Below are 72,089 nucleotides of genomic sequence, written 5' to 3' on the forward strand. Positions count from 1 at the left end.
TGTATCTGGAAAGAGGAGCAGCCCTAGAGATCTGACCTGCTCTGGGAAAATTAGGGGTTAGTTTGTTCCATTCTCAGTCTCTGCTGAATCTAATGGACTTCAACATTTGAGGATTTAAAAGAGCAAATAAATAAGAAAGGCAGGATCGTTGTATTTTTTTTTATTATTATGAACTTTAGTAATGGTACAGCAAGAGAACCTAATCAACATTGAACTATTTACTTCCCTCCAAAGCAATTTCCTCTGTCAATGAACAGACATTCATTTTTTACTCAGCTATAATTAGTGCGAACATAATAGTTTTTGCTTAAGAAAGGTTTTCTTTACCTTGGCATCCTGATTTGTTTTCATAAGGGAAGAAAACACTGAGAATGAGAAGGAACCTCTGCGGGAGGATGGGGAGGATTCTCTGGGGTCAGAGTCTTCTAGAGTGAAAGAAACCATCAATAGAGAACCTGGGCTAGGCCCACAACTTTACCCATCAACTTTCTGGCCCCATATCTGACACCACAGGGTTCTCATCTCTAATGGAGGAATGAAATCTAGCTTCCCAGTCTGCTTAGATGGCTGTCCTGAGTTTGTGCCCTGGCCCTTTCACGCTGGCTGGTTTGCTGAGTTGTGATGGTTGTCCACATGGTTTTCCTTACAGGAAGAAAGCAGAAGAGATTACCATCCCAGGCAGCTTTCCATACTATTTTTCACAAATGGATATGTGTAGCGTGTGCGAGGGCAATATTGGGATTTGAACTCAGGGCCTCACTTGCTAGCCAAGCACTCTCTACCACTTGAATTATGCCCCAGACTTTTAAAAAAGTTCTTATCGGAAGTGGCGCTGTAGCTCAAGTGGTAGAGCGCTCGCCTTGAGCTGAAGAGCTGAGGGACAGTGCCCAGGCCCAGAGTTCAAGCCCCACGACCAACAAAAAAAAAATAATAATAATAAAATAAAATAAATAAATAAAATAAAATAAAATAAAAAAGTTCTTATTTTTCTACTGGAACCTTTGCCTCTCCCGCACATTTTTTTTTTTTTTGCCCTGGTCAGTTTCTATCCAGATCTTCCTACTTTTCTCTCCCCCAAAAAGTGGGCTTACAGGAGTGAACAACTGTATCTGACCCTTCTTTTTGAAAGTGTGATTACAGACCTATGCTTTCCCACCTCTAAAGCATAACATTTATTGCCAGGCCTTTTTCCTAATTTAAGGAAGCAGACAAGTTGGGTTTAATTAAAAACAGCAACTATTTGTACAGCCGCCCCCAGGTTCATGACTCATAAAAGAATCTAGCAAGAACCTTGCTAAATGGTTTTCCCTTTCAGAAAGAAAGCAGACCTACTGAGGCCGCGAGGCCCTGGGGGAAGGCGGAGCCTGCTGGACCTCCGTGACATTCAGGATGCCACCAGGCTGTCAGCTGTGCCCATCCTGCCTGAAGCGAAGCCAAGAGGAGCAGGGCGGTGAGATCTACTAGGTCCAGCAGGCTCCGCCTTCCCCCAAGGCCTCGGGCCTCAGTAGGTCTGCCTTGAGGACTGCTCCTAAGTAAAGTGTTGTGAAAATGCTCCTAAATGTTGGGAACTTTCGGAAAGCCCTTCTGCCTTTGGTATGACAAAGCCAGCCAGCCACTTCTTTCTGAGAGTTTTCCTGGGGGGGGGGGTGTCTTTCTCACTTTCGTTCCTCACCCCAGGCCTAAGTGGGTCCTTGGCGAGCCTGGGGCCAAGGCGAAGGGGTGTGGGAGGGGCGGGGAATCTGCTGGTGGATGCCTCAGCGCAGAGCAGAACCTGGTCCATCAAAGCCCGGGGGGAGAGGCGGGGGGGAGAGGCAGGATCGGAGCTCAGCCTTTGGCTCACACTCAAGAACACCAGGCGCAGCGCGTCGGACCCGCCCAGGGTCAGAAACAAACCTATCGGGGCTAGCGAGGGGGCACCACCTGCGGGCCGGGCTCGGGGAGCCGGCCACCCAAGCTGAGAGGAGCCCAGGCCTGGGAGCTGAGGTTTAGGAAATGTGACCCCGGCGACCCTAAATTCCACCCGCACCCCCCGCCTCCCGGCTCCGGCTCCACCTGCCAGCCGGGCGCGCTGAGCCAGCGGAGGCGATGGCCAGCCCTGCGCCCTTAGTGGCCTCCATCAGCCACCAAATGGTGGCTTTGCAGACCCTACAGCTGCTGCAGCAGGAGTGGGGCTGGGGGGAGGGCCCTGGCGCCCCCGGGAGCTCGCGCGGCCCGGACCACGTGCCCGCCACCCCGGCCCATCGCCCAAGCTCCATGCGGGCCCGGCTGGGGCCTGGGCGCTCGGAGGAGTGCAGGAGCTGGAGAACCAGGAATGGGGGCGCCGGGGTGCCGGCGAGCTCTCCGGAGGTGGAGGTGGTGCGGGGCGCCGAGGGGGGCGGGGAGCTGCTGCCCTTGCCCCAGGCCCGCAGGCCCTGCACGCTGGCGCGGATGGCGATGCGCAGCGCGCTGGCCCGCGTGGTGGACTCCACCTCGGAGCTGGTCAGCGTGGAGCAGACGCTGCTGGAGCCCCTGCAGCAGGAACGGCCCTTCCCCATCCACCTGAAGGTGAATCCGGCCTGGCCTTCCATCTCTGCGGGAGCGTAAGGTGGAGGGGGGGGGCGGTCCTTGGGAGTGGAGATCCGGCGGGACTGCGGGGAAGGGTGGGGCGCTGGGGATGCCCTAGGTGGTCCCGCTCTTAGAGAGAAGGGAGAGAGGGTGGGGAGCTGGAGCAGGGAGCTGGAAGTTCACCTACAGTCAGCCTGAACAGGTAATACTCGGGAGACCTTGTCCAAATATCTCCCCCTCCCTCTCTCCCCCCCTCCGCTCTCCTCGGCCTTCCCCCCTCTCTCCCCTTCCACTCCTCTCCCCCTCCCTTCCTCTTATCTCTCCCCCCTCCCTTCCTGCTTCTTGCTAAATGCAAGTCCCTTCCCACAGGGAGGGAGGGCAGCACCCCTGCCCTCCCATCCAAACTAATAACCCCTCCTTCGGAGCCTTAAGTACCCTTCGGAAGTTCCTTCTGCGTTTTATATGATGAATACAGCTACTTTTATTTAGAGTTCTACCACAATCAAAAATCATAATTATTTTTGCATAAGTCCACTTTCTGACAGGGCTCAGAGATTCTCATAAGGTGGGGTGAGAGCTGGTGAGGCCCAGTTAAAGCATGAATCTTAAAGAGGAGCTCCTGCTAAGACACCCAGCCCTTCCTTGAAGAACAGATTGCTCATAAGGCAGGGAACTGTTGTTAGCTGGGGAACAGAGCTGCATGGGGTCTGGATTCCAGTCCTGCCTTTGCCATTCACTAACATATTAGGATTATTATTATTTTTTAGCATACTAGGATTAAACCCACAATCTCTTTGAGACCTTCTGTCTTTCAAGTTTGATCCCCTGCACTGCCCCTTGACTAGGGAGCGTAGAGAAAGAAGTCAGGAAGAGGTGTGGAGGAAGGCTTGGGGCCCTGCTCAAGAGTAGCTATTCTTGCTATATCAGCCAATATTTGGGGTACAGTTGCTCTATATAAATTTATGCTATGTACTGTAAAAGACTTATTCCAAACGAGACACAATGCAGCCTGTTATAAAACCAAATACGTGTTGTTTCTTTCTACCAGGATTTTTCTACTTTAGCTCCACTGACATTTAGGGTTGGGTAATTTTCATGGTTAGAGGTTGTCCTGTGTATTGTCCAGCATCCCTGACCTCTGATCACTGGATGCAACCAGTGTGCTCCCTCCACCCCAAGTTGATACAGCCAAAATGTCTCCAAGACACTGCCAAACAAGGATGAGGGTGGAGTGGGAAGTTAAAACTACCTGCAGTTGAGGAAATAAAAAAAACTGAGCAGCATTTCACCCAGTATATGATGAAGGTTTTATTTTAGTACCAAGAAAATTTAAAATCTTGTCAATTAAATATGATACATTATTAATTGGAAGTTACATCCTAATTTCATTTCGTGCATCGTGTGTGTGTGTGTGTGTGTGTGTGTGTGTGTGTATGCATGTGCTAGTGTTGTTGCTTGAACTTGGGGCATTTGTGATAAAGTTTAATTTATGAATTAGGCATAGGGAGAGATAACGGCATGATTACAATAATGATTGTAATAAAAAGTATGTGAGAGTGAACTTTCTTTTTCTTAAAATAGTTTACTGTGCTATATGCCCCTGTCTTGTGATGATGTAAGATGATAGAATACTCACATGACAGAATGAAGTGGATAATAGCATAGCGTGCTACATAAAGGTGTTTGTGTGCACGGTGTGCCTCACAGTGACAGCCCATCTGAAGGCCAAGGTGGTCACTATACAACTAATGGGTGGGTACTGTATACAGCATGGAGCTCTGGACCAAGGGATAATACTTATTTTGGGCAGAGTAGGGTAAGATAGTGCTCAGAACTTCATTACACTATACCAGAATTGTTAACAATTAAAAACTTTTGGATGGAGGTCTCCATTTAATATTCCTGGAATTTTCCACTTAATATTATTGGACTACAGAAAATGGCTTCACATTGGGTAAGTGCATGTCACTGTATTTTCTACTGCCTCCTCCCTGCCTTTTGCCTCTTAATCCATTAGCAAGCGTAAATCATCCTTTGCCTCCCTAGCCTCTTGAGTCACAGTCTTTTCTTGTCTCTAGAAAACTTTATAAACTCCTAGATGTGTTGCTGCCACATTCTAAAAGTGTCCAGAGTGCTGATGAGAAAGATGCAGAGATCTCTAGCATTTCTACTGCTGGAGTCTGGTTACCTGCAGGAGAGCCATGCATTTCAGGGCACCTGAGGACACAGCCAGTGCTTTTGAAAGGAAGAGGAGTAGGAGCAGCCAGTACCTAGGAATTTTGGTTGGCTTGCGGTTTGGAGAAAGGGTGGTATCTCCATTTGGCTTCTAGATTAATTAGACTTAAGGGGGCAGCGTTCTGTCTTTCCAAGGGGCTGGCTATGCAAGCTTGGCTTCATTAGTGCTAGTGTTGATTCAAATGATTTGGAAGGGTGTTTTATCTACTTTTAAGTTAAGAATGTGCAGATTGGTTTTCTACAACAGCATGGTTTCACAAGGGATTTTGCTCATGGAAATAACATTTGGATATCACTTAGAAATGTTTAGAAACTGCCCCAACTATTGGATCTCTTTGGCTGTATCATTTGTCATAAAGGGCAGGGGAGAGACTCACCTGAGCTAAAACCAGGGCCCAGATGGCAGGCATTAGGGACCCTAAAGTGAAGACAGCACAGCAGAGCAATCTACTCCCATGATGCATTTCAAATCTACTACTCTGTGTCCTTCCCTCTCCTCCCCTCCTTGAAGTAACTGAACCTTCCAGTGCCTCAGTCTTCTGTTCTGTAAGGTAGCATAGTGATTATCTGACCCTGAGAAACTACACAAAAAGTTTCAGTCAGTTGCTTTCTGCAGTTAGTCTTCAGATATTTATGCTATTGTCATCATCATCATCATCATCATCATCATCATCATCATCATCATTATTATTATTATTGTCAGTCGTGGGGCCTGAACTCTGGGCCTGGGCTCTGTCCCTCAGCTCTTCAGCTCAAGGATAGCCCTCTACCACTTGAGCCAATTACCACTTCGGCTTTTTCTGTTTACGTGGTGCTGAGGAATTGAACCCAGGACTTCATGCATGCAAGGCAAGCACTCTACAACCTTCCCAGCCCCAATATTATTATTATTAATAATAGGTTAATGCCTCACAAATTCTTATTGACTTGTTTTTAGCATGTATTAGTTGTACTGAGCCACACCTCCAATCTTTTACAGTTTATAACCTCTTGTTGATTTCTAGTCTAAAGTCTCTGACCCTAGATACAATCACATTGGGAGTTATAACTTCAAGATTTGAATTTGGTGGGTGGGAGTGGGGAGGGTTATTGTATAATCTTGGGTGATCTATGTGTTTCCTATGAAGAGCATCAGCCATGATGACAAAAGGCACCAGGTAAGCTCAGAAAAAATCACTTATAAATTCATAATGCAAGTGAGAGGAGTTCCTGAGCCATTTGTGACCCCAAAGGGTACACAGAAGTATCCAGGAAGAAGCCTATGTACCACTTTTGAACTATTAAAAATGATCCATTCATATCAGGGCCATTAGCCAAGCCAATTAGGAAGTTACTCTGATCAAGTTTTGTCTTTCTTTGAGAACTCTAAATACTTAAGAGTTTCCAAGAATTCTGTTTTTCAGCAAGTTAGCGGCAAGTCTATGGCTAATGCCAACTTTTGGAGGCAGAAGAACTTTCTATTATTGATGAAACTTGCCTGTGAGCTCATTCATTGCAATTAGTTCATCCTGTTACCAATTATTCCATCATGTTCAGTAGGCCTTTCTGGTTTGTTCATTCTACAGACCAAGAGCAGTGGCCATGAAATTATTGGCTTTGACCACACAGCTAATGCTGTTTGCAAGCTGTAGTTGTGAATATTGTATTAGGCTGTTCATGGGATGACATTGAGGACCAGTGCTTCCCTTCTCCCCTCTCCCCCCAGCATTAGTGAAGTCAGATTGTTTAAATTTGGAAATTGGGCCTATAAAACTTGTTCCACACCATTAAAGAGACAGATGCTTGTGGATGTCTTACACAGTAGCCATATCTGGGGGTTGCTTGTTATTTGGGACAAAGTTGTACCTCCAAGGTCCAGTGACGCATCATAGAACTTCACTTCCATTGTCTTCTCTGTCTCTCTCCCCCTTCCCAGTATCCATGGATGTAGTGGTGACTGCTGTAGAAGTAGCTTATTTATCTTTATGATATTCTATAAGGTAAATGACATACACATCAGGACATGATGGCTTTCTGGAATAAAAATTTGGAGAGCAATTTCAAAAAGGCTCTAAGACAAAATGACTTATGTCTGCCAGCTTGGAGAAAATTCTTCAGTGTTTTATTTGACCATTTTGGGGCTTGCCTTGTGAACATCCCTGAATCAAATGTTTGTACTCATCACAAAAGTGCTTTTCACGGAACTTTTCGGCTGAAAATAGTGCCATACCCCAAGCAAAAGCCTAAGGAGCCTTAGTTATTTGTGAGCATTTCCATTGGGTCTACCACAAGTAAAAATGTTTAATTTCCTGTGGACGATAGACTTTTTATGGTGACTGGCACATACTTGGGTTCTTCATTGGGTGTTTTATTAATACACAGTTCCGTATCTATTCTAGTCTGCCCTTGAGCTCAGGTAATGGGTAACTGCTCTGGGGTCTGTAAATTCCTAGTTCAAAGCCAGATGTGGCAAGACCAGAAGACGCTGGGACAATTGTTAGTTCATGAGAGTATTTTGTTCACAACATCCCTCTAAATCATCACACCCATTTTAAGGACACAATGTGGAGGATACTAAAATCTGTGAACAGGGTTCATGTTTCTTTGTTGGGCCTCACACTGAGCTGCTGAGGTAGAAAGCTGTGTGCTGGACAGGTGGAAGTTTAAGGTTAGACCTCATCTTAAAAAACTGGAGAAAAGCTTGCTGCCCTCTCTTCCCATCCTCCCTTCTTTCTGTTCTTTCTACTTCCCTTCCTTCTTATCTCCCTCCTTCTCTTTTCCCCCTCCTCCCTCTCTTCTCCTTTCTTCTTCTCCCTCCTTCCTCTTCCTCAATCTCTCAAAGTCCTTTCTTCCCCAGTTTCTTTCCCTCCTTTCTTCTCTCTTTTTTTCTCATTCCCCCCTCTCTATTCCCTCTCTCCTGCCCTCCCTCCTCCTTTTCCTTCCTATCTATATTCACTTCTAGGGAGAAGAAAATGTAAGAAGAAATAGGCTTGTGAAATCATTGTGAAAGATGTGATTCTTGATGTGACTGGTTTGAAAAGAGCAAACTTTCCTTAAAGCCAGCTAGTGGTTAAGTGAGTATGAGCTGATTTATGGTTTATATAGATCTAGGGGTGATTTTGAAAGTGAGACAACAGGAGTAAAAACACCACCTTGAGGGTTGTTTAAATACCATCTGCATTTTAGAGCCTGTGAAGTCATGCTGTATTTATGACTTTATTATCCATTGGTACTTCTTTGAAAAATCAGGCTTTGAAATCAACTCCTGCTGCCAGCTTCCTTTTGTCCTAAACCTTCATATCTAATGGGGGTGTTTCTTTTCAGTAAGAAGCTAAAAGGGCTCTTAACTTTCCCTCCCTTTTCTGGACATCGCAGGTGCAAAGAACTTTTTCAGATCTTTTTAATATTTCTTAAAAATATTGTTTAAAGATTGCGGACATAAATGTTTCTAATAACAATTCATAATGTGTAAAAGTACAGAGGTAGGAGTTTTCCTAAGACCTCCCTAGCCCTGATTAGGAGAGAATAGAGCCAAGATGGAGTCCCCTCCCCATCCCCCATCCCCTTCTCCTTCCTTCCCCCCTCCCCCCCTACCCAGGGAGCTAGGCAATGGCTTTAAATTGGGTGTGGAAAGTTCCATACTTTAAACCGCTTTTAAGTGGCCTAGGCCTGTGGATTATGCTGGGGTGGCGGACTAACGCACCTGTCTTCAGTGTGGATGCAATCATGACCAATTTGAGCTTTACAATGCTCATAACTCTCAAGAAGAACAGTGATGATGGTTAAAGAAGAAAACAGGCAATGATTGCCTGGGGGCAATGTTAAGGTTCTCCTTAAAGCTAGCTTCCTGCTTCCCTTAATTGCTCCCCAGAGCCTCTTCATCCTATGTGCTGGTCTTGTCCCCCACTTTGGATGGTGAGCAGACTCTTGGGAGATAGCATAGTACCTGGCCCAAACAGGGTATATAGAGGCAGGCTTTAGCTGCACAATCAAGTACTGGAAGAGAGGTCGTTTCAGCTCTGATTCTCACTATACAACTGAGGGCCACCGTTCCCTGTTTCCAAGCATGTTTCTTTTCATGTCTGTTGTGAATTGTTATGGGTACTGACTGAGAAAGGTGTATGAGGAGCCTTGCTTGCAGTCTAACTCCTACTAGGTACTCTTAGACTCACAGGCCAGTGCCTTTAATGCTGCTTTGCCATGTTACTCATGGTTGGAAGTGTCCTGGGCCTTCACCCTGGCATTCAGGACTTTCCACATAATCTCATATGCTGGTTCGAAACACAAAACTGTGTTTTGGGGGGGTTGTTGGTTTTGATTGATTCCCTCTCCATCAGTTCAAATCTCTTCTTGACTCCAGATTTGTGTGTTTTATTCATTCTCAATACAGGGGCTATCTCTTTTTCTTGTGAGTCAAATATTACTTTCCCCAACACATGCTATCTACAAAATCTACTGTAGTCTTGTCTTCACTACCTCTCTGAAGCATCAGCCAGCCCTCGATTCCCTTCTTCAAAGGCCAGGGATATTATCTTTGGGCTTTAGCCACTCTTTATAAACTTCAGTCTTATTCGGTGTGATAACACTAACAAATAATCGGGTATATTTCATATATATATTAGATTCTTATATACATATGTTAGATTCTAGTATACATATTATGTATATATATATATATATATATATATATATATGTTAGAGTCTTAGTTTTTACAGAGTATATCTTCTTTCCCTTTCCTTTTCCCCCCTTCATCTCCCTCTTTCTGAGCTCCAAGTGTGAGAGAGTATTTGGTTCATAATCTGAGATCAGTGGAGTGAATTGTCTGTATAAAGAACTTTTTCTTATCCATGAGCTAATGTCACTTTTGCAATCTTTCCATGTGGCAGTTCTTGGTTATGTTTCACAGATGCAAAAACTGAGTTCTCCATAGATAAAAAGGCTTTTCCAAGATGGGGCTAGGAAGGTGGCTCAGTGGTAGAGTGCTTGTCTTGCATGCATGAGGCCCTGGGTTCGATTCCTCAGTACCACATAAGCAAAAAGAAAAAAGCTGGAAGTGGTGCTGTGGCTCAAGAGCTGAAGAGCTGAGGGACAGCGCCCAGGCCCAGGGTTCAGGCCCCACAACCGGAAACCCCCCCCCACAAAGAAAACAAAACAAAAAAGGCTTGTCCAAGAATTGAAAGGGTATACCAGGCAGGTACCTTGTTCTTGAAGGAATGAACTCTTTGTGGCTGCTCTGAGGGCTGCCCATTCCAACTAGTGTGTGTGTGTGTGTGTGTGTGTGTGTGTGTGTGTGTGTGTGTGTGTGTGTGTGTGTGTGTGTGTGTGTGTGTGTGTTTGCTACATATGGTAACAAATTCAGAGATTCTTGGAATTAAGGTGGTCATCTTTGGGAGGCTGTTTTTCTGCCTACCAAAGAACAGATTTCATCTAAAAATAGGAAAAAAATGTAAAAATTGCCTTCTAAGCACATTGCCTTTCTTTAGGGTATTCAAGTGAATTTTGAGAGAAACCTATTTAGCACATTATAGAAAGGACTGACACATCAGAATGAGCTTCATAGGGAACCTGTGCCGAGCTTAGATGAGGGTATACAAGATTTGTGATTTAGCATGAGACATTTAAATAAATTCTGTTTACTGTGTTATAAACTGTAGATATCAGGTCCCATATATCATTGCTTTTTTTTCTTCAATGTAGTCAATCATGTAGTTTGGTACATGTGTGATGTATATTTAACTAATTCATTGAGTTAAATAGGCTGAGGCCATTATCCCAGTTGATAAGGCAAGGTATAGGAGCACATCTCATACTCACTTTAAAAGGTAAATGCCAGCCGTCAATTTGGACTCCTTTAGCAATCAATACATTTCATATCCAAAGGCGGGAATTACACAAAGCTTTAGAGGCTCCAAAACCTGCTTTAGATTGCCCAGACATACAGTTCTAATTCTGGCAAAGGACTCAAAATGCTGTGTAGGATATTACATCATTTCTGGAAGCATCTAGGACTTAGTAAATAACAGTCACTGGGAAAATATGTTCTGTCATTGAATGGAAGCATCATAACTGAAATCATCACCAGCATTGATCATGTGAGATTGTACTGAAAACCAGGAGCCATTTAAGAGGCTGCTGCTTTGATCCTATGATTTCTGACCCCCACCATTGCAGCAGAAGCAAGTAGAGGTTTGCTTGGAGATAATGACTATGGATTCCTAGTTGGCCTTCAGACATTTTAGAAAGGAAGAGAAGCAATCACTGGCTTTATTTCTTCCCTCCTTTGGCTTAAGAGTCCCATGGAAAGTCCATTGCTATTAATTTGTTTTCTTTGACTGTTAATATATTTGAGAAAGGATTAAAAGGAAATACTGTACTAGAATAGTAAAATAAAGAGACTTTGCAGAACTCGCCAGAGATCTGAAGTTTGCCCAGGACCTCAGGGACAAGTACAGCCCAGCAGTCGAGTTTTATTATATGTGTAATTTCCCCAAACGATGCCTTCTTTGATTCTTTACAGTAAATGTGAAATTGACTTCAGATTTTAGGCTCCTGAATGTATTTTTAAAGGCATTTTAATCTTTGTTGGGTGATAAAGGCCTTTGCAGACTGACTAATAGGTACACGTCAGCACACGTTTCAGTGGTTCTTCTATTTTGAATTTCCCTGAATGTGTTTTCTTTGATCTTTCCACTTTGTACTTAAGAGTTGAAGTCCTTCTATAAAACAAGCAGACAATTTCTCTTGATGTGGATTTGGGCAAAAGTGGTTCAGGGTGATGTTTTTTTCCCATTTTTTTTTTCCCTTCTATTTCCAACCAATATGCTTAAGCAATGGAGGTCACCTATAAACTATGGGAAAGATTGTCTAAGGAGCCCCCTGATACCTTTTGAACAGAAATGAGGAATACATAAATGTAGGGAAATAAGAATGCTGTTTTTCTTTTCTTCCTTTTTTTTTTTTAAGTGACACCGGAGGTTTTTTTTAAAGTGACACACTTGCTAGGCAAGTACTTTGATGATGAGCCATGCCTCCAGCCTTATTTTTTCCTGATTTTTTTTTTTTTTGGGGTCCGGTCATGGGGCCTGAACTCTGGGCCTGGGTGCTGTCCCTCAGCTCAAGGCTAGCACTCCACCACTTTGAGCCACAGCGCCACCTCCAGCTTTTTCCTTTTTGCTTATGTGGTACTGAGGAATTGAACCCAGGGCCTCAGGCATGCAAGGCAAGCGCTCTACCACTGAGCCACCTTCTCAGCCTCCTGATTGTTTTTGAGATAGGGTCTTACTGCCTCCCCAAGCACAAACCTAGATGACAATCCACCAGTTTCAGGCTTCTCATCACCGCTGGATGACAGGTGTACACAGTTAGATTCTTAGCTTCTGTTGAGATGGAGTTTCATGAACTTCTGTTTTCTGCCTGAGCTTGCCTGGAAACTTGATCCTCTCTATCCTACCCTCTCCTATAGTTAGCCTGACAGGTATGAGCCACAAGTACCTGGCTAAGAATGTTTTAAACAGAAAACAACACAGAACAAGTACAATGCCTGGAAATACTAGACTATGCCATGTTTCTCCTACCTCAGCACCTGGCTCTCCCTTGATTCTGAGCCATTGTTTGGTATTGTTAAATATACACACATTTTTCTTTTTCCTTTTTTGCATATCATTCTTCCCTTCTAAGTTGCATTTCTTTTTTTTTTTTTGAAATTTTCTTTAGAAAGACCTAAAGTTGATTGTCTATTGGTTATAAACTGTTCTTTAAAGAGAGATTATGAATACAAAGGATGTTTTCATAAATTGCTTTGTTAAATGGCAACTCCTTTGTACAACTACTTAAAGATAATAAAGAGATTTAATTAAGCAACCTTTGCTAATAAAAAAGAAAAATTATATTGTTTTACTCCGAGTTTTAAATCCTAGTTTAGTTGCTTTATAAACATAATGAGTTTGAAGATACCTTGTATTATCTTCAATTGGTGTGGTGAGAAGTTGGCTCTCTGTCTTGTCATACTTGAAACCTGTCTTGTCTTTTATTTCTTGGTTGCTTTTAAGAGTAACTTGGCTTCATTGAGTTTTGATTTGGATCCATTAAGCTTATTCTGCATAAAGCTCATCTTACTTCCTGAGTCTAAGGATTTTTGTTTTGGATCAATTCTGTATAATGTATGTCTATTTTTTTTGGAACATTCGCTTTTCCCCATCCTCTTTCTGGTCTTTCCTGGAAATCTATTTGTTAGACTTCCTCATCTTGTTATCTGTGCTGCTTAACCTCCCATTCATAATTTAACTTTTTGTCTTGCATTATGTATAATTTTCTCATATTTGTCATCCAAATTTATTAACCTTTATTCCAAATACATTTTCTTAGGTGGTTACGTTGTATATTGAGTTTTGAATTTGTTGAGATTTCTAAAAGTAATGTTTGGATCTTTAACAACCTTTTTGTTCCCTTACAACTTAAAAAAATGTCTTCTTCGATGCCACCAATCATTTAAAACTTAATTGACAGTTTTTAATCAGAAATTCTTAAAATTAAATCCCTTTGACATTGCATTGTCTTCTCATGATTGATCATGCTTTAAGTTTCATCCTTTGAGTTCATCTTTGACTAAGCTTATAAGAACACTATTGCAGGGCATGGGTTTCGGCCATGTTCCCCCTAGAACAGATTTTCATTTGCTTTTCCATGTATCGGGATGGTTCATCCTAGCTCCAGTTGCTAAGCTAATATCTTAGCATGACTATTCCCAGAACATGACGAGAGTCTAGAGAAAGATCTGAAACTTGAATTGCTGTGTAGTACAAGCTCAGGGTGCACATTCTCAGGGACAACTTTATTTTCCATCCCAAACCCAAAACCAGACCTGCACAAAGGAATTCACTTCCTTTTCTTTATGGTACTGGTAGGCAATTAAAATAATCTTCCCATTTTTTCTGAACCTCAGAAGATTTCTCTTCCTCTCCTGTGATCTTAGAAGAAAAAGTTCATTCTCTTTTTGTTTAAAATTCAGTAACAAGGACTTTTGAGGAAGTTAAATATACTATGTTGCCAGAAGCCAAAATCTTTGTTCCGTATTTAAAATGATCAGATATTCTCTAATGTAGAATGATTTCCATGTACCAATTTTTGCAAGGGATTTTAAAGTCTGACCCATTTGAAGATTAACAAGTCTATTGAATTATCTAAATTGCTTCATTCTCTGAAAGTACCCAGATGCTATTCTTTCTAGATTTGTATTGGGATTTTTTTGAGACCATGTCCTTTAAATAAGGAATTCTGTATGAAAATCTGGAATGCCAGGAGGCTGGAATATTAATAGCAGGGAGTATTTGTGTGTTTATCACAGTTCTTAGAAACAAGTAACAGAAATTCAACTTCTCTTGAACTTAAACTAAAAAAGGGATATATATTAACTCAGAGAATGGAAAAACCATGAGGTTTATCACTAAAGTGTAGGTAGATTTTCATGCTTAGGAAAGGTAATTAGTGTCTGTCTCTTAACCTCCAGCTTCTTCTTTCTTCTAGTTAGTTTCATCCTTATTTGCATTCTGTCTTTCTGGTGGCAAGATGTTATCCAACATCCTCAGTGAAAGAGGGCTTCTTCTCTTTGCCAGTCTAGCAAATGTGGGGCTGTGGCATGTGGGCTTCTGTCACCTCTCCATCACTGACCAACCACTTGGCTGGGAGGGGAAAGGAGGACCTGATCCCTAGAGGTGTAGTAGGGTCTGCTATGGTCAAAACTGTGTAGGCTGAGGATAGAGAAGGGCAATTTTCTGAAGAAAAAGAAAAATCTGGAATCTGGGTAAGCAAAACACAACATGTTTCAGACATTTATCTAATTTTCTGTTTCTGTTTGCCCTTCATTTCAGGATAGTGTTGAATTTAGAAACATCTGCAGTCATTTGGCTCTACAAATAGAAGGGCAGCAGTTTGACAGAGACTTGAACGCTGCCCACCAGTGTTTGAAGACCATAGTCAAGAAGCTGATTCAGTCGCTTACGAATCTCCCTTCCGATGCCCATGTGGTCGCCTGTGCTTCCTTGAGACAGATCTTACAAAATCTCCCAGACACATGAATGTGAAAGACATCAGGATTAAAGTGACCCCTGGTACTGCTAAACGAACTGGATACCCTACCCTCCTAATGGACTTGGCAGACAATGGATGTTTTTATTCTCCAAAAGGAGATGTTTAGAGCACAGGTAGCAGTCCAAACAGTAACACTTGTAGCCTCCAGAACTATAGCATGCTAGTGAACACATTTTAAAGCTGTAGTTCACATTTTTAAGTATGTTGACCTCTGTTTGCTGGCATTTTGATTGACGTATAGTCCATTTCATGGAACTGATTGGATCATATATGTATATACTTATCAATTCATAGTATTGGTTTTAATTGAATGATGCCTTCATCTACATTCATACTAATGTAGGCTGTAAAATTTAATCTGGTTATTTGTATGGTCGAAGCCTCCAGGGTTCTTTTAAATGATTTGAGTAAATGAGACATCTGATAATTGACATGTTTTATTTGTTGGACACTCTAGGCTATGAAAATGATTTCTGGTTGTAGGATCATGTGTCAGTAATTATGAGATCCAACTTGGCAGTAATAAATTTACTGCTGAACAGAAGCATTGCTTCTAAATTGTGCTTTCATATATTTATAAATTTAAAATGATAATGAGCTATGAAATACCAAGGCTATGTGATATGTAAATATAAAGCACAGTATTATTAAAGTCTCATGTGGAATGTTCTAGCTCTTCTTATGTTTCTAAATATTCCAATTGAAGTAGCAAAGGGTGATGACAAAAAGCTGTGGGTGGCTATACAGCCACATTTTCTTGAACATTTTAGATTCTTAGAACTGGGAAAGGACAATTTCATTTTTATTGCTATTTTCAACAGTGATCTACACATTCTTAGGAAAAGTTACTTCCTATTGTTCCATAATGATTGTTTTGAGAATCAAAATAAAGTGGAAGGTTACTTCTCCCTTAAAAGTTTATAATAGAGCCAGGTGTTGGTGGCTTATGCCTGTAAACCTCAGGAGGCTTGATCCTGAAGGATCACTGTTTGAAGGCAGCACAAACAGAAAAGTCCAAGAGACACTGTTTCCAAAAGTAATCATTGAAAAGCAGGGCTGGAGGCACATAGCTTAACTGGTAGAGTGCTAGTTGAATAGGCATGCTGAGTGAGCATGTGTTTGAGTTCAAGCAGCAATGACCCATATTAATATATACATAACGTATTTCTAATGTATTATATATTAGAACCAATATCATAGTTAGGGTGGCAGGAAGCGGGAGATTAAATTTCTGTGAGCATCTTATTCTCTAGAAGAATTATAAACTGGGCTTATGTGGTGGGACTAGATCTTCTATCTTTAAAAAGTACTAGTAGTAACCAAGAGCTTTTAATCCCACATATCGTGATATTAGTAGTTTTCAAGTAGTTTCTTTCAGAATATGAGAATGAAAGATAAATAGGTTTATATATATGTATATATATATGTGTATATATATATATATATATGTGTGTATATATATATATATATGTGTGTGTATATATATATATATATATATATATATATATATATATATATATAAAATGGATCAGTTCCACAGAAGAGAGTGTCTGTGAGATGAAAATTTGTGTGTGTATTGGCAGAAGAGCTTGGGGGGGGCAGGAAAAAGGCGTTTATTTCTTGGGAAGAGCCATTGGCACTTACTTTCCCATTTCATTATATTCTGGGGGAGATGAATTTACTTTATAATCAGACCTCCCTACCTTCAGGAAATTATCTCAAAATTCGTCCTTAATGACCTGCCATAATTTATAGGCATCCTACTCACAAACCTCTTAATGACTATGAAGTTGTTTTACTCTTGCCCTGCTTTTGCTTGTACTTTTTTCTAATTTTGTACCATAGTTTTCACATTGTTTCCGTAGATAAATTAAAGTCATACTCATCCTTTAAGATCTGATTTGCTGTCTACTCTCTCTGTGACCTGATGGGTCATCCCAGCTGGAAATGAGTTCTAATTTGCACAGTGAACATTTGGTGCTTTATCACATACAATCATCATAGGATGGTTATTGTCTTAACTGCTGTCAAGATTAGCTTGCTGAAGGCAGATGTTTTTCTGGATCTCTTTTTATGTTGTATAGAGTCTAAATTTTTGGATGTTCTTTGACCCTACTTGAATTTTCATTGCCCCTACCATTGTTTTAACCTCCTATCTGATTCTGACTCCTGTGTATGTTTGTCTTATGTCCAACTGGAATAAACTTTTGCTTGTGCATGCCAACAATTCCCTTTCTATTTGCACAAGGGCCCTTAGTATTCTTTATTAACACTACCCAATTTTCTAGACCCGTAACACCCAATACAGTAGCTACAGTAAGGTTTTTAAGCACTTGAAATATGGCTTGTCTGAACTGATGTGCTGAAAGTGCAACACAAACTCAGTTTTTGCAAACCAAGTACTAAATGAATAAAATAACTTAAAAGACCTCAGTATTTGTAATATTTAAAGCAACATCTTGAATAAGTTGACATAAATAAAAAAAGTCTTTTGACATTAATTATACAGATCTTTTTATCTTCAATGGGGATATTGGGAAACAAGAAATTCCATGAGTGGCTTGCATTATATTTCTGTGGAATAGTGTTGGCTTTAGAAAATTCAGTAGACAATCCATTGCTGTCTTTGACAATTCATTCTCTGAAGGCTGTCCCATACTTTCTTAAACTTTATATTTGTCACCTTTTCTTACTCTCAGCTGATAACTTGACTGCAGATTGCACAGTGAAAGCCATTAGAAGTGCATGTTATTCATCTCCCCATTGGAACTAGCAATCCTATCCTAAATCTGCAGTCACATACTCAGTTTCCTTTCCACCCAAGGATGTTTGGCCATTTGGCTCTGGGGCCTGTCTTTCTCTCATTCTCCAACTTCCTTCTTGCATTTCTTCCTTCACCTACATTATCACCTCACCTCTCCCTAGGAGCATTTCTCTAGCAGGGTATGTTAGGAGTAGATTTAAACTTTTTTTTTTTTTTAACAAAAGATACCATAATAGCAAGATACATTGCAGTAAGTGTCCAGATCAGTTTTCCTCAAGTCATTTTTTTCCTATTCCCTTTAGGACTCACTTTGAGTGGTTCTTTTATCCACAGCTCCACCCTAACTGCTCTTGTCAAGAACTTTGATGATGGCCTCTCTGATACACTCTATGAGTCAGTCCTTATCTCACCAGATCCGTTAGCAGCTTTGCACACAACTGATTACTCCCTTCTTGGATTGTGTTCTTATTTTGGGTTCCAGGTCAGCAGACTTTCAGAGTTTTGGTTTATTAATGGCTCATCTGGCTAAATCGTATCTCCAGATTTCTCAATTTTGGAGTCCTTCAGGACTCAGTTTTAGTCCTCTTCTCTAATAATGCTTACATCTTGGCGACTTTAAATGTTATTTACCAGTAACACCCAAGAATATGTCTTCTACCTGGACTTCATATTCTTGCATTTCAAATACCCGAATACCAAAAACCTATGCGGTATTTGAAATTTCAAAATGGAATTCTTTCCTTTTCTTTTTCACACCCATGCATTTTTTATTGTTGTTACGAATATGATGTCCAGACAGGTTACAGTTACATAGGTTAAAGAGTACATTTTTGGGGGGAGTCTGGAGGAAGATAGTGGAGGAGAAGCTGGAGGCTAAACAAGCTCTCACATAGAAAGCAGTTTTAGTGTTCCAGTGAACAGTCCTAGGCTAGAGAATTACACTAAGTGTGCCATCACAGTACAGAACTTTTGGCCAGAAAGGAAAAATCCAGGCAGCTTGGTCAAGAAGACAGATCTGAGCACTTACTGGTGTCTGTGGTGGCGGCGGCCACCATATCAACAGAGAAAGCCTGGGACAAAGGCGCCAGACATGGTGTGTGAGCGGATTCTACTCAGCGTCAGCAAGAACTGACCAGGAGCAGAAATCATCCTACTGATTGCAGACCAGGGATGGCCCAGAAACTAAGAGGCTTGTGTGAGTACCCTCAAGACATCCTCACCCCTTCTCACAGAGCAGTAGTGGGAAGGTAGCCCCTCCCCCACTACCAGAGAAGAACTCCATCTTTGATACTGACAAAGGCCTGGCTGAGCAGCTAGCTCCAACTTAAGAAATGGAAGAAAACAATAGGAGCCATTCACCAGGTCACAGGAACCTAACCTAACCTGCTGGGCTCAGCTCCACCCAGGGGAAAAATCACCCCACCCTGGCAGAGAGAGCTCCGCCCTCGAGGAGTGACTTTCTTCACTGGGTAAAGAGAGCCAGAGGCTGCCCATCCCCACTGCAGCCTAGGTAGCATGCCCAGCAGCAGGATGGGTAAAAGACAAACAATTGAAACTCAGTAAACATAAATCTGGAGAATGGCTCCAGGCTGGGCTCTGTGAGTGTCTCAGGACCTAGCCCCTTGGAGAAAAGCTACTGATTGCTGATAGGCCTCAACCCTACCCAAAACCTAGCCTCATCACAACAACTCCAAGTTAGAGGAAATAGCAATCTCCCTCTTTGGGTGATACTCAAAGCAGATCTCCCTCCCATTGATCTAGCCTGGGAGGAGAATCACAAAGTCCTGGGTAAGGCAGAATATTTTTCTGCCTGCTCAAACAAACTGACTTAAGAAACCAATCAAGCCAAAGGAAAACCAAACACCACACGCAAACCAGAGACTCCAGCAAGAGACTGGTTATGGACACAGGGGAGATCCAAGATCTTCCCCCCCTCCACCACCCCCCCCCACAAAAAATCAAATAACACATTTTTCCTTTTAATTTTTTTAAAAAAAGTTTTCTATTTTTTCCTTTTATAATTTTTATTTTAGATATGTGTGTGTGTGTGTGTGTATGTGTGTGTGTGTTGCATGACTTAATTGCTGTTCTGCTCATCCCTAGATATATACCCCTCATCAATTATTAGATCTTATCCTTCATTGTGTACACACTTAATTCAGGAATTCCTCTTTGGCTTAACTTCTTTAGTAGTAGTAGTATTTCCTTATACCAATATAATTTTTAAGTATTCTATTTTTAAATTTTTTATTTTTCACTTTTCTTTTTTATCTCTTCCCTCCTCTCATCCTATCCTTTTCTTCTACCAGTAGTATTTCTTTGTACTTACATAATCTTTAAGTGTTTCATTTTTTAAATTCAAAATTTTGTTTTTTCATTTTTTTCTTTTTTCTTTATATCTCTCCTTTCATTCTGCCCTATCCATTTCCTCTTAGAGATTTGGACTTGTGTAAATTCATTCTTTTCTTTTACCTCTCCACATCCCTCTAATCCTATTTTTCCCCACAATTCTCCCTAAACCTATTAATTTCTGGTCTGCTGAGTCCCTCTTTGATGTTGAATAGATTGTATCTGTTGAACTAGATTGTATCTGCAGCCATTTTGACTGAGCAACTACAGGACTCTGGTTGATGCTTACCTTAAAATAGTGTTCTAGCACAAAATTAGTGTTACTTTCATGCCAAATGGGCAGAATTAGCTAGAGAAACACAAGAAAAATGGTAAGTCCAGGTATCTCAAATCACACTCATGATAATCACGTGACAGAACAGTTAATGAATAATCCAGAGGAGAGTTCCCAAAAAGCTCTACAAGCACTACTAGTAAACATGGTGAAACAATTGAAAGCCTGCAAAGGACTCAGTGTGAGCATCATAGGGAGCAAGACAAGGCTAACCAAAAATTAATACAGTAATCTCATGAGCATGAGGAAGCCAATCAAAGATTAACACAGGAATTGCGTGAGCAGGCTGGGAACAGTCAAAGAGTAATACAGGAATTGCATGAGCAATTTAAATAAGTTTTTTTTATTGTGAAAATACTGTACAGAGGGGTTACAATCACATGAGCAAGGTAATGAGTACATTTCTTATCAAGCATTGTTGCCTCCTCCTTTGTTTTTCCCCTACCATCCCTTCCCCCCATCTCCACAACTACATTCCCTCCTTCCCCTCCTGCCCCCACCTAAAGTGTAAAGTTCATTTTTCGACATAGCATCTTGTACATCTCATTGTTACAATGGGCCAATCTGTATCCCTATTTAAACAATTTGTTTTTTCCCTTCTGCTCCCCAAATTATACCAACATCAAATACAGTGAAAACAGGAATTATATCATAGGTAGGAACATACAAAGCAACAAAAAAATCATGTGGTACCTTAGAAATATGTTAGAAACTACGGCAAGAAAGAAAAAACCAGTTGTGTGCTTATCTAGGGGTTCATTTCACTTATCATCTTATCTGAGCTTTTCTGCTTGTCTCAGATATATACTAGTTATTTCAAATAAGGGAAACCATGGGACCTATGTTTCTTCACTTACTATAATTTTTTCCACAAGTAGAAAGTCTTGACAGTAGGTTAGACCATGCAGAAGATCGAATCTCGGAGATTGAAGACAGCCTAGCTATTATAGAGAAAGAACATAATACAACTATCCAATACAAATCCAAGAAATATGATAGATATATTCAACATTTGGAAGACTTCATCAGAAGGCCTAATCTGAGGATAATGGGTGTAGAGGAGCACCTAGAGACAGAAGTTAAGGGTCTAGGAAATTTATTTAACAGGATCCTAGCAGAGAACTTCCCAAACATACAAAAAGATAGGCCTATTCAGATACAAGAAGCTTTTAGAACCCCAAATAGACCAGATCAGAACGGGACATCCCACCATCACATTATAATCCACACAGGATCAATTCAGACCAAGGAAAGGATCCTTAAAACTGTCAAGGAGAAAAGATCAATCGCCTATAAAGGGAAACCAATTAGAATCACTTCAGATTTCTCAGCAGAGACAAAGCAAGAAGAGCCTGGAATGATGGATGCCATGCCCTAAAGACAAACAACTATCAACCAAGAATACTGTACCCAGCTAAACTCTCCTTCATAATGGACGGCCAAATAAAAACCTTCCATAGCAAAGAAAAACTGAAACAACATATCTCCGCCAAACCAGCCCTACAAAAGATACTTAAAGATGTCCTACACATAGAAAACCAACAAGACCACAATAAAGGCCAAGAAAACACACCCAGAGAATCCAAGAACCATAGGAAGAACCCAGTTGTCACCACACCCAAGAAAGTGGATAACATGGCAGGAACTACCAAACATCCCTCAGTCCTAATTCTCAATATTAATGGACTTAACTCTCCAATTAAGTGACAGACTGTCTAGTTGGATTAAAAAGCAAGATCCTTTTTTTCTGCTGCCTTCAAAAGTTACACTTTGCCCATAGAAACAAACATATTCTGAAAGTGAAAGGCTGGAATAAAATCTACCAAGCAAATGGCCCCTACAAACAGGCAGGAATTGCAATCCTAATATCAAATAAAATAGACTTCAAAATGAAATTAGTGATAAGAAATAAAGAAGGTCACCACATAATAATTAAGGAATTTCTCCTTCAGTAGGATATTACAGTTCTAAATATCTATTCACCAAACAGCAGAGCTCCCAAATTTCTCCAAGAAACACTACTTTCCCTCAAATCTTACATGGATCCAAAGACATTAATTGTTAGGAACTTTAACACACCACTATTCCTACTAGATAGATCAACTCAGCAAAAACTCAACAGAGATACCACAGATCTAAACAACTAGATTTAGCAGACATCTACTGAATAGTTCACCCAGCAGGATCAGAATACACCTTCTTCTCAGCAGCACATGAAACATTTTCCAAAATAGACCATATTTTAGGTCACAAAGCAAACTTGTCCAAATTCAGAAACACTGAAGTTATGTCATGCATTCTCCCAGACCACAAGGGAATAAAATTAGAACTCAACACCAAAAGCCATCAAAGAAAGTCAGGTAACACATGGAGGCTGAACAACACACTGTTGAATCACTGCTGGGTCATGGAAGAGATTGGAAAGGAAATTCAAATGTTATGATATTCAACAAAAATGAACATACAAATCACCAGGTCTTCTAGGACACAGAAAAGGCAGTACTCAGAGGCAAGTTTTTATAGCTCTGAGTTCCTACATCAACAAATTGGAGAGATCTGAAACCAACAATTTAATGAGACATCTGAACCTCCTTGAAAAAGAGCAGCAAGCTAAACTCCAATCCAGTAGATGGAAAGAAATAATTAAAATTAAATCAGAATTAAACGAATTAGAATTTTAAAAAACCATAGAAAGAGTCAACAAAACAAAGAGTTAGTTCTTCGAAAAATTAACAAAATTGACAGACCCTTAGCAAATCTTATCAGAAAAAGAAGAGAACACACCCAAATAAACAAACTCAGAGATGAGAATGGAAATATCACCACAGAAACAACCAAGATTCAGAACATTGTAAGGGAATACTTTGCAAACCTTTATGCTAATAAGTTTGAGAATCTGGAAGAAATGGACAATTTCCTAGCAAATATCGACGTGCTGAAACTAAACCAAGATGAGTTAAACCAACTTAATACACCCATATCAAGCATTGAAATAGAAAGAGCAATATGAGACCTCCCATTTAAGAAAAGCCCAAGACCAGGATTTACAGGGATTTACAAGATTTACAGCGGAATTCTACAAGGCCTTCAAAGCAGAACTCATACCAATACTCCTCCAACTCTTCAATGAAATTGAAAGAGAAAGTTCACTACCGAACTCTTTCTATGAAGCCATCATACCACATTTTCTTGATCCATTCATCTACTGAGGGGCATCTGGATTGGTTCCATATCTTAGCTATGGTAAATAATGCTGCAATAAATATAGTTGTGCTGGTAGCTTTAGTATGGTCTTGTTTGTGATCATTTGGGAAAATACCAAAAAGTGGGATTGCTGAGAGTCATAGGGGAGCTCTATTTGGAGTCTTTTGAGGAACCTCCATACTACTTTCCAAAGTGGTTGAACAAGTTTACACTCCCACCAACAATGCAGTAGTGTTCCCTTTTGTCCACATCCCCTCCAGCATCGGTTGTTATTAGAGTTCTTGGTTATAGCCATTCTAACTGGGGTGAGGTGGTATCTCAATGTTGTTTTGATTTACATTTTTTTTTTTATGGCTAGAGAGGTTGAGCATTTCTTCATGTGTCTGTTGGCCCTCATCCCAAAACCAGGTAGGGACTCATCAAAGGAAGAGAACCTAAACCCATTTCTTTGATAAATATTGATGCAAAACTTCTCAACAAAATTTTGGCGAATTGACTTCAACAATTCATCCAAAAAATCATATACCACAATCAAACAGGATTCATTTCAGGGATGCAAAGCTGGTTCAATATACACAAATCAACTGATATAATTCATCACATCAACAAGAGCAAGAATAAGAACCACATGGTTATCTCAATAGATGCAGAAAAAGCATTTGACAAGATCCAATACCCCTTTATGATGAATGCTCTGGAAAATATTTCATTTCTGTTTTTGTTTTGTTTTTGTCAGTTGTGGGGATTGAACTCAGGGTCTGGGTACTGTCCCTGAACTCTTTTGTGCTCAAGGCAAGCGCTCTACCACTTTGAGCCACTTCTGGTTTTCTGGTGGTTAATTGGAGATAAGAATCTCATGGGAACTTTTCAACCTGGGCTGGCTTTGAATTATGATCCTCAGATCTCAGCCTCCTAAGTAGCTAGTATTACAGGTTTGAGCCACAAGTGCCTGGCCATTTCTGTTGTTTTAAGCCATCCAGATCATGCTAACTTGTTGTAGCAACCACATGGTATGATTATACCTAGGATCATCCTTACTAGAGAGAATTACCAGGGTTGGTTTTCATAGCTCTGTTAGCATGGCAGTAATGCCTGGCACAGAATAGTAGCCCATGAAGAACAAAATATGTGTTATGTGATTAGCTCTTTTTTTTTTTTTTAACAAAAGATGTTTTAAGGAGTTTCCCACGTTTTATGCATTCAGTAAATACTTAAACCCCAAGAAAAAGTGAAAAGGGTAATTTTAAGGATCAAGTGGATGAGTACATTTTACTCAGGTGTTATCACGCAAGCACTTGATAAGTGATGACCTTCCTAACCTGGGCCATTGTAGGCCACTTTGAAGAGTGAACCCTTCCTCCTCAACTTCCCTATAGAGACTCAAATCCAGCCTGTTGGTTTTTAAATGTACGGTCATGTTGAACAATGTGTGCCACTTTCATGAGACAAGTTACGGACGTCTTTCCAAATTAGGGAAAAAAATTGAGTCATTTAATGTCCATTGCATTGAATATCCTTGAAATTTCTTGAAAAAGAACTTTAAGTAGTCACAGTAATGAATAGATTCCTGGGCAGTAGAAACACATTTGCTAATGGAGTAAAGTAGGAGTCATACTAAGGATTTTGTAAGTAGAACTGGTACGCAAGTAACAAAATGTAACTATGCTCCTTCTCTAGTCCATGACTACCCTTTCACATAGTCTGATTCTGTGTCCTATCTACTGAATTCCATACACTAAGTCAAGAAATATCTTCAACTTTCCTTGGCCATGTTCCATTTTCTTTTGCTTCTTTATAGTCAACTTTCTTCCTCTATTTAAATATTCAATTATTCTCCTGATTTACACAGTTTCTCCCCAAAGTAGATTTCATTTCTCAATTTAGATGATGGCCATTTGGGGTGGAAAGTCATTCAGATCCTTGTGTCAGACAGAATGTTGGCCTGTAAGAATCAGTCTCTCATGTCTTAAAATCCCCTTAAAAAGTTGGACCTTTTTTCCATTTGTATTCATGATCTGGTGCCAGATTCTTAGGCAGTAAATCTGTCTGAGATGACTGTAAGTCCCCAGGACCCATGAGTTTCAAGACACATTTAATTTGGCAGAACTTTAACTAAGAATTGTTCCGTATCATCTGGGTCTCCTCATCAGGGAGCCAGCCCAGTGTTCCATTCTACAGCCAAAAAATTTACCTCAGTCCTGGTTTCACTTAACTGCGCGTCAGAACCTCAGGTCAGCTGTTGAAGTCCTTGTGTATGTTAGTAAAGAGCTCCACCTTCATCTGATATGACTTGTTTAGTGCTGTATTCTATAGCAGTGATGTTTAAAGCTGAGCTACAGTTTATGAAGTTTTCTTCTAGTAGGCAAGTTCATGTTTCCTTCTTGCTTACAATCATATATCAGAAGTCACTTCCAAGGCTAGTAGAAAGATTTTCTAGCATGGAAGTTTCACTCAGTACTGTTTTTCCTGGCCTTGATGAAGATTTTGATGCATTAGGGAATATTTGTGGAACACAAGAATATCTTGTGACCTTTCCAGTACCCTCCTCCCTCTGTCCCTGCCACCACTCAAATTCTCACTTACCCTAGAAATGACTTACAGAAAATAGTGTTGGCTAAAGTTGATACAAAGGAGACTTTCTGCAACCATCATTTCCCCTATACATGTCACTGTGTACATAACAAATTTAGTGTGTGCATGTATGTGTGTGTGTGTGTGTGTGTGTGTGTGTGTGTGTGCATGTGTGCACATTGTGCTGGACAAAATGAGATGGGTGATGGGGGACCCAGAGAAAGGAAGTACAATGAACTTGCAGCTGTCATCCCAAACATGAAGAAAACAATGGAGATCTCCAGTCTTGCCTTAGCGAGTTCATCAAATGAGTTGGATTGATTGTTGATGAAAAATGCAATGCTCCTCGAACATGAACCTCTTAATGTCATTTCCTAGTGGTTTGGGTGGGCTAATGTGACAGTTCTTTGATAAGCAATCACATCACATCTACAGGCTTGTTTTTAATTCTCATTGTCTCTTAATCTTCAATTTTTTTTATCTACCTCCTCGGTCTCAGTCTCAGAGAAAGATATGCAATTCTACTGACTACTTAAGAGTAATGGTCTTGGCTTTTCCTGAACTGAGATTGGATCAAGTTGTACAGGAACACTAAGGACTCATAGAGGCAACTTTTATGTGTATTTTTTTCTATTCGAAGTCCATTTCCTAAAATAGAAGTTTTTGTAACTTATTGGAGATATTCATATTTGGATAATTCTGCAGTTGTATGTTTTAAGTGAAAAAAAATGACTACAACCAATATTGTCAACAAAACCAAAGAGAAAGCATTCTCTTGCCTTGGGCTGTACATGTGAATTCTTCTTCCTCAAGCCTAAAACACACATCATGAGCTTAATGTTTCCAAGTGTGACACTATCCTATTATTTCCACATTTTCACTTCACAGGAAACCTCTCAAAATACTCTTGTGACATGAGTGCTCTCAAGAAGATACAGGGCCAGCCATTGCTCATACCTACTCACATGTTTTAGAGTTTAAGTTAGAGTAAAAATTATTTCATATTTGATCTCCTACTAGATGAGACTGGTATTTTTTCACTAATTAGAAAAATTCCCATGAGGGAACTTTTCTTTGGGCAAACTGAACTCCAAGAAGTAGAATCAAGAGGTTTATAATTTAATTTAATTTTTTGCAGTTCTTTCTTCTTTCTTCCTGTTTTCTTTCCCTTTATCACTGCTTTTGTCTTGCATATAAGTTTATCTGATTTGGGTAGGAGAAGGGGAAACACAGAAATGGTGGGGCAAAAGGTACTAATTCAGCAGTGATCCTTAGTAGACACAACGTTGGAAATGAACTATACAACTTGAGGGAGAGGGAGGGAGAAACCTGGGAGAAAATGAGGGAGAGGGTAGTAACACTGTTCAAAAAGAAATATACTCCGTCTATTTGAATTAGGGAAGGGAAGGGAAGGAGAACAACAGAATGATGAAACAAAGGACAAGGGTTGGGGGAATGCAACAGCAATATACACAAGACAATCTGTTGGAAATGATCTGTGTAACTTGGGGGTAGGAGCGGGGGAGAAAGTAGGAGAAAAATGAGGGAAGAGGTAACAAGTTTGACAAGAAACTTATGTAATTGTAACCCCTCTGCACATCACTTTGATAATAAAAAATGTACTCAATATCTGACTTATGTAACTATAACCCCTCTGTACATCATCTTTACAATAAAAATAAAAATTAAAGAAGAAGAAAAAAAGAAAAACCGCCATGTTGAAATTCAGTACAGATTTAAAAATATATATCTTACTTAAAACTACATTTTTTGTTTTTGTTTTTGTTTGTTGGTTTGTTTGTTTTTTGTTTTTTCGGTTGTGGGACTTGAACTCTCGGCCTGGCGCTGTCCCTCAGCTCTGAAGAGCTCAAGGTAAGTAAGTGCCTTGCCACTTGAGCCTCAGCACCACTTCCAGTTTCCTGGTGGTTTATTGGAGATAAGAGTCTCACAGACTTCCCTTTCCGGGCTGTTCCCTTTCAGGATTGGCTTTGAACCACAATCCTCAGATCTCAGCCTCCTGAGTAGCTAGGATTACAGATGGTGAGCCATCAGCATCCAGCTCATTTTTGTGTTTTCTATTATTCTTAATATGAAAGATGGTATTTCATGCTCTTTAACATAAAATGGAATTTATTTCAAGGGTCAAAATATGACATTTGCTGTTTCATTTTAAAGTAGATAATAATGCCTTTGTGGAATTAAACATCTGCTAGAAATTCTATTATAATCAAATCCAGGGAATTTTGGTATAATTTGTGAGAAATATATTGTGAAAAATATATCGAACTTATGAAGAATAATGCATGATGTTTCAAGATGATTGAGCCATAAAACACAACCCTCATTTATCATATCATTCTAAGGTCTTTAGCCTTTTGATCAAGATAGCTCTATCACTTTACTTTAAAGTTTCTATGATGAATACCTAAATTCCAAACAAATTACAAACTTTGTTTTTTAAATGATGATCTTCAAACTACTGTTACACTTCTTCTAAAGGTTTTAAGCATTTTTGGTAAAACTCAGATATACCAATTAAATGTCTATTTAACACCACATAACCTCCAAACCATAGTTCTGATGTCCATCGTAGATTACTCAGAGAACAAAGGAAGAATTACCTTTGATTTGTCTTTTCCTAGGCAGCAACTCAAACCAAGTCCTAAAAAGAGGTTTAAAAATTAAGATGTATATTTGGGCACTGGTGACTCACCCCTATGATCCTAGCTACTCAGGAGTCAGAGAGCTAAGGATCACAGTTCAAAGCCAGTCCAGGCAGGAGAGTCTGAGAGACTCTTACCTCCAATAAATTACAAAAAAGAAAGAAAAGAAGGAAGAAAGGAAGAAAGAAAGAAAGAAAGGAAGAAAGAAAAAAGAAAGAAAGAAAGAAAGAAAGAAAGAAAGAAAGAAAGAAAGAAAGAAAGAAAGAAAGAAAGAAAAGGAAGAAAGGAAGGAAGGAAGAAAGAAAGAAAGAAAGCGAAAAGGTAGAAGTAGAGCTTTTGGCTCAAAGGGTAGATTACTAGTCTTGAGCAAAAGAAACTTAGGGACAGCGTTTAGGCCCTGAGTTCAAGCCTCAGGACTGGGAATAAAAAAATTAAGATGTGTATTTTTCCCTAAATTCGACAGCTTTTGCAACTTCTATGTGAAGATTTCATCCATTGCTTTAAGTATCTATTTATATATCAATGTACTAAGTATATGCATATATATACATATATTATATAATCTATTACTATTATCTAGTACTATATGCAAGTGCAACAAGTTAAATTCCAAATCTCAATTACAATTGACTGAAAGCCATTTCATTTTGTTTGATAGACTTAAGTTTACACCTTTCTGCCTACATGGCTATGGTATCAGTCTTTGCTACGTGGGATGCATATCCAGGGCATTGTAACTGCTTTGCAGTTATGCTTAGTTATGAAAAAGCTATTGATCTTGTTATAGACTTTCTTGCCTTTAAATCTACATTACAAACTAAAATTCTTTTGAAAATATAGTATATATGTAACTAGTGAAGTTTTATAGTGTTGGCCCAGAATAAGCAGATGTGAGAACTAGATCATCTCTTGAGGTCTTGAATGGAGTCTTTCAGAGCAGACAGGACTAGTGAAGCCCACAGGGGTACTCTGGGTCTGAGCCCAGGCTCCTGTGATAGCTCTCCTCTTCCCTTCTCTGCACCATAAGACCAGCTCCAAGTTTACTACTTAAACAGATTTTCAAGTAGCATTTCTATTTAAAGTAGGATTCTATTCCTGAAAAAAAAGGAAGAAAATAAGTTCTGTCAAGAAAGGCATAAAAACAAAATAAAAATATCAGTGGTTACTCATTGTCTTTTGTGTTACAGATTTTTAAATGTGAAGTGGGGACAGGCTCCTTTTCCCTAACTCAATATCTAGCCTTCCCTCTTTGAGATCCTACCAACCCAACCCCCCCCCCACCACCACCAAAACATCAGGCTCATCTTCTCATGATCAGCACAGACCACACAGCCAGGGCTGGGAGCTACTGATACTGGGAAGTAATATTGATGGCAGTGCTAAACTCATGACCTAGACCCATATTTCCCCTGGGCTAAACCACTTCAAGTCCCTGTCAGGACTCTTTTGCGGGTGAGTACGTTTCTTTCTCACAAATGCCAGCCATCGAAATCCTTTAGGAACAGAAAGTTCCAGGCTGTTATAAGCTTTTCTTTTAAGCAGATAGGAGAGTGCTCACTCTAATTCTTGGTCTGTGGAGACCTGAGGACTCATTTGGGGTCTATGGGGAATGCATCTTCTTCATACCAGTCTTCCTCTGGCCTCTCTGGCCCATTCTCATTCTAAACATTTCCTCTGAGTTCAGTTCTGCCTAAAAGTCCTCACTTCCCTCTAATTTAGAACCAAAGCAGTAAGCTACTGGTTTCTGGACCCAAACAAAAGCAGTGCTCTCCCTACTTGGAGCTCATACACACATACACCTATACAGAGCATTTCTGCACACATGCAACCTGTACATGAAACTTACATGCAGGCATGCAAATGCATATACAAGCCTGCGAACACGTGCACACACTTTCTGATGTGAAACCACCAGAAAAAGTTCAGTGCCTTCACTGGCACCACAAGATACTCTGAACTATTTGGCATCCTCTCTGTAGGAATAGTACTTTTAAAAATTAATTTTTAGGGTCAATGTCATTCAAAGAAAAACATCATTAGTCTCTTTGAAATTCCATAGAGTTTAAAGATTTAAGACTCTTGGGATATTTAATATAGAATTTGCCAAACTTTTAAATAAGCTAAAATAATTACCGTATTTGAATTCCTCCTGAGGTTCCTCTAAAACCCTTACAGATTGCTGAGACACAGATGAAATCCATTGATTGTAAGGTTCTCTATGGCCTTTCTCCTAATACAGTGATTCTCAAATGCCAGTGGACAAGTCATCTTCAACTTTCAGCAGTGAAATGGAAAGAACTGAAATGTCAGGGTCAATTGTCCCATGTCACTAGAAGGCTCTGTCCTTTCTGGAGATTTTTATGCTAACCTTTCTTATCTTTTTGTTGTTAAATTTTGGTTTCTTTTTTGAAAACAAGGGCAATATTAGACAGTAGAAATATTATAGTTTTGTTGTGCTGGTGTGTGTGTGTGTGTGTGTGTGTGTGTGTGTGTGTGTGTGTGTGTGTGTGTGTGTGTGTGTGTGTGTGTGTGTGTGTGTGTGTGTGTGTGTGTGTGTGTGTGTGTGTGTGTGTGATACTGCTCTTTGGACTTGGACTTTGGGTCCTGTCCTGGAGTTGCTTTTGCTCAAGGCTAGTACTCTACCACTTGAGTATCCCTTTTGGCTTTTTCTGAGTAGCTTATTGGAGATCAGAATATCATGGACTTTCCTACCTGGGCTAGATCTCAGTCTCCTGAATAGCAAGGATTACAAGCTCTAGGTGCCCAACTATCCCTGAGCTTTTGTGTTCAAGGCGTGTACTCTACCACTTTGAGCCACAGCTCCATTTATGGCTTTTTGGTAGTTAATTGGAGATAAGAGTCTCAAGGACTTTCCTGCCTGGGCTGGCTTTGAGCAATGATCATCAGATCTCAGCCTCCTGAGTAGATAGGATTACAGGTGTGAGTCACGTATGCCTGGCACACCAGGCTTCTTTTAAAAGATGGAAATTCTGAGTTGTTTGTAGAGCCAGCTTTATCTCTATATGGACTTTTACATTCAGGTGACATTGCTAGAAGCAGTGCTAAATCTCTAGACCTGGTTGTGATGGGGAAGCGTAGCTTCTGGAGGGAAGGCGCAGCACCAGAGAAATTCTCCAGAAAATTCAGGTTTTTGTTCTTAAGGGAACTTGTCTTTCAGAGAAAATGGAGAAAACGATGTTGGATCCATCAGTCTAGCTTTCTCCCCTTCCCCAACATCCACATAAATCTAGAAGGAACACAGGTTAAGTTACTCTTGAAATGGGAAATAAAACAGTAAGACTTCAAAAAAAACCCAAAACCCAAAAAACAAAAACAGGGCTGGGAAGGTGGCTCAGTGGTAGAGTGCTTGCCTTGCATGCATGAGGCCCTGGGTTTGATTCCTCAGCACCACATAAGCAGAAAAAGCTGGAAGTGGTACTATGTGTCAAGTGTTAGCCTTGAGCTGAACAGCTGAGGGACAACATCCAGGCCCAGAGTGGAGGCCCCATGACTGAACAAAAAAAATCTCCAAAACCCATGGTGACATTGATCAAGATGCATTGTACTCATAAACTGACATGCTCAATTGAAATGCCTTTGAACAACTAATTAAAGAGAATAAAAAAACAAATTAAAAACGGAAAAATGTAATCCCCAAACATCACAACCAAGTTGCTTCCTGGCTCAAAGGATTATGAAGTATGGCACTGTGTTACAAACAGTCAACAGGTGTGTACTTTTTCCCTGACAAATGCTATATATTTTCTTCTTCCAACAAGCAACCTTTGTTTATGCAGCTGTGATTTCTTCAATGAACACTGACTTTCCGCCCCAGTATCTTTGTTTCAAAGACACTTAGTGAGAGTTTTCGGCTGAGGCCTGGAGAGGACTTTTTGAGTAAGGCTGCCTCATTAGGCACAATCACTATGCATTCAATCTTTTTTTTTTTTTTTGGCTATGTTAAGTGTTTCCATCTTGAATTACAGGCTTCATCGAAAGCAGTTTCTCCCTTGGCCTGAATGGCCTTTCCTGAGGAGACTGAAGGTAAGATTGAATGTTGGCCAGCCTGTCAGAGATCTAGAGCAAATTCTTAGGAAATCTCAGCCCCTCCAGCAGTTGAATTCTCACTCCTCTGAGACCAGCTAAGATTATTTTCTTACTTCATTTAACCAGCCAGATGATAGGTTGACTGATGGGGTCATTATGTCCTGTGTAAAGTAATTTTAGACTGAAAATTATGCAATGGGTTAGACCACAGATCCGTTTTTATCATCCCCAATGCCTACAGTGTTTCTAATGTGATTGCCTTTGGGTTAAGCCAGAAAGAAATGTTTGTTCCCCAGGTGCATATATATATATATATATATATATATATATATATATATATATATATATATATATATATATATATACACATATATATGTATATATATATGTGTGTGTGTGTATATATATATATATATATAAATATTAAACAGATTGAGAGAAACCTCTTTGTTTTGTCTCTGTCTCTCTGATCTAAACACATAAAAATTGATTTCTTAGGTTTTACATTTCTAGATATCTGGTATGAGGTAGAGATAGCATGAAAAATATTTCCTAGGGGCCTGGTAGTTGGTGAGGGAAAAGTGGCAAAGGTTTATATGGCTTTTCATCAAGTTAGTATTATCATTGTCACACTTACATCGTCAAGCAGGTAGACAAACTTCTTGACATGCTGAATCAAGTGAGAATCTGACAATTGATTCCATTAAAAAATCTTCAATATAATCATTTTGTTTAAGTACCTTCTAATTTAGAATGCATCCCGAGACACCATATTCATTTCTCTTTCTGCCTTTTTTATTTCTCTTTTTATTCTTATTGGCATTTTTGTTTGTTTTTGAGACTTGAACTTTCAAAAGTTAGTTAAAATGTTAAAATATATTTTTAAGAGCAGCAAAGCGGCCAACATATCTGCCAAAGTCATTTTAATGGATTTTTTATATGTCTGGCAAATATATAATTTTCAATTTTGTATTAAAATACATGACTACTGATATAGACTATTTAAACGCTAGATACAAAGAGCACGGGTTTGCTATCTGAGAGCCTTGTTTGGGGCTCCAGTTTTCTCCACAGTGAGGAACATCGGTTGAATTTTTCGTTGTTGTTGTTTTGTTTTATACTGAGGCTTGAACTCAGGATCTCTTGCTTTTGCTTGTCTTGCTTGCTCACAAGTGGCTCTCTACCACTTAAACCATGCCTCCAATCAGGCATTTTGCTGGGTAATTGGAGATGGAGTCTCACAGACTTTTCTGTTCCTGCTAGCTTCAGATCAAGATCCTCTAATCTCAGCCTTTTGAATAGCTAGGATTTCGGGTGTTTCATTAGCCTTTTGACCTACTGTGTTTACTAGGATCCAATGGCAAATATTTCCAAATAATGTTTTCTATCAATCAAATTAATCCTTCATTCCTTCCTTTCTTCTTTCCTTTCCCTCCCTCCCTTTCTTTCTTTTTTCACACTTCTTTTCTTCTTTCCTTTTCTTCCTTCTTTCTTTCCTTTCTTTCACTCCCTTCCTTCCTTCTTTTCTTTTCCTCCTCTCCTCTCCTCTCCTCTCCTCTCCTCTCCTCTCGTCTCCTCTCCTCACCTCTCCTCTCCTCTCCTCTCCTCTCCTCTCCTCTCCTCTCCTCTCCTCTCCTCTCCTCTCCTCTCCTCTCCTCTCCTCTTCTTTCTTTCTATTGAAACAGGTCCTCAACTCTATAGCCTACGCTGGCCTCCAACTCACCATGTAACCCAGGCTGGCCTTAGCTTCACAATTCTGTTCCAGTTTCCTGAGTGTTGGGATTCCAGGTTTTTACTGCCACACCTGGATTCTGTCCATTACTTTTTAATTGTAATGTACACTTCTGGATAGAGAGGCCTTAGTTATGCTTCTTTTAAAATCAACAAGTATCTGAATTCCTAGGGGCTACTCTGGATTGTAATGCAGTAAACAGATTCCAGGAAAGTAATGGGCTTTTTGTTTTGTTTTGTTTTGTTTTTCAAGATGCAGAGAAATACTTGTTAACTCTGCCTTGCACCTCTTCAAGAAACTCTGATTGGTTTCAAACCTTGTGTCCTTGCTGGAGAAATTCTGCAGGCCCTTGGTAGTATTGATGAATGTAGTCTTTCTTTGCTGGCCTGTTGGCAGACAAACAAGACAAGGTAACATGAGCAGAGTGAGTCTGTAGATAAGGTTCTCTCAGTCAATTAAACATGGGATTACAATGGCCAATTGGAGTTTGAAGCATTTAGAAGGCAATAGTAAATCTCTTGGCAATTAATTTGCCATTAGTAATACTAGCATGTGGAAACAGTGACCCACAGTTCTCTCTTCATGAATTCAACCACGAGCTTCCAAACCTGCTGTTAGTGGTGATGAGTTGTGCTGTGGTTTGAAGTACCAAGGGTGCATAGATGCACATCTAGAGCATAATGGTGGAGCAGAATCTGGTTGAATCTACATACATACCCACTCGAAGGTGGATCAAAAATCACTTTAAATTCAACCAATAGTTCATGCTAACGTGCTTGGGACTCACTGCCCACCTTGAGAAATGGCCAAGGTTTGGAGAGAAAAGGATTAGGTGTTTCTGTGCCAACCAGTGGAGGGCAGTGTTGAGTCGCTGATGATGCCTTAAGTTTGAACTGATGCTTTAAGTTATCATGGTAGACAGGTTCCTCATCCTAAAGCAGAGACAGAAAAAGGACATTCCAAGATGCAAAATAATGAGGCTTATGCATGTTTCCAGCTGGAAGCAGCCACTCTATGCTTCTGAATGGACAAATGGACAAGGATGGACAAATGGAGAGATGATAATGTTTACATGGAATTTTAGCTTCAGGCAGGCCCTAAGAACATCCAACGTTCCCAGATTTCCCTCCGTGGAAAGAAATCAGAATGCCTCACTAGCTATATGAGTTTTTTAAGGCAAGAATGAAGGGGTCTTCTGGCAGTCAATGGCTTTCTCAGGTCCACAATTCCTATTTCTATCATGTTTAAACAGTTTCTGGAAACATTCACTCCAAATTGAGAGTCAGCCCCACTACGTGCTTTGTGGTCTGTTCCTCGGCTTAGTGGTCTGTTCCTCACCCTCCCACTTTTTTTCTCCCTCTCTCTGTCCCTCTTCCTCTGCATAGACCTTTCTTGTTAATCTCTCACAAGTGGAGAAATTAAAAGCCTAGAGGTTTATACTGCAGAATTAACCGTTAGAAATGGGGAGAACCACAGAAGATAGACAACATCAAGATGCCAATCTCCATGTCACTGACATGTCTTAAGAGCCACAAGCTTTCTCTCCATAGATTGAGGATTTAAGGGCAGAAAGGACTAAGTGGAATATTTGACGAAATCAAATGCTTAAACTCTGGGAGGCTCATTCAGTTCTGCTATTTTGGTGTTTACTATTGAAGTGATTTACTAGAGTGGAGAATGGACAGAGATCTGACGTGCCAGGAAGGTCTCTTTGTGTGCTTTCAATATCTTTCCCCCAAGCTGCTCCAGATGTCTATGGAATCGCAAAATGACTAGGTTTCAGATTATGCCCCACTAGCCAAGGAGAACTTAATTTATGAAAATCTAGTAAGTAGTCCCAAACACTGCAAATTTCATTTTTGCAGTTAGGTTTGTGTCTTTCCATTATATGATACACATATGCATTGTTCATTTTGAATGAGTCATACATGCATACTTAATTTTAGGTGGATTAATCATTTTAATGGTTTTCTTTGTTATCATTCTATTAACCTTAGCAAGATATTCCAGGTCCAGGTGGACTCCAAAAGCACTGCTGTGGAGACCTTGCTGCTCCAGACGGCACACCATGGCAGGATGACACAGGAACCGGCCCTATTTGGTGGTAACACGTACCAAAATGGCATTTGGAAATTTGCCATTTTGAATACTTGCTTATTTCTTCATCTGCCCATCAGTTAGTCTGTAAAATCCTTATTCATCCTTGGGCCAAAAGAGTGTGACCCAGAAAAGGGCTTAATGAGCATTAGTTAAATGAAATAAAGGTTCCTAGTGGTAGGGGAAGTAATATATTCTTACCATTTTTTTTTTTTTTTGGATACTACCTCCTTAAGATTCTGCAGTATGTGGGAACACAGAAGCAGAACTCAGTACTAGTTGGGTGAATGAACAAACAATAATTTTACAAAAGGCAGATAAAATATATGATAGCAAGAAATGCCCAGTGTCCAAGGAATGTGGATCTATATCTATCTAAGACATGTCCCTAAGACATATATGAAGAACTGAGTGGGACAAATCCCTTCTTCTCTAATCTTTCCTGCCATGGAAGGAAATGGTTATTATTGAACTTAATATCCAACAACAACAACACACACTTATTAAAATATGACAAAGAAGAAACTAAAATGTACTTTTTCCCATTCCCACTTTAAAAATGTTTTTGATTTCTCTTCTCTTTCTCTCTTTCTCTCTTTCTCTTTCCTTTCTTTCTTTCCTCTTCCTACCTTTCTTTCTCTCTTTCTTTCCTCTTCCTACCTTTCTTTTTCTCTTTCTTTCTTTCTCTTTCTTTTCTTCTTTTTTTCTTTGTTTCTTTGTTTCTTTCCTTCTTTCTTTCTCTTTCTAATTAAAAACTCATGAAGAAAAGCCAGTTCTGTAAGTGCTGCTCAGTGGTTTGAAAGTGTGATACAAGGTCTGGTGTCTGGAAACCTTGTTGTATTAGCATGTTCCAGAAAAGGATTAGATTTCTCTCAGGATTGATTTTGGCTGAGTTTCCCCCTTAAGTTCTATTTCCCCATTGACTGTGCTTCCTGCCTTGGGTTCCATGCTGGGATTCTTACTACTGGGCCTCCATTTCCTGAACTATGAAGCCCACCACCTTTTCTCATGCCAGCTGCTTCCTTGAGTTGAATCCAGGTTCTAGACTGACTCTCTAGACTCACATTCCTGCCTTCTTCTTTGGGACAGAATGACCCAATATGCCGCACACTCACATCTTACATCCTGTCACACTTACTCATGTGATCAAACCTGATTCAAAACCTCAGGAAGCTGAGATCTGAGGATCATTATTTGAAGCCAACCCAGGCAGGAAAGTTCATGAGACTCTTATCTCCAATAAACTACTCAGAAAAAGCTGGAAGTGGTGCTATGGCTCAAGTGGTAGAAGCACAAAGAAGCTCAGGGACAATGCCCAGGCCCTGAGTTCAAACCCCAGGACTGGCAAAAACAAAACAAAATAAAACAACAAAACCCAAATTTGTAGAAGTTTATCATAATTTTTTATTTAAAATCTCAGTCACAATGTGCAGAATGCACTTGCACACTGTCAGAAGAACTAGCTCATTGAAATCTCTTCCATGTGGTCCCTCACAAATCCATTTCCCTTCTATTTCATGCCTCTGCCCTTGCCTTGGTCTGCACAAACCTCACTATTCAGTCAGAATGGAGGAGGAGCAATAATTAGAGCAGGCCTACAATGGTATACCTCACTCACATCCTATTGGGTAGAGCCCAGTCACATGGCTGAGGTAGACTTACATGGCCACTCCCATCTGCAGCATATAACCTGAGGAACAGTAATAAATGGAGTAACAATTGTATAACTTTTACTGTTAGTAAAACATAGTCCTTAGAACTTTAAGGCCCAAAGTATCTATTGATATGTAAGAGAAATGATATCCTAATGAACTCTGGTGATCTATCAACTTATTTGCAGTCATGCTTTTTGTAAACTACAAGGATGGATAAATGAGTGGATGGAGATCCTGATAATAAATCACACTAGTCTTCCTAATTTCCAGTTCAGTTCTTCATCTCAATTGTGCAGATTGCTTTAAAAATAATTTTACCATGCACTAGCACCTTAGATGATCCATAAAAGGATATTTGAATAGCACTCTCAGCTTGTTGATGAGTTTAATAGAAACACAATATGTGTACCATACATATCTTTTGAAGGCTTTAAAATAGAAAAGCTCCAAAGCTTCCTAAACTTTTGCTCTGTGTCCTTGGTCCACTCCTCTTTCCAACTCCATCTTCCACTCACAAGCCACTGTCCAGAGTCCCCTCATTCAGCTGTAGAGAATGTCCCCATGCCCTCTCCCCTCTACCTTCCTGCTTTCCTGGAGCACAACCTTGGTAAGTTTACTTAGCTTGACCAATAATTGTTCTAGATAATTTTTAAAACTTTTTTTCCCCCTAATGAACACAAAGGCTAGCTGTTCCCTCAGAAATGCAGGAGAACTTAGAAGTCCCAATCCTGACTCAAAATGTCAAGGAAGTTTCTCTGCCTACAATATCCCATCTGTAAAGTGGGTTTGATGGAATATAGACATCACCAGGTTGAATAGCTGGGGCTGAGTCTTCCTTCTGCCCCAGCTAGCAACTATCTATCCTTACTGCAGCCTAACCACCATACTTGACTGCTCACATAGCCTGCCATTCTGAATTTCCCCAAATTACTTCCTCCCTACTAGTGTGGGAGAGGGACCATGGGGTTTTTGTTTATTTGTTTGTTTGTTTTAATTGTCAAGGTGATGTACAGAGGGGTTTCAGTTACATAAGTAAGGTAATAAGTACATTTTTGTTGTCAACCTTGTTAGTCCTTCCCTTAATTTTCTCCTACTCTCCCTCCCTCCCCCATAAGGGCCATGGGTTTTTCAGAACTGTCTCTGAACAATGATGACAGTCAATTACACAGCAAAGGCTGAAAGATAAAAAGGAAAGCAGCAGGAGTCTCCTGAAGTAGGGAACATTATTCCAGTTCACATGAGATTCTTGTGGATCTCGAGGGCACCTCGAAGTCTATGAAAAGAATATGAAAGGATTTGAAAGAAGAAAAACAAACTTCTCTCCCACACAACTCCTACTTCTTCCTCCTTCAGATCTTGAGGGTTTTTTTTTTCAACAAAAGGAGAAATTAACTGTGATGACTATACAAATTGTCACACTAAATAGATGACTTGGGAAAGCCAAGACTTGTAGAAGTACTTGCTCATTCTGAGATTTTTCTATTTCTTTGATCAGTCCCCCATTTAACATTACACTATTCAGGCAATATACTTTGAAGTATTAGAAATGGGCACAATTTACTTCACTAAGTTTTAGTTTAGCTTCAATATGAAGAGTCAGAATAAAGTGATTTCAAAGGCCCCTCTTATGGCTATTATTCTGTGATTCAGTAATAAGGGTATATTCTGTATAGGCAGCATTTTGTTGTTATTCTATATTAAAATATTCTAATATTCTATATTCTATATCTGTAATCAACCCTGCAGATTTTATTGGTTAAGTACTAATTGGGCATGTAACTCAGAAAAACAATTTCTGAAGGACATGATAGTGTTTCTAAAAATGTATGTGTGTGACATATGTAGCATCTATGTATATGTAATATTAAATATAATATATGTATTAGATACAATATATGTATATGTATATTACACATACATAATAGATATAAAATATACTATAACTTATGGTATATATAGTATATATAGTATAGTATATAAAATATACTATAAGTTATATTTTATATACTATAGTATATTTTATATACTATAACTTAATAGTATATTTTATATCTATAATTTAACTTAGTATATAACTTAGTATATATTATACCATAAATATTCTTTTATATATATTTCTTATTGTAAAGATACTGTTCAGAGGGGTTACAGTTACATGAGTAAGATAATGAGTACATTTCCTATCTAACATTGTTACCTCCTCCTTTGTTTTTCCCCTACCATCCCTTCCCTCTCTACCTCCCCAACTCGTTCCTCACCCCCCCGCCCAGAAGTTGTAAAATTTGTTTTCAACATAGTGTCCTGCACATCTCATTGTTACAGTGGGTCAACCTATACCATAAATATTCTATATGTATCATACATTATACTATATATTATACATTATATATTATACTGTATATTACATTATACCCTTGTTTCTATTATAAATTATATATTACATTTATATATTATATAAGATTATATATATAAAATGAATCAACATCTATTTTGTATATGTTGTCAAGTTTTCTGCTTTTAAGGATTTTATAATAAGGAGATCAGGGGGTGATGGCTTGAGTCCAGCCCTTAGCATACAAGTTATGCAGATTCTATCTCAACCAATATCTGGGTACCCTGGCCCAGGCCCATCATCCCAGCAACAAAAGGAAGCACAAACAGGAAAATCATAGTCCAGGCCAGCCTTGGCAAAAAGCAAAATCCTATTCCAAAATTAACCAACATATAAAGGGGCTGGAAGAATGGCTCAAGTGGTAGAGTGCCTGCTCAGCAAGCACAAGGCCCTGAGTTCGAGCCTCAGTACTGCCCCAAAGAATTCTATAATGAAGCATTTCACAGAGCTTGTTTAACAAATATGTCAAGTTCAATTTCCTAAAGAAAAGAGGAATGTTAGTAGTAAATGCTTGCACATATCCTTGGCTGGTCCCAGCCTAAGATTTAATGTGTTCACACACTCGCCGTGCTCTGAACCACCAGGCACCTCCTAAACAACATTTCACACAAAGAGACAGACAACCTTCTGGACGCTGTTGTCATATTGTGACGAGGCGCTGTCTGTTTGGCAATATGACCATGCTCCAGATGTATGTTTTCCAAAATTGAAGCCATTTATTTACAGACATACAAAGGAAAAATAAACTTCACTTGGCTGTGGGCTTCTTAGTAGCTTCCCCTCTCCTGTGATATTATCCAGGACCCACTCTCTGGGTTTATGGCTGAAGATCAGGCGTAGCTGGTAGATGGTGTAGCTATTTCCATAGTCCTGGGCTGGGGGTTAGGGAGAAAAGGAGCCTGTGACGACATGGAACCTCTGATCTCTTGTGTTCTTTCCAGTATTCTCAGTGAGGACCCCAATAAACATGTTCAGGGAAATCGCTCTTCCTCTATCCCTTGCACTATGGGCATTATTGGAAACCTTAAGCCAACATCATTTACCATCTTGCTATGTATATCATTTCCATTATCTGAAAATAGCAGGCTTTGACGCCATGTTCCTCTCAAGAAATATTTCTTCCCTTATAATGTTTTTATTTCTTGGCTTCTTGGAAAGTGACATCATTTTACCTTACTTTTCACCCTAGGACACTGAACATGATTGGTTTTTCATAAGAGTTTGGAGTTGGAGAGGTAGAAAGATACTTGGTGGAGCCAAAGTACTTAAGAGTGGACTTGATATTGAGATTTCTTCCCTTAGAAATACACAGAAGGAGGGACTAGGTTGGAAAGATGTCATCAGCCAGCCAGAAACGTGTTTATTTTTCCACCCTCATTCCAATGAGAGGTTGAGCAATGCACTCTAGGCCAGTATCCTAAGAGATAGAGAGGTAAATTTGCTAAGCCTTAGCCAGGATCCTCTCAGTAGAGCCAAGCTGAGTGTCAAATCTCTAACACCTGGGCCTTTGAGGAACACTGAAGATTAAAATCATAACAATGGGCTGGAGGGTATTTGTGAGGAGAAGTGGACAGTGAGAATTCCCAGAAAGATACTTCTGAGGTAGTCAGAAGGGGAGGCAGCAGGATGCATCAGGAAGATGAGTAGAAATAATTTATTGGGGGGAGTTGAGGGGGAGGGAAAGTGGGAGAAAAACGAGGGTGGGAGTAACAATGTTTGATAAGAAATGTACTCACTACCTTATGGATATAACCATAACCCCTCTGTACATCACCTTGACAGTTAAATTAGATTAAAAATGATTTGTTGGGATTAGATGGTCTTGGATGCTGATATGTTGGGAAGAGGTCATTTTGGAGGGTTTGGGTAGAAGAGAATGATAACTTGGTCCGTGTGATAGGCTGCAGGTCTGGTGGCTGAAGGGAGGATGAAGAGGAGACATTATAAGAGGCACAGCAGGGAATAGTTACTGCTGTGCGGAACCTGTTCCAACACTCCAGGCAAGAGTGAGGATGAGAAGATGGTTTAAGAAACTCAAGGGCCAACTGGATGTGGAAGTGTGGGGTCTGGGATTCTGTTACTCAAATATCGTCACCGTCTCTTCCCTTCAAAATACATTCCTTTCACTCCCAGCTTCATGGGGCATGAAACTGCAAAGTAGATAAGGTCTTAATTCTCTTCTGATTTAACAGTGAAGAACCTTTTCTAATTGGAAGAGAAAAGACAATGCTAATGGTAACATCCTTGACCTTTGCTTTAAATCCATTGTAGGGCATTATTAAGTGGGACTGACTCAAGTAGGGAAACTCATAGTTTGAATAACTTTAGCAGTATTCTAACTATGAGTTTCCCATATACTGTGTATGGGCTTTGCATGAGTTACCCCATTTAATCCTCACAATGGCATCCTAAGGTACTTCCTGTCAGAACAATTAGCCAAGACTTGGAATGAGAGCACAAAGGTGAACTCTGTGTCTTTCCAGTGCTGTAAGGAGCAAAAACCACTTGAGGATTTTCCTGAGAACAGTCTTTTGTCTTCTTGTAGCTCAATCTTAACTAAAGTGACCAGGTGTAGGAGACATCACTTGTTAGTCTGCAAACTTTAGCCTATACTAGCAAATTTACAAAGAATTTTTATTAGTGCACCAGACAACTGCAATGATTTCAGCAATAAGCATTGGGAGTTTCTAATTTAGTAGTCTTCTTCTAATATTTTTTCTTAGAATGTCTGAATATTCTAACTTCTCAGCTATGAATAGGTTGTAATTCCTTACCAGTACTTTAAGTAGGTAGTTTGAAATATAACTAATTTTTGTTTTCTTAAAATGACATTGTCAAAATTATAACCTACATTTTGTAGATGAGTACATTAAAGCACAGAGAAGTGATACAATATCTAAAGGCAGAGAACTCTAAGTGGTAGAACTCTAAGATTTGAATTCAGGATCTCATTACCATTCACTATATATTTATTGACCATTTCTCTCCACTATCTATCCACTGTTTTTGATTTCTCCTTTACCTAAATCCAAGTGTTATTACATTTGACACATATTTAGTAAGCTACTACATGTAGTTTATTCTTGATAAACCAATATAGTAAAATGTTGCATAGCATTAGCTTTAAAAAGGACTTTTGTCCATGTGTCCAGGATCTTTAAAAAAAAACCAGGCAAGGAGTCTTCTAAGCAATGGTGTGATTTTTCTGTGTCCTTTATTTGGTCTTATGATCATTTGTGTATATAGAAACCAAGTGTATTTATTTTCCACAGGCAGAGAAAGGAGGGAGAAGAGGTGAAAATCTGATGCTGAAGTAAGAGTCAATGTAAAACCTAAAGGCTAAGTTTCTTCCAGAACTTTGAAGTCATGGAAGTTTTGTTTTGTTTTGTTTTGTTTTTTTGTGAAGGTAGACCAGCAAGAAATGGAATATGAAAGCTTCCTTCCTCCACTTGTCTACCAACCATGCTGTCCTTCAGAATCTGCCTTCAGCTTTTCAACTTGTTTGGCCTTTTATGCTTGACTCTGCCCATGTAATTATTATTATAATGATAGATGGTTTCAGTCCATTTCAGCTACCAGTATAGTCTGTTGTTTGTGTCTGTACTTTAAGACAAAGGAAACATAGAAGAGAGGGACGTAGACATCTGTAGCCACATCTGGCAATGGTAGCTGACAAACATTCAGCTCTTGGAGAAATAAGCACTCCTTACTATAGTTTAAGGGGTTTATCTCCCTTTCATGGATGGCAACTTGGGCTCCCAGAGTCAGGAAATTCAGCTGCTACCAAATGGAAATGATGATATGGAAGAGATGCTTTATTCAGCCTGCTCAATAGTTTGGACCATGCTTTATTTACTATTTCACAGTGAAGCTTCTTACATCATGTGACAGTCAAGTCACCCCTGGCACCCCTTTCTTTAGCTGAAAATGAGGCTGTAAGGCATACTCAGCACTCAAACTTCCAGTTTCTGTTGGGGAGTGTTGATGCCAGGATCAATAGCTATATTAAATTAGTATTATTTTGAGACAGGGTCTCACTATATAACTCAGGCTAGCTTCTAACTTGCCATCCTCTTGCCTTGGCCTTCTGAGTGTTGTGACTACAAGTTCATGCCATGCCCAGCTTTTTATTTGGCTTCTAATATAGTAAAATTCTAGGGGAAAATCTTTTATCCTCCTCTTACTGTACACAAAGACAACATTTAAGGAAGTAATATTGTACTAGCCACTACTATCATCAACTGTCACATTTTTCTGGTGTCTCTCATGTCTACGCAAGGTCTCCACTCAGTTTTTCCATCATGGCTGGGTGATGGGCTGGGTATGTGGCTTGATGGTCGAGTGCTTGCCTAGCATACAATAGGCCCTGGGTTCTATTCCTTGGTACCACATAAACAAAAATAAATAAATGGCTGGGTGAGTTAGATTCCACTGGAGTGAACAGGAGGAACAAAATCCAGGCCAGCTGGTAGATCATTGCTAGGCTGTAGAGAAGCAGGTGATGTCTTTGTGATAACACCTTTGTGATATCATCACCTATGACAAAAGTCACAGCACTTCCATAGTTTCTGGTATATTCTGAAGGGTCATTCTTTTTCCTCCTACAGCTGAACCAAGGAGAAGCCCAATCTTGTTAAATCTAGAGAAGATCATGGAGGCCACTGGGAAGGGCTAACTCATAGCTGAAGACTGTGGGCTTCAGCCTGATAAGACAGTGCTAGGGAAGAAAGGTTATCTTATAACATTCCAACATAAATCATTGACTTTAGTAAACCTTTTAACTGGGAGCACAGAGCCAGGGAAGGTCTATTATCCATCCTTCCTGAAGGGTAGAGACAGACACACAAGACACACAAGACATTTCAAACAGTCTGTCTTTGGTTCTTCATTGCTAGGAAAAATGGCAGATCATAAGGAATGAAATCCAGGCTCTCAAATGTCATATCCAGTCAATCTCTGAGTGTTCCCAGAATGAACGAAGACTGGTGCACTTGAACCTTGCTCCAGACTGTGCCATTCTTTCCAGAAGGAAATATCCTGTCATTTCTTGGAGCGGGGAGGCATGCATATCTTCCTTGAAGAGCAATGTGCTTAAGGATTTACACTGTTCCTTCTCCCTGAAGACGGAGTCAAGCTAGGGGAGAAGTATATGGAACACCCCTCCACCCCCAGCCCAGGAGAAATAATAACCCTGCTAAATTAAGGCAGATACACAAATGGATTCCAGTGGGTTTGAGTTTCACATGTGATGCCAGGCTGCATTTTTCCATCACTCTTTATGGGCGTCTAAGGAGTTGTGAAAAACACCTGTTCTCTAGGGACCAATATTCTGAAGCAAACAACTAGGGAGGAAAAAATACTCTTTCAATATATCTTGGAATGAATTTATGACTGCACCAGAAATATATCTGTATTCAACCTTCTAAATTCTGGCAGCCAGAGGTGTTTCCCAAACCTTCCACGAAAATGTTTGGTTAATATGTCTTATTTGGAGAAATCTTCTGCATCCAGGTGGCACCGAAATACATATGCCTGACAAAACCCAGGGAGTGAGTACATAGACCAAAGTTAGAACTCACAGCTCAAGGCTTTGCAAGGAGACTTTAAAGCTGGGGTTGATGGCCTTTTTAAAACAAGGAATGGTACACTTGTGACATTTATTCAGGCTGGAGCAGTTACAGCAAGGGCCTGAAGGCCTTGACAATGTCTCCATATGGTTCCTTTGGCCTGCTTGGGGCCATCTTTGGGATGTCTAAAGCAAGGACTGGGGAGGGGTTCCCAGGATGGGACACACACAATGTTTGATAGTGGACTAAACATCAGAGAACTCAACTCATATGCCCACTTGCATATCTCAAGCATCTTGTGTTGAATTTGATGACCATCTATTGTCTCTTCCTCCTCCTCCTATTCTTCTTCCTCCTCCTCCTCCTCCTTCAACTTTTCAACTATCTGTTTGTGGCAGACATATTGGTTGTCAAATCCATCAACTATACCATCTTCTTTTTTTTTGTTCAAAAGACTATTATGTGGTCGAATCACTACTAAATAACCCCATGCTGCTGATCACATGTATGGTATATATGTGCACACCAGAGGGGAACCAGGAAGACAACAAAGAACTAGAGGGAATTAGGGGAAAATATGTAACAGTGGGACCCATCAGCTGCACTGGACATTGATCAAAATGAACTAAGCAACACAATGGCAGCGATGGGAGGGAGGGAACAAGTGGGAAAGAGGGAACAGCTGATGCTATGCAAAACAAAAGAAATGTACATACCACCCAATGTGGAAGAAATAACTGTATCGCAAAGCTCACAGAACTCATAAATGTTATAGACCATGATAGACAATTTGCTCCAGGAAAGTTAGAATGTGTTTATGACTTTAACTGATCATCACTATCCCACAATACTGTGAAATTTGGGAAATTATGTAACCACCTAATCACAATAAAAAAATTTGGAAAAAAAAAGACTATTATGTATCACCCTCCTCTGACAGGGTGCAGCAGTTAGGGGAGTCTGGGACCTTACCCTTACTGTAGTGTGCAGCCCCAATGATGTGTGCTAATCACTGTGGTGCCTTCTGTCCTTATGCAAGTTAACCTGTATGGTGACTATGACCTGTAGTGAGATGCTTTAAGGATCACAAGTCTTCCATTTAGACCAGAGGACCTAAAGGATTTCTGTATAAGGCCTATGTGTGAGACAACAGAACCTGGAAGGACAGGTCAGAATCCATTTATGGGGAGCTTTAAATGATAGTCTAATACATTTAGGATAAACTTCTTTTTATGATAAACTTCCTTGATGCTGGAGAAAACTTCCAGAAGGAAAAGAAGAGAGATACAGGAACACTGGACTTCAACAGCATCTGCAACACCCAATAGTTAATAAAGGACAAAACAATTCTGAATAAGTAACGGATATGATTAGAAGAGGTACCAACAGAGATACTTTTTTTTTTAGTTCAGCAGGAGTGAAATGATGGATTAGAAGCAAGCAGCATACTCTCCAGCTTCTCTATGACTCAAAAAGCAAAACAGCTAGAAAACAATTTCCCAGTGAGGTTTTAAAGTCACAAACTAGATTCAAGCTGCCACAAGGGGAAAAAGTGCTGATGTACTGCCACCACGCGCTTTGGGCCAGTTGGGAATCAGAAGGAGCCAGAGCCACACAGGAACGCCACTAATCAAAAACAAGGCAGGGGCCTGGGCAGTGAAGACTGGCCTGCCGCCACAGCTAGACTTGGACATAACCTACTGTGAATCTTATAGGGAGCCATTTGGGAATCAGTGTCAAGTAGTGCTGCAGAAATCCTATGAAGAAAAACCCAGGCCCATGGCATAAGAAGTGATGGCCAGTGCAGCATGTGGCACAAGTTGAGTAGAACTGGAAGTCAGTGTAGGGTCAACTCTTTGGGAATCCATGTGGGGCAATTGGAGAATGACCCATTGTGTTGGAGGGGACTGGCCAAATTGGAAGTCATCCCATGGGCTCAAATAAGGAAAAGACCTGGAGAGTTGATACTTGTGGGGAGCGAGCCTGGGGTGAAATGAGAGGTTAGAGGTTGTAGCCCCTGGGAGCCAACGAGGACCTTGCTAACAGCATTTTTGGTCTATATGCTATGCTGGGGTTTTGGTTCAGAGTCAGACAGCTAGGTACGCACTTTGCCACCAAGCTAAATCTGAAAACTAGACAACTCCCTCTGGCTTAACCTACTCAGATTCAGGAAGACCAACCAATCTGTTGGGACAGGGAGAAGATGCCACACTCCTTATCAATGATGAAGGACAATTGGCATTTTTTTCTCTTGCTTGCTTTCCCCCTCCTCTTTTCTGTTGTTTTGTAGTCAATATGAGTTTGAGGGGCAGCAAACCATACTTCTAAAATGTGCTTCTTTATCTGTGTTTTCAAATTTCCTTTCTAACTTCTGGTTAATTTTAACAAAGTCTCTATTCAATGTAGTAAATATTGATTATTAAAGAACTCATAAACAAAAGCTCTTTGAGATGCTCAGTAATTATTAAGGATGCGTTAGGAGCCCTAAGACCAATAAATCTGAGAAATACTGCTATCTACATATTTACTTATTTGATTTTGAGAAATAGGTATTTTAAAAATACAGGCTTGCCTTTACTGTTTCAAAAAATACCAGCTGGTACTCACTAGACACTATGTTGGAAATGAACTATACAACTTTTTATGGGAGGAAAAAGCTGGAAGAGAGGGAGGGAAGGGATGAAAAAATGTACTCATTATCTGATTTATGTATTGGTAACCCTTCTGTACCTCGCCTCAAAAATAACCATAAAAAGTCCTTAACAAAAATAATACGAGAGGCCAGGTGCCAGTGTTTCATGCCTATAAGCCTAGTAACTTGGGAGGCTGAGGTCAGGAAGATCACTAAAGTCTGGCCTGGCAGAAAAGTTTAGAAGAACACTTCTCAACCCATAAGTGGGTACATTAGCACACCCTTGTTATCCCAAGCTACAAAGGAGATGAGATGAGAGGGTTCTGGTTTGAAACTTGCCCAGACAGAAAAGTTCCAACTCCACAGAGGGAAGCTGGATGCTAGGGTGTGTATGCCTATAATCCTAGCAATTACAGGGAACCTAGAGTAAGCAGATCACAGCTCTGGCCCACTTCCTCCTCTCCCCCCAGGCAGAAAAATAAAACTGTATCTCAAAAGTAATCAGAGAAAAGCAGGGCTTGAAGTGAGTGTGTCTTAAATAGCCTAGTGAGCACAAGGCCCTTAGTTGAAACTGTAGTACTACTCCTCCTGCAAAGAAAACCCTAAGTAAAAAACAAATAAAACAACAACAACAAAAAACTAGACATACTCAACTTACATTGGAAAAACTTACTTTGGCCCACAATTTTGGAAGTCTGAGTCTATAATTTATAGGCCCAGTTGCTTTGGACGTTGTAGCAAGGCATCATGATGGAAACACATGGTAGAGCAAAGCTAGTCTCCTTCGATGGCATGCCCCCAATGCCCTAAAGACCTCTCCCAATATCCTACCACTCAAAGGTATTGCTATCTCCCAATAGCAGTATCTTTTTCAGGCTAAACCTTTACATGAGGGCCTTTGAGGAACATTTAAATCCCAACTATGATATGTTCCAATCTGTGTGAGGAAATGATTTAGGCATAATATTGATTACATTGACAGATCAAAGCTAAGGTAGATGGACACCTGGGAACTTATTTAAAGAAAGCTAGTTTTTTTGTGAGTTTTTTTTGGGGGAAGGGCGGCAGAATTCAGCTATTCATGCCTGTTATCCTAAATACTCAGGAAGTAGAGATTGGGCAGACTCTTGTTTAAATAGACTCTTGTTTAAATAGTACAGGCAAAAAGTTATCAAGACCCCATTTCAACCAGTGAAAGTTGAGTGTGGTGATATACACCAGTCATCTTGGCTATGTGAGGAATGGGAATCAGAGTATCTTGGCTCAGGTGAGTTTAGGCATAAACAAGAGACCCTATCTGAAAAATAACAAAAGCATAAAGACAAGAGATATGGCTTAAATGGTAGAGTGCTAGCCTAGCAAACACAAGCCCTGAGCTCAAACCCAAGTATTACCATTAAAAGGGAAGAAAAGAAAAGAAGAAAAGTCAGTTTGGGGGAAAGGAAGGAAGAAAGGAAGGAAGGAAGGAAGGAAGGAAAAAGAGAAAGAGAAAGAGAAATAAGAACATCAGTTGAATGCTGGCTTCAGAAGGGAGGATTAAAAACTCATCAAGTAGAAAATAAACAACTGGAGTAGAAAGAGGAAAGCCAAGTATTACACTTACTGATCTTGATCTTCGTATATCCTCTGCCTGGCCACAGACTCCCATTGCTTCTTTTGCTTCCAGACTGAACTTCCATGAGATTAGCCAAATGCCTTCTCCTTTTCAACCTTGTGTTTTGTCTCATTTCTTCAGGAATCCTTTTGGGCAAAGACCAATGCTGACTCAAGTCAGACTCAAGTCTGCATAGAGTAATGGTGTGCAGAGAATCCTGTCTAGGAGGGATGCAGATAGAAATGCTCTTCACCCCTGCCCATGTGAACAGGTTATACCATCCCCACCAGCCCAGCTCCCTTCAGGATCCTCACTATGGCTATACACATAAATCTGCTGCCTTGAAGATCCTGACCTCTTAGCCCTCTGCTACTTCTTCAGGAAAAAGCATATCATGGTAAAATAATGTTTTAAAACTCTTTTCTGGAGAATCTGAACAACATCAACATTAAAAAAATCACCTCTGATGTACTTTAATAATAACCTTTTTAAAAAAACCTAACTTGATTAAGTTACAGATAACTAGGTGCATGCTTCATTTTCTAAGAATTTACATTTCCCAGGATTCCCTAGGATGTGGGTTAAAGGCAGAAGACGTCCATGGGCTCAATCAGTGAGCTGGAGGAGGAGGTCAGCATGAGGGAACTGGGGAATTGAGGTCCAGAAGAGAACAATGCTGAGGGTGTCTGCTTTTTCCCAGTGTGGTTGCTGGGAAGTGGTTGGTGTCCACTCTCAAGTGCCATGCAAGCATAGTGGCAGTGGTGTGTCTTCTGAAGATGTGCCACAGTATGGCTGGGCATTGTTTAGTGCAGCTGTTGGCTCTGGCTACCTTGTTCATCACTGTTTAGCTCACATCTGGCTTCCCAGAGAATAGCAGTAATTTACTATTATTAATAATATAGTATTATTATGATTCCCTTGCTATGTAAGCTAGATAAAGGAAGTCCAAATCACGACTAAATCTTGACTGCTCCAACCATGGAAACTATTTATTAAATATTAAAGGTAGCCCACAGAACAAGTGGTTCATGGGATACAAGTTTGGGAATGCAATGCTTCAAAATATGGGCTTGGGGAATTCTTCTCTAAGGAGAAGAATTTTAGGTATTGGACCAAGTAATGTCTGTCATGAGGAGGAGGGACAGTGGCTGTATAAGCACCTTATTATTAGTCATGCCAGACTAGAAACTCTTGGGGCACTTTCTAGATCTATGATTGCATGAAGACATTAGCTGTCCTGAGCATCTGTTCTTTATCTGACACCCTGCTAGGTCTTCATGAGAAACTAACAATGAATAAATGGTTTGATTGCTCACTGGGACTAGCAAGAGGCTAGAGATCTATATACAAAATCATCAGGGAATGAAAAGGATATGAAATTAAGTGCTACATTTTAAGGTTTAATATATCTGACTTATTAAACGCATAAATCAGAAGTTGTTCTTCCCATTGTTGATGGTTTCTCTAAATTAGTGGCTCAAATTGGGTCCCTAGGCATGTTTTATTTTGCCCACCCTGGATGTTGTTTAAAGGGAGTTAGAAAAATTGTAAGATTTTTTTACCTTAAACTTTCAAACAAGCACAATAAGCAGAGAGAATTATGCTCTTCTTGATACGAGTCTTTTGTTTTTGATCCTCCAAATTATTCTTCATCAGAGACAAGGGGTATCTAGTTAGATTTTTCTGATTTTCTAAATTTGCAAAATGCAGTGGTGCCCTTGAAAATGTTTACTTGCCAATACGAGGACACATCTAATGTCCAATATTATGAGATGAAGAAAAGAGGAAGAGGAAGCAGCTGCAGACAGAGGAAGTCTGAGGTGGACACAGAGAACTTAGGTTTGGCACTTGACAATTAGCTACTTTTGCCTACACTCTTGTTTGGAAAAAATATTCACTAAGACACATGAATCCAGAAGCTAAGAAATTAGTTAAACGTGTACCCAGGCAGGGACAATTTTGGGCTGTTTTATTGGTCAATGTAAAACTTTTCTGAAGGGTTTTACTCTTCACCAAGGATCACAGGTCTTCCTCGCAGATAAGCCTTAACTGTGGATAAACTCTAAATCCAAAGAGGGTAAAAAACTCAAGCATAAATGACACACACCACCATGAGAAGAAGTCAATTGAATGGATAAGTTGATTTGACCCTTAAAGCTATACAGGCAATACATTTCCCAGATAGAGGTCTTAAACTAAGCATTGTCAAAATAGATGGGGTATGAAAAAATTAAAAACATATGAAAAGAACAAGACCCTGGAGGGGAGAAAAGGCTGAGGTGAAAAGATAGAATTTCTACAAATGGAAAACAGAATCATTGAAATTAAAAACAACTTTCAGATTAAATAGTGACTGAAACAAACCTAGACAGAGATTTACTATGGGGGAAAGATACATGTAATGAAATTATCCAGAACATAACAAAAGAGAAAGCAGATGAAAATTATAAGAGAGAAAGTAATGGCAAAGTGGATGTTTGGGCATTTCTTGCCAATAACTTATAAAGTCTGGGAATAAACAGTAATTGGGAGGTGAACAAAAGATGGTAGAAATTGGTAAGGATTTGACTCTTACTGAGAGAGATATACATTGACCTGATCTTTTCTTTGAAAGGTACTTCCCACTCCATCAGTGTATGGCCAATAGTACCAAGCCCCAAAGTATCTATCTTATGGAACTTAGGAATCAGAAGATGGAGTTTGGGACTTCCAAGAGGGCTCCAGAGAGGACGGATCTACAAAAGGCAGCCCACAAATCTGTGTAGAACCTCTCTAAAATCATTAGCTGAGGGAAACCATGGATCCTATGTTTCTTTGGGCCTGGCTTACTTCACTTAATATAATTTTTTCCAAGCCTTTCCATTTCCTAACAAATGGGGCAATGTCATTCTTTCTGATGGAGGAATAGTATTCCAGCCTGAGATGAAACTCCAGGAAGTTTGTCTTAGTCTGTTTCTGTGGGGCTATAGCATGATGCTTACGGCTGATTTATAAAGAAAAGAATTTTATTTTGGCTTATGGTTCTGCAGGCAGGAAAGTACAAGATGACAGCATGAACATCTGCATGATCCCTGCTGAAGGCCTTTTACTTTTCCATATACAATGGAAAGGCTGGAAATCAGGTGGACACAAGCAGAAAAGGTACCATGACAACTGACCTTATTTAAATGTTCCCAACAAGGCCTCCACCAACATGACTCCAACCTCATCTACTCATCCACATTGCCACATTCAAGACAAAGCCTCAACATGAGCTTCTTTCTTTCTTTGCTTTTTTTTTTTGTCGGTCGTGGGTCTTGAACTCTGGTCCTGAGCGCTGTCTCTCAGCTCTTCAGCTCAAGGCTAGCACCACTTCCTCTTTCTTTCTTTCTTTCTTTCTTTCTTTCTTTCTTTCTTTCTTTCTTTCTTTCTTTCTTTCTTCTTTCTTTCTTTCTTTCTTTCTTTCTTTTCTCTCTCTCTCTCTCTCTCTTTCTTTTCCTTTCTTTTCTTTGTGATGTACAGAGGGGTTACAGTTACATACATAAGGTAATGCATATATTTTTGTCTAACATTGTTACCCCCACTCTCATTTTCTCCCACTTTCTCTCCTTCCCCTCACCCCGGCCCGACTCCCTTCCACCCAACTTGTAAAGTTCATTTCCAACATAGTGTCTTGTGAGTATTGCTGTTGCATTTGTTTAACCCTTTGTCCTTTGATTTACCATTTTGTTATTCCCCTTCCCCAAATCAGATAAACACATATACAACACATAGGGTACAAAAATAAAAAAAAAAACAGTAACAACAGGGGATAAACCAAAGGGAAAGAAAATGAAGGAAAAATAAATAACTTCACACAGTACATTAAAAACAAAGAAAAATAAAAAACAAAAACAATTCTGATGGGAACAAATCACAAGAACAAAGTAACAATGGACTTGCTGAGAAGAGGTGTCAGCAGCTTCTCAGGCAGGCATTGAGTTTGGAATTCAAGTTTGCCAAGTAAGACTCAGAAAATGCCCTTAAAATTAAACCCAGAAACTACATCCAAGGACTCATCTCTAAGGGATTCATCCTATATTAGTTGCAAAACTGACACAAAGTCACATTAACAAAGCCTAAAAGTAAACTCATCAGTCAATTACTTCTTGCAAGTAATTTAACTGTCTTCTAAAATAGAAGTAAAACCTTGTTAGATTGGTAAGATAAAGTAAAATATGACAAAATTTGTTACTTGAAGACTCATCCCACCAATCTAGTCATTATTTTATAGATTAGATATTGTGCCACCCATTGTATCGAGTATAAAATAAACATTTATTCAACTTTCAAAGATAAATGTCACACAAAACAGTTGCAGAAAGAGACTTGCAGACTAACCAATGATGGAATTGATGCAGATATTTTAAAGCATAATTTGGTAAATATGTTAATGAATTTACACAAAAACACTGGTGTAATGATTGGAAAAGTGAAATGTAAACTGTAAAAAGAATCATAAAAATCTTAGTACTTTTAAAAAGAAAGAAGAAATGAAAAAAACATAATGGTAAATGTTTGGAAAAACATGAATATATATGAGGTGATGTTTTTGTTTTTAAGAAGCCAATAAAATTTTAATTTTATTAAAATACTAGAAATGAAAAAATTAATTTCCTGGGATTTACAACATATTGAGTACAACACAAGAGGAGTAATGAAAAAAGAAGACTGGACTATGGGAATAATCTAAATTTAAGGACATAGGGGAAGACCTTTTTGATCTGCGGATCTGTCTTAATGAGTTAAACACACTAAGAAAGAGAAGTGAGAGAAAATGAGGAAGAGAAAAGTTAGCAACTACACTGACAAAATTTAAAAAAATGTATTCTAAAAATCCACATATCTTGGAAGTTCAACAAATCCCAAACAGAAACTTTGCATCTCAACTGAAAATAAAACACACGAAACCACATCATAAACAAACTGTTGAAAACAGAGTAGGAACAAATTTCAAAAACATCAAAAGAAAACAAGACACTGTAGGTAAAGAGAAACAGTAAGAACAACGGTAGCCAGCTTCTCACAAGGAAAAACACGGGGCTGTAATACATGAAACAATGTCTTGGAAGACATGGAAGAAAATAAGCCATCTTTAATTTTATACAATCCTCTGTGTGTGTGTGTGTGTGTGTGTGTGTGTATGTGTGTGTGTGTGTGTGTGTGTGTGTGTGTGTGTGTGTGAAGTGCAAGTGAAATAAAGCTTTCTGTTGTTTGGCTGTTATTTTTTTGCTATGTGTGCTAGAGCTAGGGCTTGCTCTCAGCATTTCATGCTCTTGCTCTTGTTTGGCTTTTTTAAAAAATAAATTTTTTATTGTGAAAATGCTGTACAGAGGGGTTACAATCACATGAACAAGGCAATGAGTACATTTCTTATTAAGCAGTTGCCTCCTCCTTTTTTTCCCCCTACCATCCCTTCCTTCCTACCTTCCCCCCCACCCCCCTCCCCCGCCTAAATTGTAAAGTTTGTTTTCGACATAGTGTCTTGTACATCTCATTGTTGCAATGGGTCCACCTGTATCCCTATTTAAACAATTTGTTTTTTCCCTTCCCCTCCCCAAATTATACCAACATCAAATACAGTGAAAACAGGGGTTATACCATGGAGGAGGTACATACAAAGCAACAAAAAGATCACCTAGTACCTTATAAATACGTTAGAAACAATAGCAAGAAAGAAAAAAAAACCACTTGTGTCCTTATCTTGGGTTTCATTTTGCTTAACATCATCTTATCTGAGCTTTTCTGCTTGTCCTAGACATATACTAGTTATTGCAAATAAGGGAAACCATGGGACCTATGTTTCTTTGGGCCTGGCTTACTTCACTTAGTATAATTTTTTCCACGTCTCTCCATTTCCTAACAAATGGGGCAATGCCATTCTTTCTGATGGAGGCATAGAATTCCATTATGTATAAATACCACATTTTCTTGATCCATTCAACTACTGAGGGGCATCTGGGTTGGTTCCACATCTTAGCTATGGTAAGTAATACTGCAATAAACGATTGTGCTGGTAGCTTTAGTATGGTCTTGTTTGTGATCAGAAGAGGCACTAAGAATGGCCAATAGACACATGAAGAAATGCTCAACTTCTCTAGCCATAAAAGAAATGCAAATCAAAACAACATTGAGATACCACCTCACCCCAGATAGAATGGCTATAATCAAGAACTCTAATAACAGCAGATGCTGGAGGGGATGAGGCCAGAAGGGAACCCTACTTCACTGTTGGTATGAGTGTAAACTCCATACTACTTTGAAAAGTAGTATGGAGGTTCCTCAAAAGACTCCAAATAGAGCTCCCCTATGACCAAGCAATCCCATTTGGCTTTTTTGTCCAAGGTTTGCGCTATACCACTTGAGCTTCTCCTCCACTGCTGGCTCTTGGTTTTGGGTGGTTAATTGGAGGTAAGAATCTCTCAGATTTTGTCTGCCTGGACTTACATCAAACTATTATCCAGTTCTCAGCCTCTTGAGTAGTTAAAATTATACAGATGTGAGCCACCAGTGCCCAGCTAAGACTTTTAAGATAAAGTAAAATATGATAAAATTTGTCACTTGAAGACTCATACCACAAGAAACTCTCACAGATGTTCTTCAGGTTGAAGAAAAGAAGAACACCAGATGGAAATTTGGAGTTACATGAAGGAAGGAAGGATCAGTATTGAAAATGGTAGGCATAAAAATAACTATAAAAGACACATTGAAGTTGGCCAAGCCTTAACATTTGTCTTTCAAAACACAGCACAGAAGAAATAAAATTAAGTCTTAAAATAGAGAAATTATTTGCCCCTTGGGACTCACTCTTGGAGGGATGGCCTGGAGCTGGGCCCAAGAAAAGACAATGGAAGGCCTAGTGTCAGGATTTCCCTTCTCCCACTCTCAAGTTGGGCTAACAGGTGTCTCCTGGCCTTTTCTGTGTGTGTTCTGATTCCTGATTCCAGGTTTGGGGCTGCTTTGTATCTAAGCTAGGAAACACTGGAGGCAGAGTGGGAAACTTTACTATTCAGTGGTTCTCTGAATCCTGGTCTTTCCTCCCCAATGCCTGCTTGCCAGCATCGTCCAGTAGTTGGTCTGAGTGAGAGACCAATCTTCCAATAGCTAATCTAGATAAGCTGCTTTGAGTAAGAGATATAACTTGGAGTACTTCTCCATCTTCTCTAGAACAGTCCTCCCTGAATTAAGTTTTGATCATGTTAAGCCTGAGGATCATACAAGTGAGACATCCTAGGTGGAAAAACATCTGAAGCTTTGACGAGAGCTTGCGGCTAGAAATAAACATGGCACTCTTCAATTCTTCAATGCACAGATTATTTTCTTCCTTCATGGGAATGCATGAGAGCAATCAGGGAGTGGAGATTGAATCAGAGGGATGGATTGAGAATGGAGCCCTAGGGACCATCTACATGGAAATGTTGGGAAAAGGAAGGTAAGCTAGTAAGAGGGGTCAGGCAGAAAATCCAGGAGAAAAATCAGGACATGCCAGGGTCCAAACTCTAATGTATAGAAACTCCTGACACTGTCACCAGCATAAAAAGAAGGTAGTGAAGAAGGGCCAAGGAAAATGGAGTGACAGAGGAAAGAGATTCCCCAAGGCTTCTATGTGGTAGAAAAGGAGATGGAGGAGGAGAAGAAGAACAAAGAAGACATCTAGATTTGATGTCAGTATAACATATGGAGGAGATGGGGACAAACAAGTCGTTTAAGGATTCAGGTGGACCTGTTGCAACAATGAGAAGTACAAAATGTCATGTCAAAACCAGCTTTACAATGTCGGTGGGGGGTGAGGGGGGGAGGATTGGGTGGGGGGAGGGGGGAGGCTGGGAAGGGAGGTGAAGGGTAAACAAAGGAGGAGGCTGCAATGCTTGGTAAGAAATGTATGCATTATCCTGCCCATGTAATTGTAACCCCTCTGTACAGTATGTTCTCAAATAAAAAAAAAAAAAAGAATAAAGACGAGGAGGAAAATAAAAGAGGAGGAGGAGTAGACCCTTTAGTCTGGTTATTCCAGATTCCATTCCAACATCCTCAGAAAAGTTGACTTCAACTTAACAGTTTTGACTTCAGCTCGGAAGTTTCATGTTTGTCCTAGGAGCCCGTGACAGACTTGGGGTGTAGGGCAGCCTCTGCAGCTGTGTTGACGGTGATGGAGAACAAGATGCTGACTGAGCAATCCGGTCTGACACTCCCCTTCTTTCAACAGCATCCAGTGGTAAGTCAGCCCTGTGGCTTTTGCATGACTCAATCAACATAGGTTAATTGGTGCATTTTTAAAAGCCAAATCCGGTAGTCATGTTTTTGCTGTGCTGCTCTAAGCCAAGCAACATCTGTTTGGATGGCGAAACTTGCTGAGATGTGAAGCTACACACATCCTTCTCCTCACTCCCATTCCACTGAGCAGTAAATTTCAGAAATCTCTTTAAAAAGTCCAAAGCCAATGTCAAGTAGAAACCACATTTATTTGAAATGAGAATTCATCATCAAAATGCTCAGAGAAAAAGCACCACTTGACCCTTGTGGAACCTCTTAATAATCAATGCAACACAAGTTTTCTTGGACATCATGGAATTTTCTTCCAACTTCTTTAAATCTCTCCTATGTCTCCACAGCAGTGGCCAAATCTCCTTTATCTCCAAGTTCCTAGATCCTAGTACAATGCCACAGACACACCCACACACCCACAGACACACACACCCACACCCACCCACCCACACACACACACACACACACACACACGCACACACACGCACACACACACACACACACACACACACTTTGTTTCATTAAGTTTAACTTTAACTTTGATTCCAATATCAAATTGGTGTTCATTTCTTCTTAGTATGACCTACATGTTTTCCCTCCGTCAGATGTTTTCTGCTCATTCTTCCTTTCTATTTTCTTCCATTTTCTTCTTTGCTCTTTCTGTCTCTTGTCTCCTCTCCTCCAGAGCCTAACAATTGCTAGAAGAGGACAAATTGGGAGGTAGAATATGCAGAAAGCGATCTCTCTGAACATCCCTCTTTTCCTCTTGCAGCTCTTCCTCCTCCCCCCTGCCATTTTCCATCTCCTCATCTTCTTTCCTCTGTCTGCACAAGTTTTTTTCTTTCCAAAGTGTATTGACTGTTAAGTCACTGGAATAAAAATTTTTTTTCAGTAGTAATCCTAATATTTAGTGATTGAGTGTATGTGGGGGTGGGTGGGGGGAGTGGAACTTGAACTCAGAGCCTGTGCTTCCTAGGCCAGGGCCACTGGCCCTTTTAGTTTTCTGGTGGCTGTTCAGATAGCTTCTTGCATTTTTGCCTAAGCCAAACTCGAACCACCATTCTCCTGCTTGTGCCTCCTGAGTAGCTGGGAATAAGAAATGGATCACCACTCTTGGCGTTTTTAATGATTGTCAGTTTTGAACGGAATATTCATCTCGGCACCAAAGACAACTTCATTACAAGGTAGCAACATGCTTCATTTAATGTACTTAATTCTTTAGTATTCATACTCTATGCACTAATTGTATAAAGAATTATTATACCTTCAGTGACAGTTGATGACTATTTGATATCCTGAAGACTCAAGAGATTTGAACAAAATCCCCTCCACAATTTAAATGAGAGTAGTACACTATGCCCTTTCCAATTCTAACAACAATTCACTGGGGAAATCTGTAAGATCTATGCACAATGATCAAATGCTTTTGGATAACAAGTGTCTAGAAATGACTTAAGATTGTGGGTTTAGATAAGTGTTTTAAACAATTAAAAACACTTTACTTATTTGAGTCATTGACTGATTGTGCTCTCCTCAGCAGTTCCAGGATTGTGAATAATCCAAGCCCTTGGGCCATCTGGAGAATTCATTGGTTGATAGTTAAACACTCCTGGCAGTGGAAGGGAGAAGATGAAAACTCAGAACAGTATGTTTTCCTTTCTGAAAGAAGCTCTGTGAGAAGCCAAGAATCTGGTGAAGCTGTTTTACTTTTCAGGAAGAAAGAGCACAGGAGTGGATGAAGGAAACTGGCATGGTTAAACCTTGTCTTGGCACTATCCAACTTTTGAGCGTTGATTCATTTTAACTATCACCAAAACACTGTGAGGGGGATGGTATCATCTTCATGGCCTTTTAATAAAGGCAGGTGAGGTAACTTACTCAAGTCACAAAACCAGGATGTGGTGAAACCAAGATTCAAACCTAGGCTCACTCAAGACCAAAGCCCAAGAGTCTAGTACACTCACTTGGTATGAAGAATGGAGTCCTTCTGACTGTCTTACTGATGCTGGTATTTCTGTATCAAGAAATAATGCAACAATGAGATGTACAAGATGCTATGTCGAAAAATGAACTTCACAATTTAGGCAGTAGGTGGGTAGGGGTGTAGTTGTGGAAATAGGAAGGAAGGGGTGGTAGGAGAAAAACAAAGGAGGAGGCAACAATGCTCGATAAGAAATGTACTCATTACCTTGCTCATGTAATTGTAACCCTTCTGTACAGTATTTTCACAATAAAAATCTTATTTTAAAAAGAGAGATAGAAAGAGAGAAAGAAAGAAAGGAAGAAATGTACTCTTTACCTGACATATAACTGTAACCCCTTGGTACATCACTAATATTATAATAACAATAAAATAATTTAAGGCCAAAAAAGAAATAATGCACCTGTGAATTCTGTGTCTATTATGTCTGTCCTATCCCTACCACTCCATTTGCATGTCCAAATAATACACCACACCTTCACATGTGTATAGAAGCTTACAGTGTACAAGGTGTTTTATAAATCCTCCTTACCCATCCACTTCACTTTCACATGAGACTACTGAAACTCTTAGTTCTGCTACACATTCTGTTTTATCCTAAATTTGCACACATGGAATTCTAATTTAATGAACTAAAGCTGAGAGAGATCTGCTTACCTGGGAGATCACTGGGTTCAACCCTTTCAGCAGATCAAGGCAGGAAGCAGTGCCATGATTTTACTAAAGCTTTCAGGGTAAAGTCAGTTAGACAACTTGTTTGTTTTTATGTCCTGAAAACTCTGACTACTGGGTTTTAATGGAAGGTGTATGCATCAGCTGGGGGATGAAGAATAAATGGATCCTTATCTAAAAGCATGTGTTTCCAAGTTGGTAGAGTTCCTCTGGAATAATACATTTCTAAAAGATTTCAGATTTCCTTTATAACATTAAAATTGTTGCAAGAACCTTAATGGACTAGTGCCAGATATCCTCTTGGATCCTTCATGGTAATGTTTGAAAATAGAGACCACGGTAAGCCACTTCCAGGATGGTCTCCTATCATCTGTCCCTCTTAAGCAACCTCCTCTTCTTGAGTGTGGCCCACTTCCAAAGAGTGGAGAACAACAGAATTAATGAAGGGTGGCTTCTGAGATGAAGTTATAAAAGACTTGGCTTTTGTCTTGAGTATCCTCTTTCTGGTGGTCTCTGGGGGAATCCAGTGATGTTTGTAGTCAATCCTAGGAGGAGATCTGTTTGGAAATGCTTCTAGGGAGGTCTTCACCAAGACCCAGCAGGGAAAAAAAGCAAGCCTACAGTTCAACTGTTCATGAGGAACTGAGGTCTGATGAAAACCAGCAAAGTGGAATTGGAGCTGCACCCTCCCTAGCGGAGACAGCCCCATTTGATGGCTTGATTACAGCCCCATGGGAGCCCTGAAACCATCAGCACCTGCTAAATGATACTGGCACTTCTAACTCACAGAATGTGTGAGTGACAAATGTTTGGTATTTAAAAGTAATGACTTTGGGACAATTGTGCTTTTAGCAATAGCCAATACAAGTGTGAAATGGGAGCAGCAGAAATGTGAGTTAATTGATTATTTTCTTGCTTTTATCAAAGTGTAACACAGTCTTCAACACATGCGTCAGAATGCCTTTTGCTTTTCTTTAGTATGGTTCACAATGAGCTTCTTAAAACACAAAATGATATATTTTCCTCCTTAAATCCATTGCTTGTTCTCAAGCAGTTATGGTTAAAAATAATCTTTAATAAAGAAAAAAATTGGGGACCAACTTAGCTGAAATACAAAGTATTTCATACCTACCATATTTATTTGGATATACCTTTTTTTGGGGGGGAGGGGGTTGTGGTATGGGGTTTGAATTCAGGATCTCATACTTGTCAGTTAGGCATTCTTATCATTTGAGCCACACTTCCAGCCCTTTTTGATTTACTTCTTTTCTTCAGCTAAGATTGACCATTTTTGTCCAGGGCCAAGCCACTGACTGTGATCAGAGTATCACAGCCTCTTGCAGAGCAGGGAGATAAATGCTACCATGCCACAACTTCTAGTTTATGGACTAAGATGGGGTCTCATTAACTTTTTTCTCTAGGGTGGCCTTGAGCTTCAATCCTCCTAATCTCACACCTTCCAAGTAGCTAGGATAATAGTCATGAGACACTGTGCCTGCCTAGAATCACTTAGAAAGTTATAGTGGAGTAGATATTTTCGATGTGACCCTACTGTGTGGACGAGAGAGCTTCTCTTCTTTCCATATGCCTCTCCACATCAGTCAACCATGGAGAGTCCCTGCAATGTGCAGATATTACACTGCCTATATGCAAAGCTGGAGACATGCCTACAAAAGGCATGACCAATTTCTGTTTTGTAATCACATTCAGAAGGGAAATATTCTCATGTTCTTCCTCCAACCCACCCTCTCAGCCTCAAGCAACCAAGCTCAGCCTGAGAGGCAGAAGTTTAGAGGCAAATAGAAGTTGTTGACAATAATAACGATGGCAAAGGAAACAGACATGGCTTGATTTTCTAGTCAAGTGTATGGAGGTTTGGCAAATGGGGCAACCTCAAAACACCAGGTAGCATGAATGAAATAGTATCTCAGAAGTTTGATCATTGTGAACATCTATTGATAGATCTAAAAGGGACAGATTAGCAGAGAATAAATCAAGAAGCAATGTGCCTAGTGAAGATGAATTGAATCTAAGGATCCTATGACCAGCTAGTTAGTCTACCTCCACTTCATTTTGCTAGCTCCTTTAAGGAAATGCATGTAGGTTCACCTCCTGAAAGAAAAGAGAGAAATTCCATCTCACGAAGCAAGTATAATCAGTATGTTGAAGAATGTCTTAATATCTCTCTTTTCTCTGATTCTTCTCTCTCTCTCTCTCTCTCTCTCTCTCTCTCTCTCTCTCTCTCTCTCTCTCTCTCTCTCTTTCTCTCTCTCTCTCTCTCTCCCCCTCTCTCTCGTCTCCTTTGGTCTCACCTTTCTCCTGTCTCTCTCTCTCCCTCCCACCTCTCTCTCTGTCTTTGTCACTCCTCTCTCTCTCTCCTCTGTTTTAGTCTTTAAAAATACTTGCCAGCCTTCCTTGGCCCCCGTTCTGTTCCATAATGAGGAAGTAAACAACCCCTCACATAGGTGTAAAAGGAAGCCAGGGTGAGACTTTGCCAAAAGGATGTCACATCTCTTGTTAATCTTTCCATCTTTCTTATTAAAACTCGCATTCATACTGCTGATTTTAAATTGCATGCATTTTGTTATTTTAAAACTTTAAAATTTGATTTCCAGACTCAGACTTTAAAATTTAAAAAATAAATTAAAAATTATTCTAGAAGCATCACGTCACTAGATTCATGTGCTGTCATCAAGAGAAGACATGTAGGAAGAAGACATGTATATTTTTAAAAGTATAACTTAACTAATGTTTTGGGGAGCCTTTAAAATATAGAAATGCTCTTGGTGTCCTATGCTATGAAGGGCACAATCAAGACTCTGCCTGGCCACCTGTGGAATCTGAGATTGATTTCCAAGAAACTATTTTTTTAAGAGGAGAGAAAGAAAGAAAGAAAGAAAGAAAGGGAAAGAGAAAGAGAGAGGGAAAAGAAGTTAAAAGACTGTGAGAAGTGACAGAAATAATTGAACACATATGTGAGATCGTTATTCATACGAGGCTCTTTGTACTTCATAATGCAGCTGTATACACAAAAAATAACTTTCTTTGCTTCTTCCTATTGGAGTTGTACTAATTTTTCTTTAATGAAACACAAATGTTTGTGTGCTTGAATTTGAAAAGCACCATCTAGTTGGATGTTTGTTAAGCACTAGCTGGCATGGCTGTGTCCGCCTAATACACATGTCTGTAGGCCTTTCAAAGGCCTTGACAGGGCATCTTTTGAGCATGCCAGTTGCCATGGTTACCAGTGTGCCCATTTACAAGGAAAATTGAAAGCTGTGCTCATTACGTCAAAAGGCGACATGGGGGAGGGGGATAAAGAAAGCATGTTTGCTTCGAGTTGGCAATTGGCTGTCTGTTAGCCTCTCCGCCCACACACTCCCATCAAACAATGTCTCATTCAACGGCAGAAGTCAAAGTTTACAACTCCCATCCATCCTGCTGGAATTGGCAGGGCATGGGGAGCTGTGAATGCAAAACTATCCCCTGAAGAGTCACCACACAGAGACATAGACCTATCTGTTCAGGTGACTGCAAGGACACTAGCACTAGATCCAATGGATGATGGACTGTGAAGTGATGACGAAAGGTCTGATATGTCTGGCACCAGCAGGCCGTTGGGTCTGGCTTGTAGATGGTTTCTCCATCTATAAAATGGGGAGGGGTCAGAAAGACCATCTGTAGGATCCCTCCCACTCTCCAAATTCTGTGGTACCAAAACATACCACCTGTGCTGGTTCTGTCATACTATGTTCCAGTCTTTAGTGCTGTGTTCCTCTTGTTAATCTACTGATTGTTTTGATAGTATAAATGGAAGACCTCACATTTTTTTACATCAAATATGTATTCAGAGTCAATTTCTCTAATACTGCTTGTTTCCCACAATTGTGCTCCTGTGGGTATAACTATCATTCTGATTTACGTACTTTATTATACATACCAGAAGTGAATATGGTCATTATGGGTTTTGTTGTCTTGTTTTGTTTTTGTGCCAAGCCTGGGATTTGAAGTCAGGGTATTGGGATTGTTTCTGAGCTTTTATGCTCAAGGCTAGTGCTCCACCACTTGAGTTACAAGTCTACTTCTGGTTTTTTTTTTTTTGTTTGTTTGTTTTTGATAAGCAATCAGATAGAAGGATCTCCTGGACCTTTTTCCTGCCTGGGATGGCTTTAAACCTCAATCTTCAGATCTCAGCCTTCTGAGTAGAGAGGATTATAGATATGAGCCATGAACACCTTGTTTCATGACTGTTTTAAATGAGATAGAAACTGTGGCTAGAAGGGCTGAGTAACACACTCAAGGTCTCAGAGCAAAGAGACAAAACATGATTGGAATATAGATTTTTAAATGCTAGAATGATCTCCTGCACTACCTACTAGGTTGCTTTTCTTCATCATTATGTCATCTTCACTTCAAAGTTCCTGAAAATCAGCATCAAAACAGAGTTTATTGCAAAGGGATAAATCCAGTAAAATTTGATGGACCAAAATTGAATTTTTCTAGAAAATTAAAATATCATAGGTGGGTGTGTCTATAATGCCAACAAGTGACTAATAGCTAGAAGGGAAGATATTTTAAAATACTCTAAAATTCATACTTTTCAGGTGGAATAAAGACTAAAGCAATATAGTGAAGACTTTGAGACCCTCAATGATTAACACAAATTCAATGACTGAAATTTTTAAAATTTTGTTATTAAGTAGTTGTACAGAGAGGTTGACATTTTTTAAGTCAGGTTATGAGTACAATATATCTTGATCATCCTCCCATCTTCTGTTTTAAGTAGAATCCACAGGTCTATTTCCCTTTAATTGTAGGATTATTAAGTGAAGCAAGCCAGACCCAAAGAAATATAGGTTGAATGGTTTCCCTCATTTGTAGTAACTAGAATATGTCTATGATATTTTACCAGGGGATCAAAATAGCCCAATTGCAAAGTGCTTAGGACCATATATAATGAAGCGTATCAAAATGAACTCCAAGAATTGGAAACAAGAGGTTCTTATTATGTGCTTTTGCAGTTATTTCTATTTTTTCTTTCTGTTTCAGTTTTTTGTACCCTTTGTCTTGTTCATAAGCTTATGTGATCCGTGGAAGGGAAAAGGAATCACAGAAACAGCAGGGCAAAGATGAACTAATGCAACAATGATACTCACTAGATACTCTGTTGGAAATGAACTTTATAACTCAGTGGGGAGGAATGGGGAATGGTAAGTGGGAGAAAATGAGGGAGGGGGTAACAGTGTTTAAAAAGAAATGTACTCATTCCCTTACTGTAACCCCCTGTTCATCACCTTACAATAAATTTTAAAAGTTAAAAAAATTAAAAAAAGAATCAAAAGAATGAATGGGTATGAAATGAGGTTGTAAAAAATTCTGTATCAGTATTTGTAGCCACCAAAGAAATAAACATGCACTTGTTTTAACTCATCATGCATCAGTTTTATTCTACCTGAAAAATTTCTCTTGCTATAACTATGATTGTTTTATTTCATTTCTCTTATTCAAATTCTACTTCCTTTTACACACACACACACACACACACACACACACACACACACACACACACACACACACATGTTCTCTTCCTTATGCATTATTCTGGCAGAATCAGGATATCCACACTTACAGCACCAGGCAGATGTGTAAGTACCCCAGCCAAAGAGAATGGAAGAAAGACACTTGGAAGACAGATTTCCTTCCACTGCTATAACTGGGCTTCATTTAAGGACGCTTTTCACTTGTTGAGCACTCTTAATTTGCCTGGATATGTGACAAGATGATGGTTATATACAAAGGAAACTTTGATAGAAGGAACAAGCACTAATGTGTATATATGCTTCTCTTTTCATTGTGGCAAAAAATAATCATGTGATATAAAATTTGCCATGGTAACCTTTAAGCATACGATTTGGTACATTAAGTAATTCATATTTTCATTTTCTTGAAGCCATCCACACTATCCAGCTCCAGGATTACCCCCAACCCTCAGATGAGCACACTGAAACTCTATACCAATTAAACAATAATTCTTGGTGAAGTTTGCCTATAAGGTGTCCCCCACATTTCATGTCTTAGATCCCAAGTTCCTGGCTGGTGGCAGTATTTTGGAGGTTCTGAAGTTTTAGGAGGTGAAGCTTAGCTCAAGGAAGCAGGTCACCGGTGGCTAGCTCCTGTGGTTATCTTGTCCCTAGCCCTTTTCTGTCTCTTTGCTCAGCTTCCTGGGTGCTGTGATGTGAACTCTTTTGCTCTGCCACACCTTCCTCACAATCATAGACTGTCACCTGTAAAACTCAATAAAATAAATCTTTCCTCTCTTATTTCTATCATAGCAATGAGAATGCCAACTAAGACACTCTCCATTCCACCTCCCCTCCCAGCCCCAAGAACCAGGAGTGTGAGTTCTCTATATACTTCATATAAGTGGAATCTTACAGTATTTGTCATTTTGTGACTAGCTTATTTCATTTAGCCTAATAACCTCAGTGTTCATCCATGTTATAATATGTATCAGGATTCCTTTCCCTTCCCTAGACTGAATAATATTTTATATAGATAGATATCTATATCTATCTATCTAAGTAGATTGATATCTAGAGAGAGAGAGAGAGAGAGAGAGAAAGAGAGAGGAGAGAGAGAGAGAGAGAGAGAGAGAGAGAGAGAGAGAGAGAGAGAGAGAGAGAGAGAGAGAGAGAGAGAGAATGTGCTGGTACTGAGGCTTGAAGTCAGGGCTTGGATGCTGTCCCTGAGCTTTTTTGTTCAAGGCTAGCTCTCTACCACTGGAGCCACAACACAACTCCATTTCTAGCTTTTTTTAGTGGTTAATTAGAGATAGAGTCTCACAGGCTGGCTTCAAACCATGATTCTCAGATCTCAGTTTCCTTTATGACTAGGATTACAAGTTATGAATCATTGGTGCCTGGTTTGGTGGGTGTGTTGGTTTTTTTTTTAACACTTAAAGTTTTTAAAAATTATCTTTTTGAATTATCAGTTCAACATGTCAGTTTATAAGTGCAATGCATCTTGATCAATGTCTCCCATTATTCTCTCTGCATTTGCCCCAACCCCAACCTGATATTTTGGTTAGTCATTTATCTCTTCATGGGTTTTTGGGTTACTTCCTCCTTTGGGCTATTTAAAATAATGCTGCTACAAACATTAATGGACAAAATATGTATTTGAGTACTTGCTTCCAATGCTTTGGGGTATATACTCAAATGTGGGATTATAGTATCCTATGCTAATTCCATTTTTAACTTTTTTAATGGACCACTTATTGTCTTCTGTATTAGGTATACCATTTACCTTCCCACATTCCAGCTTCTCCACAACTCCAACAACTTGTTACTGCCTGCTTTTGATATTATTCAATGGGTACAAGTGGTCTAATGTTATCTTTCTCTAATAATTAGACATAATGACCATATTTTCATGAGCCCTCTGGTGCTTTATAGATCTTCTTCAGAGAAGTATCTATATAAGCACCATATTTTAATTGGGTTGTTATAGAAGTTTGTTGATATAAACCTTTTATCAGATATGTGATTTTCAACTATTTTCTCCCATTCCATGAATTTCCTATTTACTCTGTATTTGTCTTTTAACTGGATTTGAAATTTTACTGAATTGCATTTTAAAAAGTGTTCTTTCTTTGAGGCTTTTCCCTCACAGAAACATGTTTATTGGACTTATTCTTGGGACATACAGAACTTCCAAAACTGGTGATAGATTTTTATGAGTTAACATTTAATCACATCCAAAGCCAAGGCCTAGGCAAGACATAGGAACTGCACCAATAACTTGAATAGAGTGAATTTAATATAATGAATCATTAAGCATGTGCTGACAAACTGAAAAAATAAATGAGAAACAGAGAAGAGAGGAGGAAAGAAGGAGAAGGAGGAGGAGGAAGAAGAGGAAGAAAAGGAGGAGGAAGAGGAGGAAAAGGAAGAAATGGAAGAGGAGGAGGGAAACGGTAGGAAGTAGCTAATTCTAGGCCTGCAGGAATAAAAGGAAGGCATTAGAAGTCTTCTCTTTTGAAATTTAATTTAATTTACTTTTTTTGTTGGTTGTGGGAGCTGAACTCTGGGCCTGGGCGCTATCCCTTACCTGGTGCCCTACCACTTGAGCCACAGCGCCACTTCCGGCTTAGAAGTCTGCTTTTTTAACTACCAACCTCATATGCTTTCTTTCACACTACTGTCTTTCACATAGCAATGACCACCACTAATAACTAGACCACTATTTAGCTCAGCTGGTTTCTAATTTAGCTTAGTTGCCATGTTAGTAAATTCTATCTAATCCTCTAGGCTTGTACAGACAGGCCTATAACACTGAATCCGTTGATATGTGCCAGGGGCATAGCTAATGCCAGTAATTCTATCTATGTAGGCTTGAGGCATAGTAGGAGGATCATGGTCTGAGGCTCATACTAGTAAAAAAGTTTTGTTATCTGAAATATAACCAACACAAAAATAGGCTGAGGATGTGGCTCAAGAGGTACAGCACTGGGCTAGCAAGTTTGAGACTCTGAGTTCAAATTCCAGTACTGCCAAAAAAAAAAAGATAGATAGATAGATAGTCATTTAGATATTAGTAGTCATTTATACCTCAGTATAACTGACTAAATTAGCTTTTCCTTGAGAGGTATTTTAATGAAGAAACCACAGGTATAAAAGACACTATCACTCAGAGAGCAGAGAGAAAGAGACCTAATATGGTGAAGGTTATTCAAATGTTTGTCTAATATCTTAATTTTCCACACACCAGGAAGTTGAGATTCAGATTTAGGCACACTGAAATCTCAGAAAAGATTGAGGCAAATAAATGTGTTGTTTGCCTATGTTTTGTACATCTCTATGTGAGCATGTATTTGAAATTACTTGATTTCCTTTATTTAAAAACATTCCTTACAGGATTACAGATTTTGAAAAGACTACTGTTATATCAATGTGGCTTGGGGTTGTGTGTAGAAAATAATATTTGAGAATGTTAGGTGCTGGTGGCTCATGCTTGTAAATAAATCTTAGCTACTCAAGAGGCTGAGATCTGATTGCAGTTTGAAGCCAGCTTGGGCAGGAATGTCCATGAGACTCTTATCTCCAATTAACTACCAAAAAAAAAGCCAGAAATGGAGCTGTGGCTCAAGTGATAGAGCATTAATCTTGAACAGAAAGCTCAGGGATTACAGACCCTAAATTCAAGCCTCAGGGCCAGCATAAAAGAAATCTGGAATCAACATCTTCATACATTTGCAGGTTTGCAAATGTTCCTTCGTCTCTCTCACATTCCAACATAGGATGCTTCAGCCACAGGCCTTGGGCACATGCAGCCCTTCAGTCTTGGCCCTCCAAGGCTCCATAACTGTAAAGATTACACTTACAAAGTTACCCAGTCTGTAGTATTGTAGTTATACCAGAAGGAAATAGACTGAACAATGTGCCAAACTGGATAGAGAAATAGAAAGGGACAAGGTCACATAGGATCTTGTAGGCCATGTTAAGGATTTGGGATGGGTGTGTATGAACAACTCAGAGCTACCAAATGGGCTTAGGTAGGGGGCAGAGTGCAACTCACACACTTTTTCCAAGAAGCTTCCTTGTTTTCCACTAGTACGACATTTGAAAATCTTGCATCTAATCATCTGTATAAGAAATCTACATCTGGATCTCCCTGCACTACCTTGTGAACTCCTTGTAGGGAAGAATTATGCTTTATTCATCATGGTATAATTGTCGGCAGAGCTAGCAGGATAGTATAGAAAGAAGTTCATTGGCACAGAAAGGACTTCAGAATCAGGCAGAACTGGCTTTGATTCTTGCCACTATGCTTTTCCAATTTTATGACACTAACCATGCACCAAGAGAGTCTAGTAGGAGGGCCCACCCTGGGTGCAGGCAATAGGGTGTGTATTGCTATTGAGAATTCAAAAACAATAATAAACTCCACTGAAAGCTGATCTGCTTTTTATTATCACCATGTGCTGGTAATTCTAAACAATGCCCATGATAAAAATACTCCTCCCCTAAAGAATTTTTTGTGGGTCCAGGTTCTAAACAATTAAGTGGTTTCTATCAAGATTTTTTTCCAATCGCTTGTTGTGAAAAATTTCAGATTTACTGAAAAGTTGAAAAACTTTCATTGAAAGCTAATCACTTAGTTAAATATCTATCTATCTATCTATCTATCTATCTATCTATCTATCTATCTATCTATCTATCTATCTATCTATACATCCTCCTGAGATATTCTTTCAAGTCCGATGCAGTCATGAATATATTGCCCCCTAAATAATTTGTATGGATCTCATTAACTGGAGTTATTATACATTACACAGATGTGTTTAAGGCTAATTTCTTTCTTTGTGGTAAAATTTGCATAGCAAGAAATGCATAAACCTTAAGGGACCATTTGATGTCCCATGCAAGCTGACTTAAACCACCATCAAGATACAAAATGAGCTGAGAGCTGGTGGCTTACACTGATCAGGAGGCTGAGACCTGAGAATCATGGTTCAAGGCCAGCCTAGGCAGGAAAGTCTGTGAAACTCTTTTTTTTTTGGGGGGGGGTCCGGTCGTGGGGCCTGAACTCTGGGCCTGGTCGCAGTCCCTCAGCTCTTTTAGCTCAAGGCTAGCACTCTACCCTTTGAGCCACAGCGCCACTTCCGGCTTTTTTCTTTTTGCTTATGTGGTGCTGAGGAATTGAACC

General features: G+C 39.7%; 1 protein-coding gene across 1 annotated transcript; it reads left to right on the plus strand.

The window, feature by feature from the left end:
* Positions 1–2,085: 2,085 nt before the first annotated feature.
* On the plus strand, positions 2,086–16,233 carry LOC138818341 (leukemia-associated protein 7 homolog). Its single transcript, XM_070009341.1, has 2 exons — positions 2,086–2,544; positions 14,626–16,233. Exons 1-2 carry the CDS (start codon positions 2,086–2,088, stop codon positions 14,830–14,832), a joined length of 666 nt encoding a protein of 221 aa, XP_069865442.1. The 3' UTR covers positions 14,833–16,233.
* Positions 16,234–72,089: the final 55,856 nt, after the last annotated feature.

Source organism: Dipodomys merriami, unplaced genomic scaffold (assembly GCF_024711535.1).
Source record: "Dipodomys merriami isolate MVZ:Mamm:240054 unplaced genomic scaffold, mDipMer1.0.p SCAF_738, whole genome shotgun sequence".
NCBI classification, from domain to species: Eukaryota; Metazoa; Chordata; class Mammalia; order Rodentia; family Heteromyidae; genus Dipodomys; species Dipodomys merriami.

What these genes read in the sequence shown, in the direction of transcription:
- LOC138818341 (XM_070009341.1), top strand. Translation starts at nt 2,086, where the DNA reads ATGGCCAGCCCTGCGCCCTTAGTGGCCTCCATCAGCCACCAAATGGTG. An exon ending in CCTTCCCCATCCACCTGAAG is followed by an intron (nt 2,545 to 14,625) that starts GTGAATCCGGCC and finishes CCTTCATTTCAG; the next exon opens with GATAGTGTTGAATTTAGAAA.